At 32.3% G+C, this 72089-nt stretch overlaps 3 protein-coding genes, 2 long non-coding RNA genes and 1 pseudogene across 8 annotated transcripts in view; 2 read left to right on the forward strand and 4 right to left on the reverse strand.

The window, feature by feature from the left end:
* Positions 1–7619, reverse strand: part of LOC129286879 (uncharacterized) — a 10044-nt gene extending 2425 nt beyond the window's left edge. Inside the window, exons 1-2 of one of the 2 annotated variants that reach the window (XM_054922967.1) lie at positions 7376–7619; positions 6840–6908 (exon numbers count right to left, since the gene is read on the reverse strand). Coding sequence is in view for 1 of the 2 variants with exons in the window: in XM_054922966.1 (XP_054778941.1) it covers positions 6806–6861 (56 nt within the window). In the remaining variant the exon portion in view is untranslated. Of the gene's footprint in view, positions 1–6805; positions 6909–7375 lie in introns of both variants that reach the window. The other variant, XM_054922966.1, reaches the window with a different exon arrangement.
* Positions 7620–21511: 13892 nt separating this feature from the next.
* On the forward strand, positions 21512–26398 carry LOC129285361 (uncharacterized). The gene is made up of 2 exons (XR_008587170.1): positions 21512–21821; positions 25914–26398. It is a non-coding gene; the product is annotated as an uncharacterized LOC129285361 (long non-coding RNA).
* On the forward strand, positions 21696–24921 carry LOC129285359 (tRNA(His) guanylyltransferase 2-like; annotated as a pseudogene).
* A 1415-nt stretch (positions 26399–27813) lies between the features above and the next one.
* On the reverse strand, positions 27814–33686 carry LOC129285360 (uncharacterized GPI-anchored protein At1g61900-like). Of its 3 annotated transcripts, XM_054921010.1 has the most exons (8): positions 33088–33681; positions 31460–31638; positions 30735–31340; positions 30082–30327; positions 29915–29956; positions 29696–29836; positions 29448–29492; positions 27814–28903 (listed from the first exon to the last, which is right to left on the reverse strand). In XM_054921010.1, the coding sequence occupies exons 3-8, from the start codon at positions 31300–31302 to the stop codon at positions 28833–28835; spliced, it is 1113 nt and encodes a 370-aa protein (XP_054776985.1). In that variant the 5' UTR covers positions 31303–31340; positions 31460–31638; positions 33088–33681; the 3' UTR covers positions 27814–28832. The 3 variants fall into 3 exon arrangements, with proteins under 3 accessions (XP_054776985.1, XP_054776983.1, XP_054776984.1); XM_054921008.1 differs by lacking the exon at positions 31460–31638 and having other exon boundaries at positions 33088–33686; XM_054921009.1 differs by lacking the exon at positions 31460–31638 and having other exon boundaries at positions 29915–29947; positions 33088–33683.
* Positions 33687–40728: 7042 nt separating this feature from the next.
* Positions 40729–42464, reverse strand: LOC129285077 (uncharacterized). Its single transcript, XR_008587072.1, has 3 exons — positions 42145–42464; positions 41415–41480; positions 40729–40866 (listed from the first exon to the last, which is right to left on the reverse strand). It is a non-coding gene; the product is annotated as an uncharacterized LOC129285077 (long non-coding RNA).
* Positions 42465–52152: 9688 nt separating this feature from the next.
* Positions 52153–52778, reverse strand: LOC129284938 (uncharacterized). Its single transcript, XM_054920458.1, has one exon. It carries the CDS (start codon positions 52671–52673, stop codon positions 52302–52304), a length of 372 nt encoding a protein of 123 aa, XP_054776433.1. The 5' UTR covers positions 52674–52778; the 3' UTR covers positions 52153–52301.
* Positions 52779–72089: the final 19311 nt, after the last annotated feature.

Below are 72089 nucleotides of genomic sequence, written 5' to 3' on the forward strand. Positions count from 1 at the left end.
GCAAAATGATCAAGTTCTAGTACCCATCGTTATGATGTAAAAATCAATGAACTTGTGCTCAAGCATCCAGGGATTTCGATATCAAATAAGCACATATAATACTATGAAACAGAAACTGATCTATGTGATCTTATATTTAAGAAAATAGTAGAACTTAAGTTGAATAGTTTACATGCAAAGTTGCAAACCTAGACAATTCAGGACTTATGGTTTTTTTTTTTTTGGGGGGGGGGTGTTTGTTTTGGCCCGCTGGGGGGGGGGTATTTATTACTCCTGTGATACACACTTCTAACACAAAGGGTTCCACAGAATGCTAAAAGATGCATAAAATAAATTGTTGCACGAGCAACATGAAAACGTAGCAAACCGGGTTTAATAAAAATCAAAACAGAATTACGTAATGAATAAATGACTAAAAAAGAACATATTGACATAATAATAATTTATCAATAACAATATCGAGTACTTAAAACAATCACTGTTCAACAAAGCTTGGGTCTATGCTTTAACTAAGATACCAGTATGTCTAAACCAATTCCTATTTTTCATCGAATAAAATATCCTCTCAATGACTTAGCCATCAAAAGGGGGAAAAAATCCTCTTAATGATCACCACGCATCCCTCAATTTCCTCTCTTCTTTCCAGGAGTTTCTTTGTTCATCATCCTTATCAAGAGCTTGACTGTTTAGCTCTTTTTCCACCTTGCAAATTAACACCATTGCTACCATCAATCTCTTTAGAGAGATGGGGTCATGGTATCACAAGAATTCAATTTTAATTGTGCAAGGATGGGTTGAGTATATAGAATAGCTGTTGCCCCATTTAATTGTAGCAATCGTGGCATGAACTACATCCACGTAAAAATATCTTCAATAGCATAAATATAGCAGATCTACAAGAAAGTTGCAATGCTGCACATATGACACAGTGACAAGAACTGTATCACCTAGGTTGAAATTAGTGCTATCAATAACTAAGGGGGAGGTGATACAGAGTAGACTCAAAGATAAATGCCTATAACAAAATTCAACACTCAACAAGGTCATAATTTTTTTATGAGACAAGATATCAATCACATTTCAACTCAAAAGGCTTTGGTAATGATGGAAACAAATCTAGTATGGAAAATTTAAGTTCCACATTGAGATGAGATGTTAGATTAGTTCACCTCAATAGATATCTTTTAAGGGAGGGCTCTCACACTACTAGAGTGCCCATCAATTGGTATTAGAGTAAACAGTCAGCAACTCTAGATAGGGCTCCCAGCAAAGGGTTCTGACCAACAAGGAACTTGAGTGAAGTAATTGCAAAGTGTAGTAGTTGAGACGGCTGCTCTTCAAGGGTGATCAACTCATGGAAGCCAAGGTAATATGGGATGCAGTAGTCCTAGATTTTGTATTATGGGATGTTTTATGGGATACTTAAGCAAGTTGGCTCTTCCACCTCAATAACTAACTTTTGGGAGAGACTTTCCTGCCCACCTAAGTGTCCATCAGTAAATCACAATTGCATCTTAAGAGATTGTTAAAATTAAAGAAATGATGATTTAAACAAAGAAGTCTTACTTCAGCAAAGCCATAATGATATCTAACAAAGAGACTTTCCTGCCCACCTAAGTGTCCTAGATTTTGTATTATGGGATGTTTTATGGGATACTTAAGCAAGTTGGCTCTTCCACCTCAATAACTAGCTTTTGGGAGAGACTTTCCTGCTCACCTAAGTGTCCATCAGTAAATCACAATTGCATCTTAAGAAATTGTTAAAATTAAAGAAATGATGATTTAAACAAAGAAGTCTTACTTCAGCAAAGCCACAATGATCTCTAACTACATCTCAATATAAGGTTTAACTCAATGATATTATATCTGAAGAGCTTCACCAACATGGTGTAAGATAGCTATAAACAATCTAGTGTGCCTCATAATCACGATGGAATCAATAGCAGAATTATTAGAATGATACTTCCAGTCTTGAGATATGAAAATAAAGTTAAATAATATTCTTGGCTGGTGTCTTGTATCAATGAGTTCACAATCCAATAAATACTTAAAGCTTGCCATAGAAAGAACCCATACAACCACCAAATTTTAGAACAGACCACAAAAGAAATTTGTATCCAAAAGACAACAATTTGGTGAAGCTTATCAAATGAATGAGAAGTGGAGTCAAGGAAATAGTTAAATAGAGACAGATAACCAGACAGCGAAATAGATGACTAAATCTAAAATAAGATCTACAACAACAACAGCATTCCTATATTAATTTCATTGATGTTCAGTAACAATGAAGAGCTTTAATGGGCATGTCGGGAGGGAAGCTGGTCAGTATGCGAGGGTGCATGGTGGTTTTGGTTTTGGAGAGCTAAACAATGAAGGACAAACTCTTCTTGATTTCTCATTGGCGTATGATTTTAAGATTGCCAACACTTGTTTCAAGAAGAGAGATGAGCATCTCATCACTTATAAAAGTGGAGCCTCAAGGTCACAGATTGATTTTCTTTTGGTTAGGAACACAGATAGAAGACTTTGTAAAAATTGTAAGGTGATCCCCGGAGATGCTGTAACGACACAACATAGGGTCCTAGTCCTTGATGTGTGTATTATGAGTAAAATCCAAAAACGTCGACAAGTAGTAACACCAAGGATTAGGTGGTGGCAATTAAAAGGTGAGAAGCAAGATATTTTCAAGCGAAATCTTTTGGATAAAGGAATTTGGGAATCTCAGGGAAGTGCTAACATCATATGGGAGGATATGGCTAAAAAGATCCGGGAGGTTGCAAAAGTAGTTTTGGGAGAATCAAAAGGTTCTAGTCCGAGAGATAAGGAGTCTTGGTGGTGGAATAATAGTGTACAGGACAAAATCAAGTATAAGAAGAACTGTTTTAAAGCCATACATTTGTGTAACAATGAGGAAAATTGAGAGAGGTACCGTATGGCTAAGAAAGAAACTAAAAGAGCTGTGGGTGAAGCTCGTTCTAAAGCTTTTGAAGAATTTTATAAGAACCTTGAAACGAAGGAAGGAGAGCAAAATATTTATAAGATTGCCAAGAGTAGGGAAAGAAAATCAAGAGATCTAGAACAGGTAAGGTGTATTAAGGATGAAGAGGGAAGAATTTTAGTTACAGATGATGAAATTAAAAATAGATGGGAGACTTACTTTTCTAAACTCTTCAATGATGGAGAGGATTCATCTAGTAACTTGGAGGATTTAGTAACTGGTGAAGGAGAACAAAATTTGTCATTCTATCGAATAATACGTGATAAGGAGGTAAAGGAAGCTCTTAAGAAAATGGCAAATGGTAGAGCTAACGGACTTGATTGTATATCTATCGAAGCGTGGAAATGTTTAGGTGAAGAAGGGGTGAGATGGTTAACTAAGTTATTTAATGTGATTTTACAGTCCAAGAAAATGCCTGATGAGTGGAGGAGAAGTATATTAATTCCTATTTATAAAAATAAAGGAGATATTCAGAATTGTACTAACTATAGAGGGATTAAACTCATGAGCCACACAATGAAATTGTGGGAGAAAGTAATTGAGCACAGGTTGAGATTGGAGACAAGTATTTCTGAGAATCAATTTAGTTTTATGCCAGGTAGATCAACTACAGAGGCGATTTATCTACTAAGGGGATTAATGGAAAAGTATCGTTGTAAAGATAAAGATCTACACATGGTTTTTATTGATTTGGAAAAAGCTTATGACCGTATACCAAGAGAAGTGCTTTGGAAAGCGTTGGAAAAAAAGGGAGTACGGATTGCTTATATTAAAGCCATACAAGATATGTACGAGGGGGTAAAAACTAGTATAAGAACGCCTAGTGGTCAAACAAAGGATTTTCCTATAAAGATTGGACTACATCAGGGATCATCTCTGAGTCCTTATTTGTTCAACTTGATTTTAAATGTTTTGACGGAACATATTCAAGAGGAAATCCCGAAATGTATGCTCTTTGCGGATGATATAGTTCTTATAGCAGAGACAAGAGAAGAGGTTAATTGCAAACTTGAGTTATGGAGGAGGACATTGGAGTCGAAAGGTTTTCGTCTAAGTAGAAGTAAGACGGAATATTTATATTGTAAATTTGGTAAAGGACTATTCGACAATAATTTGGAAGTGAAATTGGGAGATCAAATTATACCTCAAGTAGAAAAGTTTAGATATTTGGGAGCCATTATTCAAAATGATGGCGAAATCAGTGGAGATATTTCACATAGAATTCAAGCTGGGTGGTTTAATTAGAGAAAAGCTAAAGGAGTTATTTGTGACCGTAAGGTGCCTAATAAACTTAAAGTAAAGTTTTATCGCACTGCTATCAGACCGGCAATGTTATATAGTAGTGAATGCTGGGCTCTAACGGGACAGTAAGAGCATAAAGTTGGAGTAGCAGAGATGAGACTGTTACGATGGATGTGCGGACATACACGTAAAGATAAAATTCAAAATGAGTACATACGCGAAAAAGTGAGGGTGGCACCTATTGAGGAAAAAATGGTAGAAAATCGGTTGAGATGGTTTGGGCATGTACAACGAAGACCAAGGGAGGCACCAGTGAGAAGAGTGGAACATATAACTTTGAGTCCGATTAAGAGAGGTAGAGGAAGGCCTAAGAGAACACTCTTGGAAGTTGTTGAACGCGATCTCTTAATTAATAATATTCCTAAAAGCTTGATAAACGATAGAGCACAATGGCGTCTTGCAATCCATGTAGCCGACCCCACCTAGTGGGATAAAGGCTTGTTGTTGTTGTTGTTGTTGCTGTTGATGTTCGGTAACAAACAACACAGACATCTATAATGATGGCAGTTGTTTTAATTCTGGCCTCCGAACACAAGCATAGCTACTAGGGATTTCTTATTTTGTTATTTCTCTTTTCGAGGGCAAGAAGAAGAGAAGATACAGACTGCATTTGCATCAGACATAAACATGCCATACATTGGTCTTATAATTTAATCAAAAAATTAAACACAAGGGAGTGATAAAAAAAAAATTAGTAAAGTATCATTTGCAAGCAATTTCTTGGAGATGTGAATATTCAAGATAAAATGTGAGAAAGCATAATGTTCATAGGGATCCTATAAATAGCTCCAAGAGTTGAACGCCATTATTAAAGACACACACAAGAACATCAAATCTCCACCTATTATTGTTCAAAAAGGAAATCTCATTCATTGTGAATTTGAAAGCTTCGTAAGCACAACAAAGGATGTACCAAATCATCTCACCGGATCAAAATGGTTTTAAAAGAGACACTTGAACAATGAATTTATTAATTCTTCTGCAGTCGAAGTATCGTTGATCACTCCTTGGTCATCAAAGCTTCCTTCTAGACCTAGTCATAGCAGCATCTAATATGCTAAACCAGATAAAGGGGAAGTGAAAACCTAGGAAGCATCCACAGTGCTAAAGCCCTAGCCTATGACTCTCAACCAGTGGCTATTTAAAATTGGGGGATGCCTAATGTCAGAGAAAAACCTACCAAGGAGTTACAATTCACAATTTTACTATTAGAATACTTTATAAACCATCCCGAAAAAATGTTGGCTGTGAGAAGGCCCAAGAATGTTGTTAGTTCTATCACTACTCTCATACAAGCACCCTTAAGTGAAATTCCTTCACTCCTTTGGGCTTGCAGCATAGGCAAAGCACAGGCCCATTTTCACCCTATGTGGAAACTTAATATGTTTACGAGTGTGAGGATGCAAGGATCAAACTATAGGTCAGCCTGTCAAAAGGGCTTTGATACCATGCTGAAGAATCAATTCAACCAGAAAGCCTAAGGACTTAACAAATGGCACTAGAATTTGGTTCATATCTCTAAAACAAGGCTAGCCAGTCAAAACATGATAAGATATGAGCCTGCAAATATAGTCTCATACCAAGCCTATCTTAGATCAGTTCCTCAACCATAATTATGATAGTTAAATGATTGACCAAATGAAGGGAAAATCATTTTCTACAGCATAGAATCAAGTCTGTATGATTATGATATGAAAATATTAGGAGCTATAGGAATTAGTTGGGGCAGGGGTATAAATGTTATTTCTATGGGTCAGTACTGTTACTGTTATTTAGCCTAATAGTCCAACCCTATATATACCAAGTCCAGATAGGCAGTGTTGTTGTTGAACTCATTTAATAAAACGCACTATTCAGAAACGTCTCATCTAAACTTCCCTCTGTTCTCTCCTTCTTGTCTACCTATCTCTCTTCTCCTCTCTTCATCTCTTTCTATCCTAACAAATTATCAGATATTCACAATCTTTTAGTTAGAAAAGGTCAATTAATGATCATGATTCAAAATAATTCAGTCAGCAATCACCATTTGGAAATTTCAGTCAAGCAAGTAGCCTGTTACCACTGTGATATACATTAAATTGCATATCTCCCACCATGCTTTGATTATGAACAAGATAACATTAACAATACAAGATACTTTAACATTTTAGACCTCAATCTATTTTTAAATACAGGTTGAGGGAAGTTCTATGAAAATTTACATGCCACATGCATACAAAAATAAAGTTAATAAAAAACATAGGTCTTTTATGCTGTCACTTTTAGCATCCATTATTCTCTGTGTGAATGCATCTGTATCTATCTTGCTCAAGAAATTTCAGCATACACTGCCTAATGTCATCCTTCATTTCAAGCAATAAACACATGCTCTACTTATAAAGTCCGGCAATGTTTTAATAAATTCCAAAAATAAGCTGATTAGAAAAATTATTGGTTAATAGTGCTCGAGGAAATTAATTGTGATAGAACCTGATAAGAAAGTCATGCATAGATTTAGTAAAGTACCACTGTAGAGCATGATAACAATCTCTGTGCTTACCAGCTCTGCTACATCTATGCATTGATTCTCCACAGTGGCTGGTAAACAGGATTTTGCTTGGTTCACAGCCTGTGCCACAATAAGGACAATAAGCAGGTTCAGGAATTTATGGTAAGACGACCAAATGACCATTCCAATTTTACAACGGAAATTCATTGACTGATCAGACTTATAATTTGGATTTTGGACGTGATTTATTTAATACAAGCAGGTTCAGGACGGCTATTAAAAGGCAAATTCTTTATGATTTGGATCTTTATGTTCTTGAATTTATCGGCCAAAACCAGATGGTACTAGGAGCAACAGAAAATCAAAATCTGGGGGAAACTAATTATTTAGGAAAGTGAACTAATAAAAAGGGAATAGTATTGTACCGAAAAAGGGGAGTAAAAGAGGAATCCTGACGTATCCGTATCGGATACCCGTCGCTGACGTTTTTCTTTTGTTTTTTTTTCGGCCGATGCGGTTGACACGGCTCGACACTCAAGACTACGTTTTTGGTCCAGATGTTTTAGAACTTAAAACCCAAAACTCACCATTTCTGTTGTCGCGCGCTCTTGCTCTGTCGTCGCTCTCGTCTCGCTGCTCTTGCTTCTACTCTGCTTTCACCGTTTCCGGCGACCTGTGCCGTTTTCGGCGACTTGCTTGTTTGCTCTCACCATTTCCGGCGACCCCTGTCAACGACTGACCGCCCGGTTCTCCCTCTCCCTCTCTGTTCCGACTCGTGCCCCACTTCGCCCTCGTGAGTGCCCGGCTCTCTTTCTGTTATTTCTGGTGGTTAGGCCGTTAGGGGTTGGGTTATTAACCTTTTTTGGCAAGAAGTTAGGTTTTTTTTTTTTTTAACCGAAAGAAGTTAGGTTATTGATTGGGTAATAGATGAACCGATGTGTATGGCCGTATGGAATGACGAGGTAATTGTTTCATGGGCTATTGGATTTTTTATGTTTGTATTTTTTTTTTTGGCCAGTTTTTTATGTGTGTATTGACTATTGAGTTTTTGTATTGTTTGATTTTAGTTTTATTTAACTTATTCATGAGAAAAAATTTCCTCTTCTTAAAAGAAAATCAAATGACAAGACAAATAGACCTTTTGTTCCTTTTACAAAAGTAATTGGCCAAGGCACACTCAAGCCTGTTATATCAATTGAAAAAGTTCTTAACTAGCAATTTTATAATGCTGTCAGTTAAAATAGAGTCTTTGATAGAATTAATTTCAAACTTGACCATCTAACAACCACAACAGAAAGCTTGTCTTTATAGGTTAATCAAATTGATGATCGAGTGTAGAATCTGTATCAAAGACTCTCCAAACAGGAACAAAAGTTAAATACAAAACTCCACATATTTATCAATCAAGGATATGATGAACCAGAATACTTCATATGTGTAAAATTAATTTTTTTAATATACATATATATATATATATATATATTTTTTCACACACCCATATCCTAAAATTTTAAAAATTGTATCATTATCATGTCATACTTTATTCGTATGCTTATCAGAACTTCTTATTTGAGAATATTATTTAAATATTTGAAAAAACCATTAAAAGATAGCATCCAAGAAGAGAGGAACGATCTCTTGATTCTCCTCAAAAGGAAACAAATTGAAGTTAGAGATTCTTCATGGTTGAATTATCCACATTTATAAAGTGCTCCTAGTTGAAAGAAAATACCTTTTCTCTTGCGAATGAAAAATAAGACTGAGCAACAAGCGAGATAGGTTGACCCATAGGGCTGCCCACAGCCTGTCCTGTTTCACACAAAACAAGCAAGGCTAGCCTGCGCGTAATATGGCCTATTTTAGCCTGTTTTCATGTACGTGTTTGGACAAGTAGGCTAGCTCATTTTGGCAATCAACCTTTCTTTCACACTTCGAAGCATCATTATACGTAAGGTACCTACTTATGCATATTAATGAGTTAAGGGTCAATTTTATCTCTAAACTAGTCACGAAAGCTTACAAATGACCTTAAATTTAACTTGCGATCAATTTTGTCCCTTAACCCTCAAAAAATTTATTGGTTGTGCCCCTGACGTTAAGTTGTATATTTTTCTATTATGTGGGTCCCACATTTAAATTTTTTAATATTTTTATTATAAAACATTATATAGTGAGTCCCACCATTATATATATATATATATATATATATATATTATAATATAAAAATCTTTCTCCCCCCTTCATTCATCTCTCTCCACATCTCTATCTCTCCTTATTCAATGATTAAACCCATGATCGTTTTCCTCAATGACTGAACCCTATGAAGATTAAGCATACTAGTAAAGAGGAGATATTTTAATAGACCAATGATGTAGGGGATGCATGAGAACTTCTCTGTGCTTTTCTTTCTCATGACCATCCTAAAAGTGACCTTGAAGAAAGAAATCGTAGCATAGCATATAAAGGAATAGCATAAAGGAGCATTCAAGGTTTCATATTCTTCAAAGACAGGAAGATGACAACATAATGGACGAGTTGAGGTAGCATTCTCATTAACTTTTAGAACTGACATAAAAGTTAACAAGTTAAGTCCTTGAACTGGTTGTGAACGTGAGAGAGGGAGAGGAAGAGAGGGAGAGAACTAGTTCAATAAGGAATGGAGGAGAAAGGAAGTGATTGTACAGAGTTTCCAAAGGACCAGCAAGTCATGCATCTCCCATCCTCCTCTAATCTTTATCATCAACTATCTTCCTCATCCTCGTCAAACCTGATATAAGATATCCAATAAGCCTTGATGAGCTATATGGTTTCTCTATTCCTTTTCTCCCCTTCATTTCCTCTCTCTCTTCCCATCAAGAACAACTTTAGAAACTCCTTCTCGATCCTACCCTAACACCCTCAACCAAGACTCTTATGCAAATGATTCATTCTATACGACAAGTGAGGTTGTAGCGATGATAAAGGAGAATTTGGTGAAGAAGAAGAGACAGTGCAAGAATCATAGTTCACCGTCATCACCTCTGTAACATCCAAAAAATTTTAACCCTAATTTATTAACTTAATTAGGGTAGTTATTGAGTTAATGAGGTGTGTGGCCATAGAGCTTAACTTGGTATAATTGTTGTGATTTCAGCCCTAGAAGTGGGTTCGAATCGATGGCGGGCCACCCAGGCAAGGAAAAATGATGAAAAAGTGAAGAGTTGTGTTCTATGCCACACGCCACAGTGCGTGGTTGGTCCGCTGCGATGCATAGACATAATTCAAACATAACTTGCTCCTCCGCCACAGTGCACAACTAAAAATCTGATAAATTAGCTCGTGAGTTGCGTAAAAATAGAAGAGAGAATGAGGAGGAAAACGAAAAGCTTAGTTTTGGCTTTGTTAAGGCACAACTTTTGGTCCCATTGTTAATAGATTGGAGCTCCCAAACACTCAAGGTAAGATCATGGTGCCTTCTTCTTCCTTTCTCTCCCTCATTTATGATTATTTATGGTAGGGTTTGAGTTGAAAAATAGATTTTTTGGTCCATAAGAGTATGGGTCTGATTCTATTAGTTAAAATGAGAGTAATAGAAGTGATTTAATGTATTAAAACACCACATTGATGATTTTGTAAGTGGTTAGTCCATGGGAGCATTAAATGTCCAAAAATTGGCATTTATGAGGTAGTTAGAAGAGGTTAATGTGCATTAATGAAGGTTTGAGGTGTCATTAATGATAATGAGCATTAATGGAACTTAATGAGCCTTTCAAATGTGAATGGGTAGTGATTATGAGTTAATTAAAATAGTGTATGAGGAGTTTTATATTGATAAAGCTTAAAGAGCTAAATCATGATGATATCCTTATAATATGATTGTAAAGAAGTTCATCTTGGCACCATTCAAGCTTCTTAAAGATTTGAAAAGTTGATATAGTGAGGGGTAAACCTTTGACCTCTCAAAGGTTTGAGGTAACCAGAAAAAACTTAATTTGTATAGTTGTATGTTAATTGTGTGTTAAAATGTGATTTATGAGTTAAATTGATTATGTGTATTGGTAAATACTTGATTGTGAAATGGTTTCTAGGAAAGAAAACCTTGATTCTACCACCATTGATATTTTATAAAATTAATTATGATTTATTACTAAGTGGAGAATTGTGATAAATGATGTGTTAAAATGTGGAGTATATGTGTTATGCGAGTTCATGTGTTGAGTAATGAATGTTGAAATGCATATTATGTGTGAAATGTGCATAGCATAATCATTAGCTGAAGTTCGCCTAAGGAGAGGAGTAGATTAATTAAAATTCATGTGGTATTAGCAGTGACTATTGGAATCGGGAACTAGCCTTGGCACCGACCATTGGAATCAGAAGGTAGCCAATGTCCCATGGTTGATTTAAGACTGTCCCATTTGTTCTACGAGGGACTCAAACTTAACTAGTCTCCACCGGTTCATGAGGAGACTAGATTAAAGGTACGACACCCTATGGTTATTAGTATTGGGGCAACCGAATTACATAAGTGAGTGAATTCACCCTGGCCCGGTAGCTCCTCACAAGTAGAAGGCTGAGTTAGTCCGTGAAGGACGTAGCCACGTAATAGCCACCAATTTCGTGTCAAAGGTAATAGGAGGATATAAGGTTGGCATCTGATCATGTATATAAGTCCAGTCATATGGTTGTTAGTTTTGTGGTCCAGCACGTGTTGAAGGCGTATGGTTGTTATTTTTGTGACCTTATGTTATGTTTTTGTGAAATAGCAGGATATGGTGTTTTGTAGCAAGCCCAGTCACATGGTTATTAGTTTGTGAACTGTGGTTTAGTGCTATGTGAAATGTATGTTTGTTTGCCTAATTGCATCTATTTATAATTAATACGTAACTGTAAGGGTTAAGTGAAACTTGGTTATTGAGTGATTGTACTCACCCTCAATTCTCAATATTTTCAAGAATTAGCTCATCGAATCCAAGTCGGGAACAACATACAAAGGCTTAGGATTTGTTGAGTAAATCCTCTTTATACCTCTCTTTAGTTGTTTTCATATGTATTTGTTAATGTAATTGCCAACTAAGATTAAATGTCATGATTGGTGTACTACTTGTATGATTTTGTGATTAACTAGTGTATTTTGTGCCCTAGGTTAGTGAGTTTTATTATGAACCCGAGGATAAGGCCAAAATACTTATGCAAGTATAAACATATGTATTTTTGAGAAATATGAATGGTTGATTTTGTGCAACTTTTTCTCCCCCTCTATCTTTTGTGAAAATTGAGGTTGAGTAGCGATTTTGCAAAATAAGTGTTTTTGATTATGTGTGATGTATTGCACTAGTCCTCAAGAGTCTATTGAGTGTGGTCGGAGGGTTGGTGTAGGCTATTGGCACGTGTGGTTGAGTTGAGACATCCCATTTAAAAAATTTTGTGAAAATGTGTCAAAATGGGTTTTGGTGTCTAACTTTTGATAGAAAATGAATTTGAGTGTGAAACCAGTGCTATTAGCTAGAGCTGGGAGAAAGCTCTATGTAGACACCAAAACCACCTCAATCAGATGTCGAACAAACATTTAGAACACGTTAGAAGTTTGCTCCCTGTGCTGTCAAATGAAAACACTAATCTGTCAAATTTCGTGCAATGCACGGCGAAGTATGGCACCTCACGTCGCGGCACATGGCACAGAGGTATACACCGCGGTGTACATGTCAAATTCTGTGTGAAAATCTGTTTTGAGTTTAAAAACTCATTATTTTGGTCCCATTATCTTCCAAGCTTTCACTTTATTTTTAAAACTCTAATTTGGAGTCCTTAAATTTATGATTGGGATTCCTTTAAAATAATTTTTATGAAATTCTCTTTAACATGTCGGATAATTATGTTATTGGAGTTAATTTGTGATTTAACCTCGCAGAGATTAGGAGGTTACAACCTCTATCATATCGTGTGTGTTTTTCTGGACAAATTGCACAAATCTCTAATAGTGTAAGTTACAAATCTAAAGGAAGGAGACATTGCTGAAGTTGTAACTGGTGAAAGAGCTTTTAAAGGCGCAGGGATTTCATATTTTCACCAGGGAGAGAGAGGGGGAGAAAGGTAAGAGAGAAGGAGAAAAATGTTAAAAAATAATCAATAGGACCCACTTAAATATTAAAAAAAATCAATTATAGGCCCCTGTAATGAACAGAAAGAACAACAAACACGGTAAGGTGAAAAAATAAGGAATTTTTTAAGTTAAAGGATAAAATTAACCCTAAGTTGAGTTTAGGGTCATTTGTGAGCTTTCACGACCAGTTCAGAGGTAAAATTAACCTTTAATCCTATATTAATTCTCATGAGTAAGACATTATATTAATAGATATTAATTTTAAAATCACAATAATAATTAAATAAGAAAAGAAGGCTTGAAGATCCAGCATGTGTTAAGGATGAGAACTATGAAGCTGATGACTGGTAATGACCCATAAAACAAGAAATGGAGATTTCTAAAGCATAAGCAAGGTTAGGCAACACCAAGGGCAAGAAGGCAAAACAGGTGTGGGGAGTGTGACATTCACACACTATGAGTTTAAATGTTGAGACGCAATAAGTAAGGAAATAAGTGACGACGAGGACGAGCTCTTCCAGTTCTAGATCCACCAGTGATAATGACAACACGAGAAGAGATGAACAAATGAGAGACTTGAGATTGAGATGAGAGGCAGCATAGAGCAAGCCAATGAGCAACACCGTCTAGCAAAGAGAAGGTGTGATTTATAAAAAAGAAAAGGTGAAGACTAAAGTTATGAGCTGGCATCGAGGGTTTTTGCTTTTACATTTTTGCTGTTTGAATTTTGCTTTTTAGCTTGGCATTTTGACTATTAGGGATAGATTAAATGTAGCATTTGCTGCTATAACCTTTTTTTATTAACTGTAAACAAACGGGGTGGGCAACCTGAGGGGTAACTCGTAGCCTGTTTTGCTTATTTACATTATATGTGGCTTGGCCAATAATTACAACTCGCCCATTTTATTTATTAAATGGGCAAGTTTTAGCTTGCCTGTTTTCACTAATTACAAGTGGGTCCGATGGGTTGTGGGTTATTTGCTCACCCTTAGTGAAAAGAGTTTTTGATCTTTTCTTGTTCATCTCCTTTGTTCTTTTGAAGATCTCTACCTTCTTTCTTACTCCATATCTTTCTCTTACACTTATAATTTATTTTGTTGGTTGCCTACTTGCTTATCAATAGTTCTCTTAGTCTTAGAATTATATTTTTCTATTTTTTACTCTTGTTTTACAGCATTTAATACTTTTTCATGCACATTATCTTTTTTTAAGTAGGCTTATTCTCATTGCCTAACCTATCATTTTCTATTGCTTTCTACATTTTCCTCTTTTCTAGATAGTTTAATTGGGGTTCTATTTAGTAAGTAATTATTCCCAATGTCTTCTCTATTTTCCACTCCTCTTTTTTACTATCCCCTTATATACTTCACATCCTATAATCTAAAGCCAATAATTAAGGAGAGTTAGGCTCAATTTGGACCGGGCTTATTCAGATCAGATTTAAATACCATACCTTCTTAAAAAAGCCTATATAAGTAAGCCTAACCCTGACTTTTTCAGGCAGATTTAGGTTGGCTCGTTGGGCATGGCTAAAATTACCAATTTTATATACATATAAAGCTGGAAATTCCAATGGTTGGACTTATTCGAATTGAGCTTAAAGTATCATACCCTCTTTAAAAAGCCCATATGGTTAAGCCCAACCATAACTTTTTTCAAGTAGGTTCGGGCTGGCTCGAATCACTTGCTCTACTATAATCTCGATGAGCTCCTCTATTATTTAACTAATTGCACTTTGTTTTCTCACCTTGTGTTTTGTATTCTTGTTAAAGCTTATGTGCCTTTCCTTCCTTACTTTGATTCCTATCTATTTCTTGTCCTATCATCCTCCTTTTTTTTTGCCATCTCTCATTTGTGTTTTCACTGGTTCTTTTTTGTTGGCTTTTGTTCCATTTACCCTCCTTTAATGGATCATTTGTTTCAACTTTCCTTCCAATTTCATCCCTCTGCTTTTGGAAATCATTGTTTCACTCTTTCATCTTATTTTATGGCGATTCTCCTTGATGTCATTGATTTCTCTATCCATAGAATAAGAAATAAATTGCTAGCTGCATGGAAACTTCATTGTTCTTTTCATATTAAAGGAAAAAGTTGGTAACTTCTTTCTCATTAGTTTTTAGTTTCTCAGTGATCGTGACTTTACTGTCAATAATAGGCCTTGGTCCATTTTCAACTCCCTTCTTCTAATTGACAGGTGGTCCCCTAATATGATTCTTTAAGAACTTTAAGTTGATTCCTTCCCTTTGCAAGTCTAGTTATGGAATTTACCTTTAGAGTATCACAATCCTTCTAATGCTAGTATCTTAAGAGTCTTTATTGGCAATACTACCTTCCATCATAGTGCTCCTATGTATCGGCTCTTTTAACTTCCTTCATCCCTATGTTCTAGTATACCCTTGCATGCCGTTGCTCCAACAGGTAAACATCCCTCTCACTAATGGCGATAAACTATGGGTGGAAATTTAATACAAGAGAGTGTTCAAGCAATGCACTTTTTGTCATATCATTAGCCATAATTATAAGGTCTCCCTTAATAATATATATTTAACTCCAAAATTGAAATAATCATAAGACTAACCCAAATGGATTACTAAGTTTGTAAAATTTATATAAATGGAATTCTAAGTTTTCAAAACTTAAAATGCTATAAAATTATTCAAAAAAAATCAAAATCAAAATCAAAGCAAAACATGTATACAAAAGTATGGACATCATATAAGGTAAGATAACATTAAATTAAGGTCAAAATAGCAAAAGCTAGTTATGGCACAATTACATTGCAACATAAAATTTTATGTTATAGCATAAATTGCAAAACCCATAATTTCTAGCCAAAATTCTAACACGCCTCAATTCTATAACTGATGTCCAATTGAGGTGATCTAGGTGTCTACAGAAATTTTTTTTCGAGCTTTAGTTAATGACACTAGTTTCACATTCAAATTATTTTTCAATCAAAAATTGAACATCAAAATGTAAACTCACTCCTTTATGCTTTCAAAACATAGCTAAGGTGTCCAAAACTCAATCCAAGTGCTAAAAGCCCACACTAACCTTTAGACCACACTCATTAGCCTATAATAGACTTGTGTAACACACCACAACAATCAAACAACACACATATTACATTTTCACTACTCAATCCTATGATCACAAAAATATAAGGGGGAGTCAAATCATGTAATTCTACATCTAAATCGTCATCATTCATAAATGTACTCACTCTTAACTTGTACAAGTATTTTGACCTAGCTCAAATATCTTAACTAAAAAGATACATGCACTAGGGCTCAAAATACACATTTCAATACTTAATATTCAATGGTGTAATTATAACAAAATATGAACATCCTAGTTGATAATATCATGATAATTACACATTAATTAAAAGTAATTGAGGAATTATAATAGAAAATTTGATCATTAAACCTCATATGCCTTTCCCTTATCCCGACCAAAGCTAGTGCCTGTAAAATGTTAAATGAGGGATAAGTACAACTACTCAGTAATTAAAGTTAATCTAGCCTATGTAAATGCATATTAATTAATCATAGTGATGAAAGTGACATAATCAAATAAAGTGCATTCACACATTAAACCAAGTAATTCATTCAATCACGAACTAGTAATCATGTGACATTAGATTATTTAGCATGCAATGTCACAACACTAACAACCATATGCCCTTTATGAAACATGCAAGACTACAAAAATAACAACTATGTGACCATATAATGATATGCATCAAAACACATATAAGGTCACAATATTAACAATCATGTGCCACTGTCAAATTATGCCAGACCACAATAATAACAACTATATGGCTGGGATATGATATGTATGATCGATGTCAACCTTATGCCCTCTTGATACCTTTGACATGAAACCAATGGCTATTTAGTAGGCTATATGAACTTAGACTTCCCAAGCCTTTTACCCGTGAGGAGCTACCTAGTCAAGGCTACTACACTCACTTATATAGCATGGTTTCTCCCAATACTAATAACCATGGGGTCTTATACCCCTAATCCAACCTTCTCATAAACTGGTAAAGACTAGTTAAGTTCAAGTCCCTCAAAGTATAAGTAGGATAATCCCTTAACAACAATAGGGCAATGGCTACCTTTTAATTCTAATGGTTGGCAGCTAAGCTAACTTTCGATTTCAACGATAAGCCGGCAATGTCATATTGATTTACAACATCTACTTCTCTCCTTATAGGCTAACTCCTGCTTAATCATAATGAAAATGAAACATACTTACTTTAGCATAAAATTTCTCATTAAATGCACTGCATGTAAATTATTAATCATCGAACATCACGAACCAATTTCTTCACCTTTAATTATTATTCATCACATATTCTATCTTATTCATATCGCATTATCATTACATCATAAGTCTCGGCATGTTCTCATGTTTATGCTCAAATATACCATTTATCCACACATCACATGTATATTCATATAGACCATTATTCTCATACATGTAATTACATCAATCTCAACACATCGTATAAAGTTATTCACATTACCACAATTTGTATCAAGTATCAGTTTACAATCGTCACTTGGCTTTCAAACAATTCATTTAAACATATAATCAAATAACAAGTAAATGCATAAATCAAATTTTCTCGGTTACTTCAAACCTTTGAGAGGTCAAAGATTTGTCCCTTATTACCACTTGCTTTCAAGCTAACCTCGAGTTCTCTAGTACTTTATGGGATTAGTCTACAATTAACATTAACACCCATCACTAATAATTATCAAAATCATTATTTCTAACTTCTAATTTCATACTTTAATAATCAAATTTCTCAACTATCAAATCAACCTCACATTCAATGAGTTCCTTAACTCTCATTAATTTATTTAGCTCTTAACAACTTAAATAATCGCTAATATATCATCTAACAACCCAAAATCATCATTAATGTCATAAATTACTCACTTTTAAGTCTCAAATTTAAAACACTTTAATCACCAAAAACTGTCAACTCTTGAGTTTAATCACTATATTTGATTTATTAACTCCCATTAGCTCCAATTAATACTAACACAATTCTTAATTAACATCAATGGCAGTCACCTACCTTAAACACCATGATTTATGGCATTTTATAGCATAATTTCATCCATACTAATGAGCCTAAGCTCAAAGATACTCAAACTCATTAAAACTAGATTTAAACAACTCAAACAAATCCCACTAGTCTTATGTAGACCAATGGGTTCAAACTCATAGCCTTAGATTTAAAAATCATCATCTCCCAACCTCAAATCTCAATTCTAAAATGTGTAGAAAGAAGAAAAAGAGATAAGAAAGGCACACCTAAGTGAAATCAAGCTCCAATCACCTTCAAAATGCCCATGAATTGATGCCCTATAAAGCAACTACTCTCTCCGTCACCCTCCCTCTGTTTTATAATGTTTTCCTCCGTTTTTGTGTTTTTAAAAAAAAACTTATTCTAGGAATTATGCTGCAGCATAATGCACTAGGCCAAAAATCAAATTTTTTCTATAATTCAAGCTTGAGTGACTCAATTCACTTTTGAACCCAATCCAAAAATTAAAGTCAAACCTAATAACAACCTCTAATTATACTTAAACCTATTTTTATACTTAAATTTACATATTTACCCTTCATTAACTTGACTAATTAAGTGAATAATTTTCAGGATGTTACAATAATGAACCTAAATTCTAGCAAACAGTTAATAAGACTCTACATGGATTCAACTTAGTACATGATAGCCTTGAGCATTGCTTTAACAACAACATCTAAAGAAGCTTTCAACCTAATCCTTTAATCAGTCGATTGCTTCATTAGGTACGAAATCACAGAACAAGAGGTACTTCTAAAATTACCTTTCTGCTAATAAGCACTTCTTACCAAGTTTATGAAGTCAAACCTGAACATATTGCCTTTTTTAAAGGAGAACAACCTATCTTTATTTTTTGCTATTATGACTTATCTTATAATTCTGATAACTCATCTAACAGTTTCAACCTTAATCATCCCCCACCCATTACACCACACCCTTCTCCTCTATATCCCATAAATGATCCTTGCCCTCCTACTTAATGAACACCCAGACCCATTTATTTAAACTGTCTTTAACTCTGATCTCAGCCACCCACTAACAAAACATCCACCATCCTAGAATGATCATAACCCTAATAGAAGATGTCCCTCTTCTAAACTCTTGCACATTATGGAACTTCCACCTTATACTCAAAACACAAGCTTTTGCAATCCAAACCCACACAAAAAGAGCCTTTTTATCTAATAACCCTAATCTTGATTGGGATGACATTGACTTTTCTTCACTACTCCATGAGCCTCCCTTCAAAGATTAAAGCAACTTGTATAATCCTATGCTCCTAATTTTGTTTACTTATCCAAAACTAAAATATTGTATGATGTTGCTTGCAAGTTGTTAGCTTCTTTCAGGTTTACTCTTTCTAATAGTATTAATGTTGTTAATTATGGTGGAGGCATTATAACTGGTTGGTATGCCTCTTTTGATATAACCATCTTATACTGTACTTTGTATTTCATCTACTGAAGACTTAATTCACTATGCTCAATTAATGAATGCTTTATCTCTTTTGTTTACGAGCCCCCTCTCTTAAGTCATCATCATGTTTTATGGAATTGGATTTCTAATTAATGACCAATCACTAGAGGGCCTCGGTTACTTGAATGATATATGTAAAGTTTCTAATAAAAGAAAATACATGGTGGTATGCATATAGTGTTATTCAAGCTGAGCATGCTAGAATAAAGGAAAAAATAAAATAAAATAACTAATCAAAAGAGAGCCTCCCACTACTACTCTTTGCAAATGCTACAAAATGAAATGATTGTACTACCATAGGTATTTTATTGCCATAAGCATAAAAATAGGAAGCAATACACTCACAAATGGATTTTGGAGCAATGCAAGGATGTTAAGTCTTAATGGGGTTCATAGTAGATTTATCAATCCCAATCAAAAAAACAGTGAAAGAATATGTTCTTGATTGCTTATTGATTTTCTTTTTATACTCTCCTTCATCTTGGGTTAGTGGGATTTTCTTAGTGATCGGAAATTAAGTGAAACTTAACCAATGAAACAACATTTATAGTGGGTTGTTATGAATTGGTAATTAAGTTGCACCTCACTAGTGTCTAAATCAACTTATAAAGAATGTGGAGAAAGGTTCATGCTTTTTGTCCTCAATTTTTTTAAATTTTAAAATAACTCAGCCCAATAACATTTGTGGGCTTCTGAGGCTTTTTTTCTCATCATCCTCACAATAAGTCCCTCACCGAAACCAAGTTCTAATGCCACTATGATAAGGGGAAAAAAAATCAATAAGAGCACTACTTTTTGCAATTTGCAAAGTGTTAACACTATTAGGGGCTGAATTAATGATAGAAACTCATAATATCTTCTAAGACTCAAGTAGTATGTTCAAAAACCATAGTGCCAAAATCTCATCTTTAAAGTCAAACCTGATATATGCTTATTCTTAACTATTTATCTCAAAGCCCTTGAAATTCATTCAAGAAATCAGAAAGAGAAGTCCCTTTCTTGTATATCAAATTTATCAAACAATCCAATAAAAACGGTTTATTGTTTCCTAACTTAGAGGCAGATCCCATAAAGTTTTTGCTTGTATCTCGCTAGCAATGTCATTATAAAATTATCTTCTACAAATTATGATATAACTTTTATAGTACATACTTATTTAGGGGATTCATGAATAAAAATGAAGAAATGCTTTTCTATTTCTAATGGCTATAATCTAACAATCCAATGACATTAATTGATACAAAAGACTTTAATACTTTAACTTTAATAGATTTCTTTTCAATTGTCAAATTCTCTTGAACAAAAAAAGAATGGAAGGAATTTCATTTAATAGTGCATAATTATACGGGCATAAAAAATAAATTACATCTTTATTATTTTTTTATAAAAGTTCTATACATATAAAATTATTTAAAAGAATAATATTTTAATAAAAATATTAAAATTCATAATTTCATCTTTTGAGAAAGAAAAATTTATGAATTTTAATTTTTAAAGAATAACATATTTAATTAATCAAACTATAAGAACTTGATTAAAATAAAATAAACTACAAATATTTAGTTTATATTGAAAAAAATTATAAGGATGGGCAAATTAATTTTTATTATTTTTTTAACCTTTCAACTTTATTAAATTTTATATTATTTCTTTTACAGGGATGATTATGAAAGACCTTAGCAATATCAAAAACTTTAGAAAAGATAAAATTAAAAATAACAATAAGAGTGTGAACATAAAAATCATCAAATAATAACACACAAACGAATTATACTCTTTCTTCTGCTTCCTCCTCTGCCAGTTCGAGCTTCCGACGCTTCAGTTGAATGCATAACGCACCAACCAAATCGCCGTAAGGCCACACAAACAAATGATGCGGATCAGAAAAGTATTTTTCAAGAAAAAATATCTTATATTTCTTTTGGCAAAATCATTGATTTTAAAAAAAAAAACCCAAACAAATTGGGCTAATGCACTGGCTCGTTGGCTCTTTCACTTAGGGCAGGACGTGCCAATTAGGTCCAATCCTTACTCTCATGTTAATGGGGCCCGAACCCGAACCGACCACGACACGACCCGGCTCTCCTTACTCGCTCACTCGGCTCCTCACCCACGATTCTCCGGACGAGAGTCTCTCTCGCTCTCCGACCCGGCGACTCCGCATATCTCACCAAATCTCAGCTCCTTCTGTCACCGCACGGCTCAACCGTTGCTTCGTCCGTCACTCCATAAGCTTTCCAGGCTCGTAATTCATATCCAGAGAGGCATAAGTGTCGCTTAATCTCAGTCACTCAGTCTCAATCACTCAGGCAATCTCGCTCAAACGACCTCAGCTCCACAGTCACTCCCTTAGGTCTTTGATCGTGTAAGTGAGATTTGCTTCCTCTCCACTTTTTACCGTGCTCTGGTTTCTACTGCTATGCTTGCTGTCCACTTTCTGCTTCTATGATTCCGTGATTATTTTTTATATATATAAACTATATTATATTTTCAGGCACAATCAGTTTCTTTTTGTTTGATTTGTGGGTGACAAATCTCGATTTTGATTTGCGAAGAGTTGGTAGAATAGTCAAATAAATATATTTCCGAGGAAACTGAGTTACTAGCTGAAGCATAAATTTCAGTAAAGATTGGAGCCCTGGTTGCTTTACTTTTTAACCTTCAAGTTCGAGCTTTGAGTTACCATCTGATGTTAATCGTTCAAACTGGAGTTGCTAGTTGAAACTGAGTTGCTTTACTTCCATTAATTTTAGCGTGCTCTGGTTCACGGATGACAATTGCTGTGAGTTTATTTTAGTGGTGCCCAAGTGAAATATTATGATCTCAGAAGGAGGAGTTTGTACTGTATTTTGATTAATTTGTCATTTTTAAATAGAAATTCTTATCTCTATGAAGTTTAGGTTTGATTAGTGTTTTGAATCTCAGATGAATTTTGATGAAAGAATCAAACTAAATTTAAACAAATTTAAACATTACAAATCTTAAAACCTATTTAAAGGCCTACTTTTTGGCTTTTAGGACAGGCTAGTCCTTCCATAAGCTCAAGCTTGAGGCCAACCTTGGCTCCCTATTCCCCAATGTGTAGAGATTTGGATGCCTCTTGCTCTTTTTTCCCACTTTACCCTTTTCCCTTGTTCCGCCATGGCCAATATTGGCCATTCAAAGCTCGCTAGCTGTTTAGATTGAGTGAAGTCTTCTGGATCCCCATGTATTGAAGCCTCACTTCTTACTTGCATGTTTTCAGGTTAAACTTTGAAGAGTTGCTGTTTATCTTTACTTCTTCAGCCTCGCCCATCTATTGAAGCTCAAATTAATGCTATTCCCTGAACTTTCTTTGTGTTTTGGCAATGTGCCAAATTAAGATATATCCCTTGAATTTTGTCCATTTGCAATTGATTTCTTATGGTTATTTGGATTCTCAGCCCTTTCAAACTATATTGCCTATGAGGTATTAGATAACTGTCTTGAGTGGAGAAAGCAATCGTTCTGTTTAATGGCAAACAGTAAATATGAGTATGTGAAGTCATTTGAGGTTGAAGATGAGGTATGTTTCCTAATCTGATTGTTGTTTGGATGAATGGTCGTGGCTTTGAAAGGCTCTCCAAAATTCATGATTTTGAGAAACCATGAGATGAAAAGGCTCTGCAATTGATGAACTCCTGTGCTGTTTCAGTGCTTCAAGAGTATGCAGACATTGTTCTGGCATATGGATTCATTGATGAATTCAGCTTTGTCTTCACGAAGAGCTCCAAATTCTATGAAAGGCGAGCTAGTAAAGTTTTATCCATAATCACATCTTCTTTGCCTCTGTGCATGTAAGAAAGTGGAGTGAATCCTTCCCGCAACAAGAATTAAAGTACCCTCCTTCCTTCCATGGAAGGGTTATAAGTTGTGCATCTATCGAAGTCCTTCAAGCATACCTTTTTTGGAGGAAAAATTATCTGTCACGTTAAGAATCAATATGATCAATGCATTTGGCATCTTGTTAAACGAGGAATGACTGAAAGGGAGGCACAAAATTTTCTGGAGGGTACTGAGAAACATGACAAAAATGATCTTTTGCTTGATGAGTTCAATCTCAACTATACCACCCTTGAGCCTATATTTCGTCAAGGCTCATTTGTTGCAAAAACTGCAGTGGAAGATATTGTGAAGTACAAGGAGGATGGTGATCCCATCAAGAGGCTAAGGAGAGAGATAGTTACGGTGCATTCACAGAAGATAGCTAGTAGAAGATTTTGGAATGATCAGGGTACGCTAGTAAAGGAGCTTGGTGGGTTTGTAGAGGAGATTGATAATGTAAAATCAGAGTATGTAAAGTCCTTTGAATTTGACGCTAAGTTGATGCCATTCACATGGATTGTGGTCAGAATTGATGGGTGTCATTTCCACAAGCTTTCTGAAACACATGAATTTGTGAAGCCTAATGATGAGAGAGCTCTCAGGTTAATGAACTCAAGTGCAATGGCTGTGTTAGAAGAGTTTCAGCCGGATGTAGTATTTGCCTATGGAGTTGGCGATGAGCATAGCTTTATTTTGAAACAAAGTACGAATCTATATCAAAGGAGAGCCAGTGAAATTGTTTCTGCTGTGGTTTCATTCTTCACATCTATGTATGTAATGAGGTGGAAAGACTTTTTCGAGGAGAAAGAATTGAAATACACTCCTCCTTTTGATGGAAGAGCAGTGTGCTATCCATCAAGAGAGATTATCTATGACTATCTTTCGTGGAGGCAGGTGGACTGCCACATCAACAATCAGTATAACTCTTGTTTCTGGAAGCTTGTTGCTTTGGGGAAAAGCAAGAAAGATGCCCAGAATAGTTTGAAAGGAGCTCAGTTACAAAAAAGACTTGAGGAATTGGAAACTGACTATAATAGTTTGCCCATCTTGTTCAGACAAGGATCCTCAGTTTTCTGGAACAAAGGAGGCAAGTTTCCCGAGCATCAAGAGAATGATGATTCTCGTGAGAGTCATAGAAAAGTCATTGTAGAACACTGTGATATCATTGGATCAGGGTTTTGGCTAGAGCACCCAAACATCCTTGATGGGAAGTAACACATGCTGTGAGACTATTCTTCCTAAATATAATTGTCAAAACCATGGCCCAATGATAGGGCAATGGTCGCTCATCAAGAAAAGAAAGCAATTGCGTTCGTCAATGAATAATTTTTTTTATTTGGCAACTGGTTCAATGAATGAATGAGCAGTGAAAAAAACCATACTCCATATGGGACGCACCAAGTAAGACGAGGAAATAATCCCCCGACATTACAAATCATTGATCCAGATTCATGTAAAAGTTTGCATGCAAAGATTGAAGGAGGCATTTATTACAAATTTTTGCGGTGTTTACATTTACTTTTGATCATTAGTCTACATTATGAGAGTTATTATTTCCTTTTAGCCCATTGTAAATGCCAACTCAGATAATAAAAGTATCAATAGGGGTTTAAGGGTTTGAAGTACCATCATGATCTAATAAAAAAATAGTTGCTAGTAGCTAGTTTTGATAATTTCAAGCAGCCCTAATTGAATAACTAAAATGTATTCAAAAAATGTTTATTGAAAATTAAATAATAGGCATTAAAAATATCTCCAACCTCTGAACAATAAACAATTCCTCTCCCTGAACGCATGTTTGTATGTACACGCATATTTGCAGTTCTTCTGGCTGGGACGGTGATATACTATTATTGTATCTAGTACCATTCACTAAACATTTATTAGCACAGCTAACTCTACATCTCTGACACATTGTATCATGTTTGATTAGTTAGTTTTGGCCTATCATCAATGGTTAATTCCACCTTCTTGCAATTTGATATGCATAAAATTAGTGAATACGATAAATAAGCTGCAATTATTGTCCTAAACGACCTAACTCTATTTAAATTAGCAGGCTTTTGCACGTAATAATCTCGTTGATTTGAACAACCTCGAGTGCATGCGGCTGTAATTTAACCAAATAAATTATATGATCCTAAGTTTGTGGACATAATGCTCTGTCTGAGACAGATTCTTAACCAAGGCTTACGCAAATGGTGTCACTATCTTATGGCAATTTGCACCAAAATTATGAATCAACTTCTAAATATGTCACAGTCTACAAAACCTAAGCTTTAAACTTTCCTTTTTCCTGAGCTTCAGGATGGAAAATTTATAGCTGTGGATGAGATCATTCGTGTTAATTAAACAATAGAGTTTGACACATCTCATGCAGGCTCTTCTGAGCAGATAGAAACAAGTTAAAAGCCTATGTTTTCTAAGGAAGTTTGTATTTGATACAGGTGTTTATTTTTCATATGAGGGATAATATACATTCAACATATAATTTATTTTTATTTCCTAATATTTTATTTATTGTCTGATTTATTAAAATACTGATAAGTACTGATCATGCCCTCCTATAAATATTGCTTTCAAAGTGGTCTTCATCTGCACATCTTCATCTCAGAATATGGCCATTTTATTGAAGAAACCATCAGGTTATTCAAAGATGGAGAAGGAAGAACCAGAAGAGAGAATCCACAGAAGAGCCCAGTTCTTGATCTACAAGGCCTTGGAGCGAGCAGATTCTCAGAGCAAGGCTTTGTCATGTTTGGGAGTCAGAATCTCAAAGATCAAAGTCAAGATTGGGAGCAGAATGAGGAGGATGAGGAAGAGGATTGTGCTTCACTTGAAATCCTGGAAGCGATTGTTCGGACGAAGAAGATGAGCCTTCCTCCTCTGTTCAACTCATATGTCACCACAATTATGGGGAATTGGCGTGCGTTGTAGTTCATGGTGTACATGCCCAACCCCCCCCCCCCTCCTTTTTTCCCTTCCCAAAACTTGCTCGGATTCGAGCATGGTTATATTCAATTTGGGAGTAGCTCTCTAAAAGATGTTTTTTGACATTTCACGCGAACTTGAATTCAAGACATCGTGCTTAAACAATAATAGCTCATTCTACTGAAACCAACACCTGTTGGTTGGTGTGCATGTTCTTTACTTCTCCAAGACTTAAGCTTTCGAAAAAGAAACTTGCTATAGTTATGTCCTCTAGGAATTTAGAGCTTTTTTTTTTTTTTTAAGAAGGAGAAGGATGAAATCTTATATTAGCTCAGAATAATTATTTACGTCAAAAAGGGCGCCAACCCCATATATAAGGTGTCACGTTAAGTCAAGATCAGAAGAATGAACTAGACACAACCTAGATCTTTTAGTTAAAACCCTAGCATACTTGTTTCTGCTTATAAAAAGATGCTTCCACTTGGCTTGTAAATCATCTGCAATCCTACAACAAATATGGATACTATCTAGAGAGTATAGCTACTTCCCTCTCTCTCTTTTGGTTATATTTAAGTTATGGGTATTAATCTCTGTCGTATTTATTTTTTATTTATAAAAATATCAATTTATAATATAATAAAAAGGGAAATCACAACATAAATGTTGCCAAAATATTAGAAGGAATTTAGAAATTAGCTAACAAGTTCTCATTAGAAATACAAATACAGACAAGGCAAAAAGAACATAATAGGGAAACAATGTCCTGCTTAATAACTTCAAGATTGTTTTTCATGAAAACGAGATAAACCAGCACAAAATATAAAGATTAGAGTAGAACTTTGAATATTATAGGGAAAAATATAACTTTAGATCTTAGTATTTTACTCACATTTTATTATTAATTCCTATACTTTTTTTCAATGTTTTTGATCCATGTACTTTTTTTTTTTTTTAAAAATCCCTCCTAAGTTCTTCTACATTATTTCTGAAGGGACCTAAAATAATAAAAAATAAAAGTACAAAGACCAAAAACACCAAAAAAAAACTTACTATGACCAATAACAAAATGCAAACAAATTATAAACTATAGAGATATAAAGTTATGTTTTCTTATATTATATTCATTGACTATACAGTATAAGATCATGCCAAGGCAAGCTGAATTGAAGCATTATGAGTCATCTTTATGTTTTGTTATCACACTTGTTGAATTATTGGCACTATTTTATTAGTTTATTAGATATGCCGGATGATTTGTGATGGGATGAATCTTTGATTTACAAGTTTAAAATTCCAGAAGTCGTGATATGCTAAGATTTCATTATCATTTGCCCCTTTAGTGGGATAACAGGATTGCATCTAGCACAATTTGTCTTCAATTACTTGTGCAGATTGGCCATATCCTAAAAATAAGCACCCTTGTGCGGAAGCAACAAATCAAATTATGCAACGTTTTTTTTTTCGGCCTAAACATGCTAATACTCTGTATTTGGGGAAAAAAAAGAAGTCTTTTGATCTGGATAAAAAGGCAAGAGCAAGACTTGAATCCTGAAATCATGAAATGAATGCATAACCCCAAAAAATGCTGAAATGAATCTGAATTTCAGATTCAACTGTTCTGTATTATTAAATGAAATCCGAAATAAATTCTCTCCTCAATAACCAGTGACCACTTCCCAGCAGTAAATGCGTACAATCAGTAGCTGGAAACAGTTGTAGATAGGCACTTTCAATGCTATCCACAATTTCACAAATGTGCTTGGTCGGCCACAACTAAATCCTGCATGACATTCCCTTGACTAACACATGCAAGTCTTTTAACCTCTAGGAGGTAATGCATTTGGTCTCCCAATAGACTTCACTTCCCATAAAGAAATTTACACTTGTCCACAAACAATCCTAAAGACATGACATGTGATCCTTAAAACATGAGTTTCTTTCTTCTAGGTAGCACTTAAGCAGTAAATTCTTAAATGCATCGACGTGGGAGAATACATGTTGAGAGAATTTAACCTGAACAAAATCTTACAACACCTCTGACTAAGAACCAATCAGTCCAGATCCTCTAGAGAGGACAAAAGTAAATGAGAGGTAGAGACCAGTAAGAAAAAACGTAAATGAGTGTAATTATGATATGTAGGCCCTATACGTATTCGCATTTTGCTGATGATCCAATTTAAATGACCAATACACTTAGAAAACTTTAACCATCTCCTGTCTCCTTTGAAGGGGCTAGATCAAATTCATGGATATGAAATAATTTGTAAGCTCATTGAGATATTGCACTTCACAAGATGGCAATAATACTTAATAGACGCTTAAAAAAGCTTCTTCCACTGCAATACAGGTTTGCATCTCAATTTCAACAAGCTACTGTATAACCTATAATCTCCTAAGCTTCCTATACACAATTTTATTACACAAGCATGCAAGAATCATGAATTAACGATATCGGAAACAGACCTCTTTGCCCTGCGGACTAATTTTCTATTACCAAAACCTGTCAGAGTTGGATGACAATTAACCTTTGGATTAAGACTCACCCAAAAATAACTGTAGTTGAACGACTAAGAAGGCTGCATTAAGAAGAAAACCCATGTAATTAGCCGAGTGTCATAAGGAGCAGGGAGAAAGCGAAAAGCATAGGACACAGCACATAATCACTTTGGAGGCCTGCAAAAACACAAAAATAAGTCAAGCAGGCATGGAAAAAACAAGACCACTGAACTCTGTCTGTATCAAGATCTGGTCTTAATAAAAGGCTAAATTCACATTTTTGGTCTTTAAATCATCACTTATTTCAGTTTAGTTCCTTGAAAAAAAAAATGTAATTGAGTCCTGGAATCATTTGGGTTTGATTTAGTCATTTTGATAGCTCACCAAAAGATTATTGATTTTAAAATCAGGGAAATGAAGGACTCACTTGTACATCGTCGTTTCCGGGACAAAACTCAAATTAGTGCTATCTTCCAAAGACCAAACTGTGAATTTAGACCAGTGACCAGGCCAGCTTACAATTCCAATCTTAATTTGTATTTTCTTTAAGATCTATAATACCATACAATTGATTATAAGATTTGAAATATTCAGGGCTTATCAATTCAAAAAGAAGAAGAAATATTCAGGACTTCAAACAAGCAAATGCTTCAGGAAGAGCTATGTTTAAGGACTTCTATTAGATTGCTGAATAAATAATTGGTTGACAAGGTGCTCTTACAACTTTGACCATTTGCTGCTGCAGGAAGGGCAGGAATGTTGACAGCTGTAGATCCAAAAAAGTAAAATTAACAAATTAATTAAAAAAAATTACAGAAAATTATGAAATAATTTAAACTCCTCCAGAAAGTTGTGAAATAATTATAACTCCTCCAAGAAGACTTCTCCGTGTCTACTCCTCTCTCCCTCTCTAAAGGGGAATAAAACCAACCAGAAAAAGTATCTATACTTTCAATGTCTTAAACATACTTTTATTACATGCTGAAGTCGCCACTTGTGATGCAGAAGGCCAAGGCGCTGGAATATTGTCATTTAGATCACAATTGAAGCTAATCCCAGTCGTATCTAACGTTAAATCTGAAGGCAAGCTAGGTAGCAAACAACCAGCCTCTGTTTGGGGAAAAAAATTGAATACTTCAATCACTTTGCCAACACATGTAATATTGCATTATAATTCGAATATGTTACCTTGAGTATTAACTGAAACATCCACATGGTTGACTTCCACATCATGTTGAATTGGTAGAATGAAAAGAGGAAAAAAAACAGGACCATTAGATGAAAATACACGCGCGCATATAAGAATTGAGTCTTTCTGTTTTGCTAGTCAACTGAAATAGGGAGCTAAAACTAACCTTGAAGCGAGAAATCCTTGAGACTTACATGACAGAGACTATAAACATCTTTGGTAATGTTTGATTTTTGTAGTTTCATAGCCAGAGCCTCTGCACAATCCAAAGCTTGTAAATTTGTGATGAAACTCTGCCTTTGCAAGTGAGACACATACACTTCCATGGCATCACAGCAGGATGTCTTGTTTTTTACCCCATCTCTACAAGCCTCAGCGACATGTCTCATGTCAGGCAAAACCAGTGGGCAAACTGCGGCAGAAGCCAGTATAAGATCAAAGTGAAGGAATTCAGTACTACAGGGAGCTGAACTCTCCATACAATAACATTCATAACTCATAATGGCATTGAAAGCAGTAATAAGACCAATTGAAACTATTTAATGAGCCAGCCGGTATCTACCAAAATCACAAAATGATGACCATTGTGCATATGCTTAAAGCAGACAGAAAAAGACAATCAGCCGAAACGTAACAATCCACAAGCACAAGTGAATGATGACACCCCACTAACAATCTTTCTCTAGATGCTGATCTCATATGTTTTCAAAAGTCAATGGCGTACTCAAATTACACCTTTTGTTTGGAGAATCCACCCCAACTCAAAATCTATATAATCTTTAGCGTATCAACATGACATAACACTCTGTTCTAGCTCACCTTTGTTAACGTTGCAATTAGATAGTCCTCTCAGAATCTTCTTAGAATTAGAAGGATCAAGCTCACTAGCAAGCCACCGCAGCACAATACTTCGACAATCATTGATCCGAGTAGAGTGCTCAGGTAGGACATGTGGCCCATTTAAGCCCAAAAGATCAGAACCTTTCGATGCAATTTTTGTAGCTGCTTCTAATATAGCATTCTGACAAATTTGATCACAGCATTCTTTAATGGGATCAATTTTCTCACAAGCAACAAGAAGCTTAGACGTATCCACTACGTCATGAAACTCATTTACGTCTTTGACTGGGCAAGATGCCTCAGTGAGATTTAAAGAATGAATTGAACACATCTGTGTCAAACTGTGATTGGCACCTTGGGCAATCAAAATCTGTTTCACATCTGATAGGCAATGTTTAGCAAGAGTCCTATTTAAGGCAAGCATGTCTGAATACTTGCTAGATTGCCCAATGAGAATAGTGAGAGTGGCTTCCAGCTGGGGACAACATATTACATTAGCTACAAGTGGTGCAAAACTTTCCCAGCAATCAATTGCTGTCACACTCATCAAATTTTCAGCAGCAGTGAAGTTCAAAGTGCAAAACCCTGCAACAGACAGTCGCATATAAAGCAACAAGAGATAGGTAATCAAATGCAAGATGCAACAGAAATTTCCATTCAAGTCTTAGAATTCCAAAATACCACTGCAGAATTTAGAAAAGAACCTGATAATTTTGGGATGGAGGTATTGGTGAATGGAACTAATGGTGAAGGAGCAAGGAGAGGAAGAAGAGGCTGCGGAGCACCAAGAGGTGGGATTTTAGGATCATGGAACCCACATGGCTATCCAATTGTATAGGATCTTCACTACGATCTAAGATAATGCCATGCAGCTCATGGGCACCTGTACCAAACATGAGTAAGGGGGGGGAAAAAATCTCTCTCTCTCTCTCTCTCTCTCTCTCTCTCACGTCTAATCCTCAAGGGCAATTTGGCAAGGAAAAATAACTTACAAAGAATCATAAACTCATTTGTAGAGAGTCATACATGTTTATATTCTCTGCCGTCTTAGAGTTACAAAATAATACAAGCCATGAATTAAAAGCTGAATTTTGCGAACAACAGAGCGTCAGAACATAGCTTATAGGCAAAGGGACAAGCAAAATTCCACTTGAATTAAATCATAGATATTAGTCTCTTCAGCATAGATAAATATCATCAACTCATTTGTAATTAATTCTCACAAATACAACCTTCCAGATAATGGTTTGTTTTTCTATTTCAATGGTTCATGTGCCAACCCAATTAAACCTTCCAATGGCCAGATGAGAGAGATATATAGTGATAAGTTTATGTTTTAAACAGCACAAAACACAATGCTTAAATATAATTGACACTGTAACTTCTTCGATATGAGATCTATGGGAATAAATTGCCAGAAGAAGACTTCACTGAGCTGAAGCAGAGGACAAAATGATAAGGCTAAACTGTTCACGCTCAAACTCTAGAACAGCTAAAAGCCATCATTAAAACAGAGGCCCTAATTGATTTAGCGGTGAAGTTTTGGAGGAAAAGGGGGTGCCGTCAGGTAATCACTACTAAGTTTTCAAACTCATGGGCCCGGCTCTGCCATTCATGAATTTGTTTTGGCTGGTACTCTGGAAGATGAACTCTGCACAAGAAGACTAGATCAAGAAAGCCACCTTGTAATGCGATAGTGGTCAGTTCAAATGTTCAGTACTGCAACAGCTTTGCCTAAGACCTGCCATTCACAATGCTGCTTATTCGCATAGCTTATGTTAATGAAAACTAGTTCTCAACTTAAATTAAGTGAGCATGGGCAACCATATCGTCAGTCAGTAGTGATAGCAGCTAAGTTAAAACCAAGAATGAATATTAAGATCTCTCACTTGATATGTTGATATGGCGAAGCTACAGACAAAGAAGTGTTCTCGACTGTTTGGGAAAACGATGTTCCAAACCCTAACTCTGCTTACTCCTAAACAATCCCACTTTACCATGTTCAACATTAGATGACGGCATGGAAAAATCCGAATCCACAAATTGAATTAAACAACGGTTTAAAAATGCAAGTGAGTAGAGTTCAACTTTAAGTAACTCGAAATAAATGATATTTCATCAAGGAGCTCCAGACACATACTCATGCTGAGCCTTTCTAAGAAAGAAAACTAAAGAAACACTAATCTTCCCAACAGAAACAAAAACACATCTCTTGAATTTTCGCCAAAAAACAGCAACACAAAGATGGCCCAACACTTCAGAAATCTTACAAATTACGAGAATTTGAAGAAAACCCAGCAACCAAGCCAGAATTCAAGCGTAAAGCACCTACCGGTAGCCAGAAAAAACAGCTGCACGAGAATGAAGTGATTGAAACTAAGCTTAAGCAACACCATTTCCTTCATGCCCACCCCTTGACAAAACCCACAAGGGGAAACCAAACCACTCAGCAAGTTAACGCAAAATCAAAGAGTAGGTTCCCAACAAACAAAAACTTGTGAAAATGCAAATGGCATTGAAGATGATTCAGAAGTGGGTGTAGGAAAGAAAAGGAGGGAAAAAGGAAGAGAGCAAGCACAGAGAAGCCATGAATGAGGGGATTCAAAGTTGGTGGGGATTATGGCAGGCTCAGTAATAGCTGTCTCTGCACAGATTGAGAGAGAGAGTAGACCCCACCATAAAAATGAACTCAGATGGGGGCTGCGCTACCCGCATTAACGCCATCAACACCTTTCCGCGATGCTGGAAAACTACCACCGCCTTATGCCAGCGATTATTTTGCACGCGTGTGACACGCTTGAAGAGACTCGTACGTGTAGTTCACGTTTCAAGGCTTTTGAAAGTCAAACAGTGAAACAACTGCGCAATTGTAAACGGGTTTTCGTTTTCCGTTTTGGCGGTAACTAAGAGGAAAGCCGTCGATGACGGCGATTCGCGGCATCAGAGTGTCAGCTTCACAGTTTGTTTTAGAAATGGACTCGCTTCCATGAGAACCTCGCATGAATTTGTACTTATATTTAATATATATACACACTTTTTATTTTAAATTATAAAACATTTTTATATAAAATTTTATATTTCTTTCATTTAAAATATAAAATATTTTTTAAATAATTAAATGTAAAAAAAATGTGAAGCATTTTTATTTTTTAAAAATGCAATCATTATTTTTTTAAAAAGTATCACTATTAATAATAATTTTTTATTTATTGTAAGATATTTAATAAAAATAAATATAAAAAAAAGATTAGTTTAAAAGTAGATAACTATTTTATTAAAGTAAAATTTAATTAAAAATACTTTATATTTTTTAATAGAGAGAGTATATCAATAAATTTTATTAAAAACACTTAAAAATTTTATTCTTAAAATAAAAATATAAACTTTCAAAAAATACTTCATTTACTATATTTTAAAGAAAAAATAACCAAAATTAAATATAAATAAAAGAGTAATATTAAAACAAGCATATTTAATAAAACATTAATCTTTTTAAAAAGTTTAATTGTTTTAAAAGTATTTTATAATTTAGGATGGAAGGAGTATTATGATAACAATAATATTATTTTTGGTGAGATAAATAATACTAATATTTTTATGCACTATAAATATTGATTAATATGGATGTAATTTACATGAAACATTTAAAATTATTTTTTAAAATAATATAAATGAATAGAAAATAGAAAAATAATTTAATTTTAAAAGTGACCAATAAAATGAATAACCAATTTTATAAGAAGAATAAATGTCCCGTTGAGGACATCAATAAAAGTGGAATCACAAAGGAGAATAGATAATTTAGATGGCTTATTGGTACAGTCTCATTTTATAATATTAACAGCTTTTAAAATAAATAATTTAGTTACCAATTAATCAATAATATAAATATAATAATATCATATATTCAAATATCATGAGTCCCAATACAAAACAAATTGAGCTGATAAGTCCAGCCAGACACAGCTGCAGACAAAACAAGTGATTTTTTTTTTTTTTGGTTAAAGTGTAGTCTATTTAGTATTTTAATTTTATATAAAAATTTATTTTAATCTCTTAATTTTATAAAGTATTTTTTTATTTTTTTACCCTTAACACCATTAGTTTCATCCCAAAAAAATTATATATTAAACTTTAAAATACTAACAAAATATTCTCACATATTGACATATTAAGTTTAATTTTTTAAAAAAATAATAATGATTGGCACAAAAAAATAATCATTTAAAACTAAAGATATTAAGGTTAGATGATTGAAAAGATTTTTCTTAAAATTAAAAAATTAAATTAAAATTTATATAAAATTAAATAACTAAAAATACACTTTAATTTTTTTCACCCCTTTTGGGGTCAAGGACAGACCCAAACTATAAACTTCCCATTTTGAGTTATTTTAAAACTTATATTAAGCCATGTTAATTGAAAAATAAAAGATGAACTAGCATGGCAGCATATAGCATTGTCATAAAGACATTATATTTTTTTCTCAAAAAAATAAATTTTTACACAAAGACTAGCCTAGCCGCATGCGAGAATATTCTAGTATTTTTAAAACAATCATTCATTGCTGCTTCTTAAATACGACAGGGGGTGTCTGTGAATTACTGGTTAGTGGAAAAGATGATGTTTTCGACTTTGGTTTCTCATACTGTTTTTGGTTTCTGGTATCCTCGTGCTTGTGGCTCACACTTCTCCCATGTCATATATAATATCTCCCAAGGCTGGCTTTTGTTTCATTTATTATTTTTTTCAATAAAATTTATTTTTATTTCAAGGGTATCGTTTCATTTGATTCTATCTCATGTAAATTCAATACTTCACTTTAAGTTGAGCATTCTCATCATTCTTTAAAATTCAAGTAGTTAAAACATTTCATTTCATAAATCATGCTCTTAATTATACAGCTTGAGTTAATTTCGAAACAACTCAGTTCTTACTTATAGCATTAATGTTTTGGAGTGGGAAAATTAAGAATATTAAACTCGCTAAATGATAGTAAAACGTATCATTTAGAGAAGTAAATGGACTTACATTGCAAGACATGAAGAAAAATATGCAGAACAGAGAGAGAAAAATATGCAGAACATGAAAGACAATTTTTTTAATAAGATATTCTTCATAATCACTAATTTATATTTATGTTCACTGCTAATTTTAACTATTAATTATTATTTGCAATGAAAAAAATCTCCTGAATGCAAAAGAATATTTTTTTTAATAGTTAATTATCATATTTAACTATCAAAAATCAATGTGTTAGCTTTAAAAACACTTGATTATAAAATTAAAAATTGTCTTAAACAATTATAAGTAACATTTAGCTAATTGTAAATTATTTTTATTAATGATTTACAAATAACTAAACTTAGAAAAGGGAAAAATTGAAAAATTTATAAAAATATACTCTCTTTATCCTAAATTATAGGATAATTTTAAACAAAATCTCACATATCAATAAATCTTATTAAATACACTTAACAATCTTATTTTTTTAAAAACAAAAATAAAACTTTCAAAAATACCATTGATTTAATAATATTAAATTTACACTTAATTAGTATTAAATATATATAGAGAGAGGATAATGTTGGAATAAACTTATTTAATGAAACATTAATTTTCTTAAAGTGTCTTATATTTTAAGAAGATAAATTTTTTTAAAAGTATCTTATAATTTAAAACGGAAGGAATATATAATAAATACAATAAGATTTGGTTCGATTTGGCTCAAGTTTACAGAAGAAAAAAAATAAAACAAACCAAACTAATCAGTTTTGCCAAAATAAAGAAATCAAATCAAACCTCATTTATAATCAATTTTAATCAATTTATGTAGATTTGGTTTAACTTAATTTGGTATGATTGATTTTGATTGGTTTTGAACACCGCGGTCTCATCCTTGTATGATATAGGGAAAATGACAATTAAGGACCCCTAAAGTCATTAATTTTAATTGAGGACCATAAAATATTGAAATTCCAAAAATGACAATGGTCTTTACTTTGAATTTTTAAAAAATGTAAATTACTTTAAATGCCCTTCAAGAAAAAATCAAAATATCCATGCAAAGCTCTAATTTTATTCTGGATTGTTCACACCTACAACGTCTCCTTGTTTCATTCATCACTACCATAGCCCTATCATAACTTTATGCTCTAATGTTGCATCAATTGCCAGTGATCATTGGGCTTTCCTCATTGCTTTATCTATCATTGATTTTCATCCCTTGGTCTATTGCCATAATTATTTCACACTTTCTACCATAGCTCCAACTATGATAGCATTCTCCTGTACTTCACTCTCTATCATGGCTCCTTCTATTACATTCCTTGCCATAGTTAAGCATTTTTGGTTAAACATCAAAGTGACTCTCCTTTTATTCAGTAGTGGTTTATCTTGTTTTTTCAAGTGACTTGGATAAATTCCCAACTAACATCAACAATATTCATATGCTACGATAATGCTTTCAGCAATAAAGGCACTTTATTTTATAAGTGGTCTAATTATAGCAAGCATGATATTTAATAAGTCAATAGATTGATATTCTTGAGTAAAGTTAACATCTTGAAACATTTCACAAGCGAGTTTCTAAAATTGTAGAAAACAATTATTTTCAAGTGAAGTTTCATGTATTCCCAATGAATATTAATAATATTCTCATGCCATGATAGTGATTTCAATAGTGAAGAAACTTTATTTTTCAAGCAGTCTAATCATAACAAACATGAAAATTTGAGAAGTCAGTCGATTAATATTCTTGAGTTGAATTAGCAAATTTTTAAGTCACCTTCATATATTTATACGTGACCTCGAAAAGTTTCAAAGGTGAGCTTCTGAAATATTAGGAAATAATATATTCCTAAGTGGGATTCTATATATTCCTAATGGACATTAACAATATTCTCATGTCACATTAGTGACTTCAGCAGTAAAGAAGCTTTATTTTTCAAGTGGCCTAACTACACATTAATAAGCATGAAATTTGACGAGTCAATGGATTAATATTCTTGAGTAAAGTTAGCATATTTCCAAGTCACCTTCATATATTCACATATGACTTTGGAAAGTTTTAAAAGTGAGCGTTTGAAATATCAACAAGCAATATATTCCCAAGCAGGATTCCATATATTCCCAACAAACATTAACAATAGTCTCATACCACGTTAGTGATTTTAGCAGTGTTAATTATCAAAACAAATATACTAGCACGTATTTAAACTTGAAACGAACATAAAGACCACATTACACTAATTCCAATATATACATACTACATTTGCACATTTTTTTACATAAAAAATATCTCGTATACTTCAATAGTAGCTGTACAGTTTGCTTTTCAAAAAACTTCTTAGAATACAAACATATTTACATAACTTGTCACTACTATAAGTACAAAAAATATGATGTGGTTGTCCATACAAAAAATCATTTAATGGCAAAACACAATAGATAAGTAAAAACTAAATGCATTTCAATTTCAAACCAATTAATATGCATTTGGTTTTCACTCTTTTTCAATCTGTACATTAGATTTAGGATTCTTACATCTATTCTTTATATGTCTGGCTTAATTATATCTTGAGCAATGATACACCCTTTTGTTATGAAACTATGACTTTATTTACTTGTTGTGTGGCCATCTTGAGTGACATGCAGTTGTATGGGAAATAAACTTGGAACAACTGAAAGCAATATATAAATTTATTACTTCACAACTACCTTCCAACAATCCCAACTATAACTTTAACAATTTAGCATCCATGTCACATCTTTTAATAGTACCACACTTTTCATCACAGAAAAAAAAAAAATTTGCTGTATAACGATAAGAAATAATGTAGTTATTTCTTTCATTTAATTTTTTCAATACTATCTCTGTCGGAAATTACAATGCTCTCTCTCTCTCTTTTTTCTTGTGTGCATATATATAACTATCAACAAGATTACTTTTTTTCCCTAGCTATACAAGAGAAACGATGTAAAATAGAGCATGTATCCCATATACCACAGACAATCACAATGGTCTAATAACAAAGATAGAGAAAAGGAAAATATAAAAGTCAAGAAATAGAAGCAATTTACATGCTTATAAATTAACAAGAGGGGAGAAGATGATACACCTAGATAATGATCCACTCCACTAGAAACTAAGATTGAAGGAGATGAGAGTAGCAAGCAAAGAGTAGAGCACGGGAGGACAGGATTTCTCGCACACAAATAATATGTTGTCACATTTTATTGTTTAGTAGAAGATAATTTTATAAAGTTATGTATTTTTTATTTTAAATAAGAAGTATGATTTTTTATTAAGATTTTAATATTTTATAGTTCTTAATTGAAATTAATGACTTTAAAAGAGTCCTTATATTTTTTTTATAATTTTTTTTCTTTTGGTGTGCCAACGATGAGATTGTTTCGTGAAGTCCAAGCATTCATTGGATTGGGCTGCTTCACTTTTGGACTATTTCTACTGTTGATGCATGTGTCAATTAAATATTGCATTACTTAGCTCCTCTGCTAATATCACACACACATACAGTTGTTAGATGTTGTTAAAAAAAAACTACATCTTTTTAAATTTTATCATCAAAATTGTTATACGATATGCTCCCCATTTATATATTTATCGATCATTTCTAACATATTTAATCAAAATTAAAGAAACCTTTAAATTTGTCAACTATATTTAGAAAATTAATAAACTTTATATTTATTAAATATACATATTTTAATATTCTCTCTGTTAAAAAATGAAAGATATTTTTTAAGGGATTGGATGCTAAAAATTATAAGGTATTTTTTAGTCTTTTAAAGTGTAAGCATTGTTTTTTTTAAAGTGTCCCTATTAATGAATAACTTTATATTTATTGTAAAGTATTTAATAAAAATAAATATAAAAAGATATGATTAATTTAAAAATAGATATTTACTTTATTGAGGTGAGATTCGATTAAAAATATATTATATTTTTAAACAGAGGAAGTATCATATTTTTTTCTCATCAAAATTTAATAAAGGATAAAAGAATAAACATGTGATAAAAAAATTAATGGCATAACTTATAAACAAGATCAAACTAATCCTTCTCTATTAATTTTATAAATAGAATTAGAGAAAGCATTTGTTTAGTTAAATCGTGCATTAAACCATGAGAATGAATTCATCATAGCTTCTTTGTGGATATGGTGAAGCATGACTTTGACTCTGATGTTAGGACGATGATGATGATATATTAAAGACGAGATTAAATTAAAACGGTGCTCTGATGCAATGGTGCATTGGTATTTGTTCTGGCATAGTGACTTGGAGACTTTGTCATTTGTGAATGAGAAAAAACCACGATTATGGGCCCCATAATATTGACTGAATAGTATAAATCTCTCTCTCTCTCTCTCTCACACATTTTTTTTAATGTGGTTGACGAAAAATTAATGCGGAAGGAGCAGAATCTCAACACTTTATCTTCAAAATCAAATGTACAATTCTTAATTAATGTTCGAAAGATTGCATAAGCATAAATCCTTTTCCAATGCCATGACGATAGGTTACGTAAAATTCAGGAAAAGCATATCAAAGTTTATAAATTGTTAGCATAAGTTCTTTCTTTTCTTTTTCTTTTTCTTAAAATGGTCTGGTCTTGGTATTCCCAGCATTATTCTCCTGTTGAAAATTTTGAAGAATTTTTGTAACATCCTCAAATTTACAGACCGATTTTTCACAAGTTATTAATTCAACAAATCCTTTTTTTTATTTTTTTATTTTTTTCATTGAACCCTTATCATGGTAGAAAAATTTCTACCACGATACATCCAAGACAATATACCACAGGTCTTAAAATATCTCAAAAAAAACAATTAGAACCATGAGGGACAGACATGATCCTCATAGCATGTTATTCAAATCAGATCATAAATCAAGAGCGACAGATATAATCCTCTTGGTCATATAAATACTTTTAATAAAAAGGATTAGAGTTTACATGCTTCACAAAGAAGATATGTCCTAAGTTGGCACAAGATACATTGTATAATCTAAAATAAGAGGCAACGTAAAAGATGGTGTCTCATACACCACAGTTACACCTCTGGTGCTTTCTCGGCCGGACTCGCTCCTGTAAAAATATTAACCACGGGGAATGAGACTTAAAAGTCCCAGTAACCAAAAATTAATATGTAATGATGCATGCGGATGTAACTAATCATGCGATTGCTAAGTGGGCACACAAAACATTTAACCGAACAATACTTTCAAACAAACCGAACAAGTATTTAATTTGCATGACTGCACCTTATATCCTCCTTTCGCCATGCTCGGACGCCAAATCACCCGGCCAAAGGTGAGTTGGACCAAGCGACACGCCACTCATTGGGTCCAATGAGGGCTTACCACGTGGTAATAATTAACCGAACAGAAATTTCCATTAACACCATACATTAAAATACCCTGACAAGTCATGCATCATTCAAATATCCAAACAGGAATATATCCGAACAATAATATCTCATCATGATAAACAAAAATAAATTTTTAACCCACTTGGCAATAATTTCAAACAAGTATATACAGTATTTATTTTAATAATTCATAATTTTTTCAAACAACAAAACAACACATAACCATTCACAAACACACTCATCACAACACATTAATAATGGTTACCTTGTGTCTTGAATAACAAGTTCCCCTTCACAACTCCTTTTTCACCACTATCTTTGTCAATATAATCTACATAATTATTTCACAATACTATATATTAATTTTACATTAAAATAAATAACTCTAATTTAAAGAGTTAGAAAGTCTTAGATCTATAGTCCATATTAACACTAATTTAAGATTTATGCCTCATTTAACTTTTCAAATTCTTTTCTAAAATTCTCGTACCCTAATGAACTATTTTTTTTATCCTCAATTCACTTCTAGTATCACAATTTCATCCTTCTATATTCTAAAAATTCATCCAAAAATAAATTAAAAATTTTAGAATTATCCTGAAGCCTCAAATCACCTTTCTATAACCTCAAAAATACCTATTCATACTTAAATAAATATTTAATAATCATAGGTTTATCCCTACGTCTCAGATTCCACATAAATTCAACCATATAGATCTAGATTTTAACTCAAAAATTCTTAAACATGAGTTTCAACCTCAAGAAAATATTCTATAATATTTTTTATATCCCTAAGAATTTTAACCTATATTTTTAATCCATCATATCATCAGATTAACTATCCTATAAAAAAATCCTAATCAAAATATTTACTCTATCCTACAAAATAATCATATCACTAGAAAGCTAATATTATTTAGAAAATAACTATAAAATTAATTTTGTAATTAAATAAATTTTTAAATGCTAATCTAAACAGGAAAGTTAGAACATACCTGAAGAAAAAGAAAATAATCCCCCCTTGTAAGAAAACGCCGAGCAACGTGAGAGGAAGAGAGAAAAATAATATAAAAATGGGATTGTGAGTCCCAAAATTATATTAAAAAAAAACTATAGGTTTGAATTTAATTATTCAAACCTTTGGGCCAAAAGTTGCAATTTTCTCTAAATTGCATCTTAGCCTCTCATGCTTCCTAATGCACACACCCCCTCCTTTTTATACATGAAGGCACCTCTTCTCTTCCCTCATCTAACCAATGTGGGACTTAGAAACAACAACCTTCCACCCCCTTTTTTTTTGTTCCTTCTACCTTCTCTTTTTTTTTTTCAACACATACATAAAAAAAAATTATTTATGTATTATATCTTAACTAAATATTGCTTATGTGTTTTAAATTTAAATTTTTAAATTCATAATTAAATACCTAACCATAATATTATTTCTAAATAACCTCAAATAATATAAATTCCTATTATTATCATTTTTTTTCTCAAAACCTAAATTCCACAATTTCTTTATTATATAAAAAATCAGGATGTTACAATTCTCCCCTCCTTTTAGAAATTTTGTCCTCAAAATTTAATAGATAAGCATAGAAACTATGTACCTAAGCAAATAAATGTGGATAATCTCGCCTCATACTCTCCTCGGTTTCCCAAGTAGCATCACCTAGGGCTCCACCCTTCCAAATCACCTTCACGAGTCGGATGGTCTTATTGCGCAGTTTTTGTCCTTAAAGTCCTCAATTCGCTCCGGTTCGGATCTAAAGGTCAAATTCTCCCTCAATTCTACTTCTTCAGGTTCAATAACATGGGAGGGATCCGGTTGTACTTCTTCAACTGTGATACGTGAACACATTATGGATACCTGCAATCTGTGGAGGTAATGCAACTCTATATGCAGCAGTCCAATTCGCTCCAAGATCTCATACGGGCCCATAAATCTAGGTGTCAACTTCTTTGCCTTAATGGATCTACCAATGCCTGTCATCGGAGAAACCTTCAAAAATACATGATCTCCTACTTCAAACTCTAACGGTCGTCTTCTCTTATCAGCATAGCTCTTCTGTCGGCTCTGAGCTGTTAGCAATTTTTGCTTAATCATTGCAATCTTCTGGGTGGTCTGCTCTACAATTTCTGGACCAATGATACTCCTCTCACTTAATTCTGTCCAACACAAAGGCGATCTACACTTCCTTCCATACAAGGCCTCATAAGGCGCCATCCCAATACTAGAATGATAGCTGTTATTATAAGCAAATTCAGCTAATGGCAAATGATTATCCCAACTACCTGGTAGTTCAATGGCACAAGCTCTCAACATGTCCTCCAAAGTCTGGATCGTCCTCTCTGTTTGTCCATCTGTTTGGGGGTGGTATGCGGTGCTAAAACTCAGTCTGGTACCCATAGCTTCTGTAGCGCACCCCAAAAGTTTGAAGTGAACCTTGGGTCACGATCTGACACAATTCTAGAGGGTATACCATGAAGTCTAACTATCTCCTTAATGTATATCTCAGCAAATTTCTCTAATGTAGAGGTAAACTTGATCGCCAAAAAGTGAGCCGATTTGGTGAGTCGGTCTACTATCACCCAAATAGCATCCTTACTCGAGGGTGTTCTTGGCAGTCCAGTGATGAAATCCATAGAAATATCATCCCATTTCCACTTTGGAATATCTAACGGTTGCAGTGTTCCAGCTGGCTTCTGATGTTCTATCTTTATCTTCTGACACGTTAAACATCTAGAAACAAATTCAGTTACATCTTTCTTCATTCCTGGCCACCACCAACCTCGCTTCAAATCATGGTACATTTTAGTTATACCGGGATGAATTGTATATTTGCTCCTATGAGCTTCTTCTAAAAGGATATTCCTCAATCTTGGATCATTAGGTACACAAACTCTACCTTTATACTTCATCACTGTGTCCTCAGAGATGGTAAAATTTGGGGCCTTACCTACCACTATCTCCTTCCTTATATTCCTTAAGTAGTCATCACTCTGCTGTGAGACTCTGAGATCTTCCCAGAATTTGCTCTCAAAGTCTGCTACCTGGAGTGCGGCCATTTGATGTTCAATCACATCTACTGGAACATCATGAAAACTGTTCCACAAATGATATTCATGAACCATCAAATGTGCAGCATGAATAGTCTTTCTACTTAAGGCGTCAGCTACCACGTTAGCCTTACCCGGATGGTAATGTAATTCAAAGTCATAATCCTTCAGAAATTCCATCCATCGTCGCTGCCTCATATTAAGCTCTTTTTGATCAAATAAATACTTCAGGCTCTTATGGTCACTGAAGATTTGAAACTTAGATCCATACAAGTAGTGTCTCCATATCTTCAGAGCAAACACAACTGCAGCTAACTCCAAATCATGAGTAGGGTAATTTTCCTCGTGTGGTCTCAACTGTCTGGAGGAATAGGCAACCACTCGGTCATTTTGCATCAAAACACATCCTAAACCCTTTAAAGAAGCATCAGTGTACAGAGTGTACGGCACCACAGGGTCAGGAATAGTCAATACTGGAGTAGTGGTTAACCTCTTTTTCAATTCTTGGAAAGCAGCTTCACATTTGTCAGTCCAAATAAATGGGGCATCCTTCTTAGTCAGCTTAGTTAAGGGCATCGCAATTTGCGAAAATCCCTTAATAAAGCGACGATAATAACCTGCTAAACCTAAAAAGCTTCGTATCTCTGTAACAGATTTTGGCTGTTCCCACTTCATCACTGCATCAATCTTGCTAGGATCCACCGCAACTCCATCTCTGGACACAACATGGCCCAAAAACTTTACTTCTTGGAGCCAAAATTCACACTTGTTTAATTTGGCATAAAGCTTATGTTCCCTCAAAACTTGCAAGACGATTCTTAAATGTTCACCATGAGCCTCCTCATCCTTTGAATAAATAAGAATGTCATCAATAAACACTACTACAAACTTATCTAAATAGGGTCGAAAGATCCTATTCATGTAATCCATGAATACCGCAGGAGCATTCGTAAGTCCAAACGGCATCACCATGAATTCATAATGCCCATATCTCGTCCGAAATGCTGTCTTAGGTATATCCTCTGCTCTCACTCTCAATTGGTGGTACCCTGACCTTAAGTCAATCTTTGAGAAAACTGCGGATCCCACAAGCTGATCCAGCAAATCATCGATTCTCGGAAGTGGATATTTGTTCTTGATGGTTACTTTGTTCAATTGTCTATAATCAATGCACAATCGGAGGCTTCCGTCCTTCTTCTTTACAAAAAGGACTGGAGATCCCCAAGGTGAAACACTCGGTCTGATGAAACCCTTCTCAAGTAGCTCTTCAATTTGCTTTTTCAGTTCCGCTAACTCTGAAGGGGACATCCGATAAGGAGCCTTAGAAATTGGCCCTGTACCGGGTACCAATTCAATTGAGAACTCTACCTCGCGCTTTGGGGGTAAACCGGAGACTTCGTCTGGAAATACATCCGCAAATTCTTTGACAATTGGGATATTCTTCACGCCTTCATCAATCTCAGCTTGGATAGAGAAGAAAACCATGTAGGCCTGGCAACCCTTCTTCATACATCTATCAACTTGCGCCGCCGACAAGAAAACATGATCTTGAGTCTCGACTGGGGTCACCGACAAAGAAGATAAAGACACACTCCTCTCTCTACAATCTAGGATAGCACCATTTGCAGCCATCCAATTCATTCCCACAATTACATCCATACCTCTCAGTGGTAGGATAATTAAGTCCATAGTTGTTTTCCTATTTTTAAACTCGACTACTAGGTTAAGGCATGCCTTAGCAGTCCTTACAGATTCTCCCGCAGGAGTAGACACATTCATATCAAAAGGTAAAATACACACAGGCAAATCAAGGTCCTTTACACAAGTTTCAGAAATAAAAGAGTGTGTAGCACCCGAATCAAATAGTGCAACAATATCATGATGAAGGATTTTGATGTTACCTCTAATGGCATCTGGGGAGTTCATGGTGTCCTGAGTAAGAGCAAACACACGGCCAGAGACAGTAGGATGTTGGGAAGGGTTCTTCATATTTGAGCCTGGTTGTCCCCACAAAACTTTGCAATGTGACCGGGTTTCCCACAAATGTAACAGACCCAACACTGTCCGAAATGACGACGCCCGCATTTAGTGCACTGTTGAGAGCTCGCTGTACTCGGGGCAGGTGTAGATACTGTTGGGCTCCTCTGTGACCCGTGATAACTACTATGATAGCTCCTCTGTCCTTGGCCCCTTTGAAATGGACCCTTCTGCCTTCCTTGGTTCCATGAGCTACTCGAACCCTGATGGTTTTTCTTCATAATGCCTCCGGTGGGTCGAGGGTAGGTTGGGGGTCTACTATATGAATAACCCCTCTTCTCTCTCTCGACCTCCTTCTTACTGCGAGCTACTACTTGTAGTTTTATGCACATTTCATCATAATCTCGGATATCTAGATGAGCAATTGTTCCCTCAATTCTGGTCTAGCCTTCTCCAATAAGCGCTTAGCCTTCCATTCGGAATCATCCCTATACTGCAGGTACGTGGAGTATCTAGATAACTCCTGAAACTTAGCAATGAATGTGTCCTCATCGAGGTTCCCTTGCTTAAAGGCATGGAATTCCGCTTCCTTCTCAGACCTTAACTCTGATGGAAAGTAATGCCTGAATAATTTTTCCTTGAATTCCTCCCAGGTGAGTGTAGAATCATCCCTGGGCCCTGCTGTCTCCCACCAATCTCTTGCTCCTTTCACTAGGAGCACTAATGCTACTTGTACTTTTTGATTGCTGGTGCATGTGACTACTCGAAAGATGGATTCGAGTCTCTTCACCCATTCCTCTACCACGGATGGTTTAAGGTTACCATCAAACGTAGGAGGGTTAAACTTCCTAACAGTTTCCCACACATCAGTAATGGTCGGTGGGGCTCTCTGTTCCTCCTGCCTAATTTCCTTCCTTCTAGACTCATGATCTCTCGGAGTGGCAGGATGTGAGGAACTGCCTTCCCCCACATGACTCTCAACATGAGCCCTATCTCCATTTTCAGTTACCTTTTGCCTCTTTAGCTCCGTCAACTCTTGTTCGTATCCTTGAACCTTGTCTGTTAATGTTTTTACAAGCATTCTTAATTCCGCCAAGTCAGGCTCCTCATTTGGCAGTGGCGGTGGTAGGTGCTCATGTTGGAATCCTGAGTTACCACGAGTAACAGGCATTTTCTCTCCCCTCCTAAAGGATACAAGATATAAATAATAAAATTAGCCTAGCTATATCATGGCCATACAATGAGAAGCACCATAACAATGTATATTGCCAACCGACTATATGCTCTGATACCAATATGTAACACCCTCAAATTTACAGACCGATTTTTCACAAGTTATTAATTCAACAAATCCTTTTTTTTATTTTTTTATTTTTTTCATTGAACCCTTATCATGGTAGAAAAATTTCTACCACGATACATCCAAGACAATATACCACAGGTCTTAAAATATCTCAAAAAAAAACAATTAGAACCATGAGGGACAGACATGATCCTCATAGCATGTTATTCAAATCAGATCATAAATCAAGAGCGACAGACATAATCCTCTTGGTCATATAAATACTTTTAATAAAAAGGATTAGAGTTTACATGCTTCACAAAGAAGATATGTCCTAAGTTGGCACAAGATACATTGTATAATCTAAAATAAGAGGCAACGTAAAAGATGGTGTCTCATACACCACAGTTACACCTCTGGTGCTTTCTCGGCCGGACTCGCTCCTGTAAAAATATTAACCACGGGGAATGAGACTTAAAAGTCCCAGTAACCAAAAATTAATATGTAATGATGCATGCGGATGTAACTAATCATGCGATTGCTAAGTGGGCACACAAAACATTTAACCGAACAATACTTTCAAACAAACCGAACAAGTATTTAATTTGCATGACTGCACCTTATATCCTCCTTTCGCCATGCTCGGACGCCAAATCACCCGGCCAAAGGTGAGTTGGACCAAGCGACACGCCACTCATTGGGTCCAATGAGGGCTTACCACGTGGTAATAATTAACCGAACAGAAATTTCCATTAACACCATACATTAAAATACCCTGACAAGTCATGCATCATTCAAATATCCAAACAGGAATATATCCGAACAATAATATCTCATCATGATAAACAAAAATAAATTTTTAACCCACTTGGCAATAATTTCAAACAAGTATATACAGTATTTATTTTAATAATTCATAATTTTTCAAAACAACAAAACAACACATAACCATTCACAAACACACTCATCACAACACATTAATAATGGTTACCTTGTGTCTTGAATAACAAGTTCCCCTTCACAACTCCTTTTTCACCACTATCTTTGTCAATATAATCTACATAATTATTTCACAATACTATATATTAATTTTACATTAAAATAAATAACTCTAATTTAAAGAGTTAGAAAGTCTTAGATCTATAGTCCATATTAACACTAATTTAAGATTTATGCCTCATTTAACTTTTAAATTCTTTTCTAAAATTCTCGTACCCTAATGAACTATTTTTTTTATCCTCAATTCACTTCTAGTATCACAATTTCATCCTTCTATATTCTAAAAATTCATCCAAAAATAAATTAAAAATTTTAGAATTATCCTGAAGCCTCAAATCACCTTTCTATAACCTCAAAAATACCTATTCATACTTAAATAAATATTTAATAATCATAGGTTTATCCCTACGTCTCAGATTCCACATAAATTCAACCATATAGATCTAGATTTTAACTCAAAAATTCTTAAACATGAGTTTCAACCTTAAAAAAATATTCTATAATATTTTTTATATCCCTAAAATTTTAACCTATATTTTTAATCCATCATATCATCAGATTAACTATCCTATAGAAAAATCCTAATCAAAATATTTACTCTATCCTACAAAATAATCATATCACTAGAAAGCTAATATTATTTAAAAATAACTATAAAATTAATTTTGTAATTAAATAAATTTTTAAATGCTAATCTAAACAGGAAAGTTAGAACATACCTGAAGAAAAAGAAAATAATCCCCCCTTGTAAGAAAACGCCGAGCAACGTGAGAGAAAGAGAGAAAAATAATATAAAAATGGGATTGTGAGTCCCAAAATTATATTAAAAAAAACTATAGGTTTGAATTTAATTATTCAAACCTTTGGGCCAAAAGTTGCAATTTCTCTAAATTGCATCTTAGCCTCTCATGCTTCCTAATGCACACACCCCCTCCTTTTTATACATGAAGGCACCTCTTCTCTTCCCTCATCTAACCAATGTGGGACTTAGAAACAACAACCTTCCACCCCCTTTTTTTTGTTCCTTCTACCTTCTCTTTTTTTTTTTCAACACATACATAAAAAAAATTATTTATATATTATATCTTAACTAAATATTGCTTATGTGATTTTAAATTTAAATTTTTAAATTCATAATTAAATACCTAACCATAATATTATTTCTAAATAACCTCAAATAATATAAATTCCTATTATTATCATTTTTTTTCTCAAAACCTAAATTCCACAATTTCTTTATTATATAAAAAAATCAGGATGTTACAATTTTGACTTTCAGTCACTCAAAAAAATAAATAAATTAAAATAAAATAATTTTAATATTATTTTACCAATTCAACTAGAATGGAAAAATAAATTAACTCAATTTAATTGAGCGAATCAATCTTATGTGATGATAAACTACACTCAAAAGATTCAAATTAAATTCGTGGATTTGGGCTGTCTTCATTTATATGAGGCAATGGGCTTTTTTCCTTGAATGGGCAACATGTGAGAAAGACAGCCCATAATCCCAGATTAGTTCTCTTCTGCCTTTTGGGCCAGACATAAGCCTAAATTACTGAAACCGAAGAAAATGTCTCAATAAGCGCTCTTTGCCACGCTAGATTGAATTCCTTGGCAAGGCCCAAGAAACTAGTTACTGGTTTGGCTTTCAGTGTACGGCACGTGGTTTTACAAAAATTGACGACAAGTTTTTTCCATGATTCCAGTGGGAAAGATTTTGGCACAAAATGATTCCATTGTGACAAGGAGGGAGCAGGGCCATGGAAGCCATAAGGCAATTGCCTTTAGCCTCCAAAAATATATATATTAATACCCATATTATATATGTACGTGGAAATGATATTTGTATTATTATATATTTAATTGTGGATGAAATATAATAAAAAATATTGATTGCTTTTTTTGTTAAAAAGTTTTAATCATATTATTGAGCTGAGTTCGTTATCTACATAAAAAAGAATAGTGAGAACTATAAGATATTGATTTGCATTATATGAACTTACATTAAATTTTTTTCACAGTCTCACTTTCATTTTATCATTTTCTTATTCTAAAGCCTAAAACATTGACAAATATTAGTATCAAGACTTTGTGTAATTTTAAACCATCAATGTGATACTTTTAAGCCTTATTAAAAATCTTGTTTATAATTTATATAATTATTATTAATTTTTCACATTAATAATTGATATTATTAGTCTTAATTATATTTTTTTTGTTAAAAATGCATTGCCATCCCATATCATTATTAATATTCTATCGCAATATATAAGATGGGCTATGAGCACTTTGTAAATACTAATTTTTCACTTAACTATTGAATTAATTTAATATTTTATTAGAATCACTATAATATAAAAGTTTAATATATAATTTTGTAAAGAATGATGAGTGCATTTTTTTTAAAGGGACAATTACACATGTTAAGTTTTACTAATAATTTTGCCTTTGAACTCAAAACATCTTCACACAGCCCTCAGAGGGAGAGTTACTGTAGAGCATGGAATCCATTAAAAAACATTTCCATCGAATTATTTTTGTTCTTTTTACTGTTATGGGCATGTCTTCTTAAATTTATTTATTTCATTTCTTTTTTATCTCCATCACACCGAACATCACTCGGTAAACTGTTTTATGTTTTTTTTATTGTACATTGGTGCACTCCTATCAAAAGGCAATATTTGGTACTAAATGTGAACAACTATTTCGATGAAAATTTCAACCTTATTTTGTTGTGTTGAGAAAGTGAGAGACCAGACATTTTCACTAAATTTAACTTTGTTCATATTAAATTGTTTTATTTCTTTTCTTACATAAAGTACTTTTTTTCCATTCCCATCCTCACTCCATTAAAAATCTTTCCTTCATTTTACTTAAAAAACATCTTTCTTTCAAACCAAACCAAGCCTGGACGAACAGTTAGATTTGGTTGTTGCTGAAGAAAAAGGTGAAAGAATGTGTGCTTGGCATGATAATATTTATCGCAATACTCTTCTTGAACATTGGGCTTGTTAGTGCGGATTCTTATGGCTCCTTTAATCATCAATCTGTTTAACTTCTAGAGGAGGAGGATGGTGAAAGGTGCTGGTTTTCTGTTTTGTTTTTGGTCTTGTAAATTTGGCTGTTTCTATTCCATTTTCAGTCAAAAAAAAAAAATTGAAAGAATGTGTGTGTGGACAAAAATAAAGTTTCAACCTCAGATCCAGATAGCAGGTTCTATATAAATCTATTAAAAAAATACTGGCAGAACATAAAACCGATAGGATGTTAATATATATATATATATATATATATTAAGAAAACAAAAACTACAATCAAGGAAACCTCTCAAAAGAAGTAGGGGATCAGTATAGTAGCGAGACTACATATCCCAAACAATACTTAATCAAGGAAACCTCGTAGCAAAGAAAAACGAAAAAAGAAATGATCAAACTCGACGTAGTGGACGTCATGGATCCAGAAAGGGTAGCACCAGGAATATTAATTAAGGGCTGGATATATATTATAGGATACTTTCCTATTTACACATAGCCATTAAAGTAATAAATGTTTGTTTAATTAATAATTAATAATCACGCTATTTATTTCAATGAATTGGTAAATATAACATGTAATTAGTATCCTTGCACCAATATATATACCTTTTGTAATGAAATAAATCAATCAATGACAGTAAACCCGGTTTAAAAATTATAAAGCACTGCGCATTAATTCCCAGGTTACAATGACATATACACGAAATCGCAAGATTCAAACCCAATAAAAAAAAAAGAATAATACAATGAAGGGATTTGATGGTTTTGATTGTAATTTGTACAACAAATTGAAAAATTAATCAAGCTCAGGAATACTCTGCAGAACAGGCCTCCAAGGCCCATGCTGAGCATGATGATGATGATCTCTAGCGCTTAACAAGCGAACCAGAACTTGTTCCGCAGAAGCTGATCTTCCTTCTCGCTCCTTCTTCCCCAGACCTCTCATTAATTCCTCGAGTTCCTTCTTCGAGATCTTTATCGTCACTTTCCCACTCTCTTTATTACTTCTATCAGAAGAAGAACAAGCTCCCAGAAGCTGCTTCTTCTCCGGCCATGCATGATCTTCGTCAAATACCTTGCTCGATCTCGTTGACGATGACGACCTCAACGAACCCCAGTCGTCGCCGGCCCATTCCATCGACGACGTCTTCCGGCAACAGTTTCCCATGTTTATCTGATCAGCTATATATACCTTATTGAATCTGAATGATGATATGGAGATATATATGTATGTATGTATGTATGTATATGCCTGTGTGTGTAAATTGAATGAAATGTTGGAATGAGAGAGGATAGAGAGGTGGGGAGGTTTAGGTATATATATGAAGAGGAGAGGCGAAGGTGGGCTTTGTTGACCGAAGACATGAGAATGAGATGCCGTGTAGGACCCAGATTTGATGACATAAAGAAAAGCAATTAATAATACTAATTAAAAGCAAGGTTAGTGAGATGGATGCTTGATTTGGTCTAATTAATTTGAGTGTGAATCAGCATCTTTGGAGCTATGAGCTCAAGTGGGTGTGAACACAGATCTCGTGGAATCTTGGACTTGTTATTTGTGATTCGCTGTTTAATTTGCAAATATTGCATGTAGTCTAATCCACTTCATTATAATTACTTTCACGTGTGGGATTCAGTCAGCTTAATTAGCTGCCACCGTGTCAAGATTTACATGCATTAACTGTTTTACTCTTAATAGTAAAGTAAAGTTTTTCTTTCAATATGGGAGTTAGAATGTCAATTGCCCAACAACACACTGTTAGAATTCTGTCTTGAAGTTTTTTCTTTCCCTAACTAATCAATATTAAAAATTTAAAATTACTAGAGAGTTTTATATACATAACGCTCAAATTATTAAAAGTAGCTTTGAATTAATTATATTTACTTTTCTTTTTTTTTTTTTGTTGAATTTATGCTGATAAAAATATCTTTAAAGATATCTCTTTAACTTGAGAGCCTGATAAACGATCGAGTCTGGATTAATAAGACATAATATAGGTCCATTCCCAGCGATCATGAACACCCAAAAAAAAATTAGACATGCTTTCATTCTAATTTCAAAACTTGTGTAATTTTTTCTTAAATAAATATATAATAAATTACACAAGCAAACCTAATGACGACAGGACATTGTTGATTTGATGATAAGAAAATGCATGTCATGCTTTGGTGATGCAAGAATAAGAATTCATGAAACAACGGCTTCAGAAAGACAAGCAGAGAGGCGACAAGAGTGAAGAGCTGAAAAACTTGTGTCTTATTTGTAACTTTTTCTAGGTATACTTAATTATAACGTAAGAAGGATAGGTAATCAATCAGAAGAGAGGAGTTCGACGAAACACAGAGAAAATGAAATGGTTATATACATAATCTAATTAAAGCCCACAGGATAAACATTTATATTCATAAATTCAACTATGCTGATGCTTGCAAGATAAGAAGAAGAAGAAGAGGAAGAAGCCTGGATGCGTTGTACATAATAATAATGATTCGATTTGAATTTACAAGCTGGATATGGCTATGTATATCTAAAATATCTAACGTTGGACCTGTAATCCACTGTGTGTCGGTTTGGTAGTTGAACGCATATGCAAATCTGTCTCAACGTAATCGATACTTCTTGAGGCTTCTTCCTGTACACCCATATGACATATTAATTAATTAATATTCATCTTTACATATTTGCATGCATGTGACTCATGACCGACTCTGAGTTTTCCCTTTTAGGTGTTATATTCTATGTGAATGCCATCAAAGAACAGACGATCGAGTTTAAATATCTTTTTTTTTTATGATTTTATAATTTAAAATAAGGAGGCGGATATCAAATATCCTTTTTTACAAGAAAAGCCCGAATGTCATTGGGTAGCGTTTGGATTGTGAATTTGAATTTATATTTAAAATCGTTTTTTTAAATGGTATAAAAATTTATAAGTAGAATTAAGACAAGTTGATCACTTGGAGAAGTAAAAACAGAAAATTGAGAGTGGTGCGTCAAGCTTACCTCTATTTTTTAATTGGCAAGAGACAATGACAATGGATGAGAAGAGATGCCGAGAGTAACAAAAACATTGATAGTTAAAACGTGGAAAAAATATATATAATTAAGTATATTTTTTATAAATTTCAAAACCCGATTCTGTGGTATGATCTGATAAAGGAATTGATTAGTTTCCCGCATTAAAACAAATGCTATCTTACAAATAAAATATATAAATATTCACTCCCGTATTAAAAAAAGAATAAAATGGAACGATGTGGAGAAAAGTTCAGCTTTTAAATCATAAAACCAAAGATGTGGAATATGTCTCTTGTTGGCCCTCTAATATAATTACTTTGGTTAGGTAATTGTTGTGGATATATGGGTGAAGTTTTCGTTTAGAGTTGGTGACACTAATTTAATAATACGACTGGGTCATGGGATTGCATCTCTTAATTGTGATTAAATTATATATCAAACTATTTACTCCCTTCGTTACAAAATATAAAACATTTTTAATTGAATCTCATCTTCTATAAAATAATTATTTATCTTTAAATTAATTCTATCTTTTCATATTTGTCTCTATTTAATAGATTATTTCATTCTAAAATAAATATAAAATAATTTATTTAATATGAATATTTTTTAAAAAAGACAATAATTATAATTTAAAAAATTAAAAATATCTTATATTTTTTAAAGGAGGGTGTACATAACTAGTAATTAAAAATGCTTTCAAGATTTTAATTTCGGAATAACATATCTCTAGGTAGCTTCATTAATTATGCCCATCCATCGAGATGTGTTTAATACAAAAAAAAAAAGTGATTTGGGAAATTTTGCTCCGAGCTGAATCGGATGTCTCTGATTAATGTACTATTGTTTTAATTTGTCGTGTGTGAAATTTTTATTATTTGGATATGTCTGAATTCTGATGATTCACGGATAAATTCTCAACAAGTTCCCATCACCTTGGTGTCTAGCGTCAGTTATCTAGACCTTTAGAATCATTCAACTGCCACGTGCAAGTGAAACTGAACACAAGTTACTGCAAATTCGTTCTTAGCCACGGTGGACAACTTTGAAATTTGTCTCGGGAGATTTCAGGTTTACGTGCTATCATGATCCGACTGACTAATTAATTTTTAAAATGATAAATATATATATGTATATATAAATTTATTTTAGTATTTCAACTATCAACATCCGTGATCATGGCCGGCTATATTTTTTTACCCAAAAAAATATTTTCAGGCTTTCGCCTGTTGATATATATATATGGGTTTTTTGAAGGTATTAATCCCAATATTTACCTCCTTGGAATAATTGAACTTAAATTGTCAATGAGATATCTATGCCAGTTTTTCTTCTAAATTGACGTAACTTGAGTGTCTTTTTCTTATCTATTCAAACTCATAAATTGATCAAACTCATTTATCTGAAATATCTTTGAACGTGTACTGTTCTAACACACACAGGGATAAAAGTGGAGCTAAGCTAACCTGAATTAGGTTGAGCCTATATGTTAAATTAGAGGCTCGAGCGTGACCTAAAATTTGAATAAATTTTTTTTTACTGCTCAAACTTGAGTCTATTTAAAATCTTACATGACTTAAAAGTAAACCTTTTAAATAAACTCGCATTTTAGTTTTAAACGTCTTAAATATAATTTAGAACTATTATAGCATATAATATATATCCTGATTTATCAATTATAGTATATAAATAAGTCGACTTGTTGAGGTCGTAACTTAGGTCTTGAAAAAATAAACCTAACATATTTAATTAAATAAGCTTAATCAAATGTCTGAAGCTAGCTTAAGCTTATTTAATAAATAGACTAAATTGGGCATGAAGTAGACTAGGCTATAAGCTCTTGTTGAGGACCTGACTTATTCTCACCCCTACACGCATATATATAATTAGCTACTCTTCAATAACCAAAATTAAAATTCGGATACTAGGATATTTGTGTGTGTGTGTGTGTGTTTTGTGGATACCCAACTTCAGGGGGCAAGACTTTTCAAATTTCTCAAATTATAAGTAGTACGTGTATTTTTCTTGTTGATCGACTTCAACTTTGACTTAAACCATTCAATCATGATTATATTTATTATTATAATATAAATATATCAAAAGTTTTCAAGCTACTACATTAAATCTTTAAATAAATCAATGTTTTTAAAGATAGAACCGATCAATAGATAGACTGGTTGAATTGTAAATCAGATTCACTAACAGCTCAATTAAGACAAAAAATATATTTTCATGGTTACATTGGGTTGGAATGAAGTTAAGTTGCCATTGAACTGAAACATGAAACAACTTTATACCAATAAACTTGATTAAAATCTGTTAAAAAAACTTAAAATAAACCAAAAAAATCCAAATTAAATTTGGCCTTTCAAAAAGTCAAGTTCATTTTTAGACATTCATATGTATATAATATCATTTGAGAATATTTTGTTAAAAAAATGTCGACAACTATTATACAAATACTTTTAAATTTATTTATGCTTAATTTAACAGAAAACACTTATATATACAACAAGTTATAAAAGTATAACTTATAACATTAATGTTATTTTATTGACAACTAAATATATTATAAATTTATTTCTTTTTTATATTTTATACATGTATTTAATATTATTTTTATTTAATTTTTATGTTATCACTTCAACATATAATCTATTTGATTAGAGAACTAAAATTCACTTGCTTTTTGGGATAAATATTGGATCCCACTTTTAAAACATTGAGATAAACTTGTTCAATTCTTTAGTGAACGTAATCATCCAGCACACTCTCCTTTGAAAATATACAGAGAAAGATAGGCTCATACGCTTTCTCGATTTACTTGCAGCAACTCTAACTCCGATGTTTGAGCTTCTGACGAATCTCTTTCAGGCTCTCGTACGGTAGAGATGGCCCAAAGTTTTGATGTATTTTGTTTGATTTCCACGAACATCGTTTTATTTGAAATAACCACGTTCAAAACATTATTAAGTATTAAACATTAAAATCTCTTTTAATTAAAATTTGAATATTGATTCACTACATTATGAGAGATTAATCCTTTTATTAGATTCAACTCTTATCAATATTATAAAAAATAATTTAACATCACAACAAGATCAATTCCACACCACCAACAAATGCATAAATAACAATTTTACTTATAACTAACTAACTAAATTGTGAAATTAAATTTCATTGTCAATGTAAGGACATTGATAAATGTTTTATGAATTTGAAAACATGCTTCAATTCTGGTGAGTACTCACAACCCAAATCAACTAAACTTTTTATAACAAAAATGATTTCACACAACCATGTTTAAAGGAAAATAATAATTTCTCTGTACAGCTAATCAATCAGTATGCATGAAGTATATTAGATATGTCAAGAAAATATCTCACATGGTAGATAATAGCATCAACTGAAATTAGTACGCGTAATGAGAGTTCTTACACATTAATAGGTAGTGGAGGGTTCAATTTTCAGTTTTTAATAAAATAAAGCTAGATTATAGATGTCTATTATTTATCCTCCAGAGTTCAAGAGACATTAATTAGTCTCTATTTCCATAGAAGATATTATTAAAAATAAATAAGAGTAAATGAATAAATTCTTCTTTGAACTTTAAGTCTAGTAATATCATCCTGAATTCATTTATTATATAAATTATTCTCTCAACTTTTAAAAATAGTATAATAGGACTTTTATTATTATCAAAAATTAACTTTTATCGTTATTTAATAAGAAAATAATAAAAAAACTACAAAAATCACAAAAAGGGCCAAAAATTTTGGTCCTTATTCGTAATTTTTAAATCCTTTATTATAATTTTTTGTCCTTTTCATAATTTTTGAAGTTCTTTTCTATCATTTTTTAGTTAATTAATGATGTTAAAATTAACTTTTGTTACCAATAGAAGTCAGATTGTACTGTTTTCAAACATTTAGGAAATAATTTATATAATAAACGAGCTCGGTTCATGATACTATTAGGTTTAAAATTTAAGAAATAATTTACATGTTTACCGAATAAAAAAATAGTCATAGCAGGTGACAATATTGATCCTAAAAATAAAATGAAGGGGGTATGACCAGTATTTTGCATGTGTTCGCCTGCCGAGCAGGACCTACCATGCCGATCATTTTGTTTCTATTTTTGTGAAAAAGGCATGTCATTTTCTTAATTAATTACAAAAACTAATGGTTGAGAAGAAATAACATGGCAATGCCTAGTAATACCTATATGTGTGGATTCGCATTACCAAGTAATGACTTGTGTTGTACAAACAATTTTTTTTTTAAAAAAATACTCGAGGTAACAAGTTAAGTCAACTTTAACAACTTCTTAATTTTTGACCTTCGACTAAAATCTAATTGAGTAAACATGTGATTAATTTGAATATTAAGACTAGTCACGGAGAAAATATAAATTTAAATACAGATATATTGTTATTATAAATAAGATGAATCACATTATTAATAATTTATAAATTGTATGCTTTTTAATAATGTTTTGAGAGAATTACATACAAATTTCACACAACACATTTAGATACCATAGTGTTCATTGACAACTTAGCATGGTTGTCATTTTTCTTTGCTAAATTATTAATGAACCTTATAATATCAAGAGCAATGGGTAAATGTTTGTCAATTAAATTTGTATATATAAGCAATGGCGAAGCCACATGCAATATGCTCCCTTCACTTAGGAAAAATGACTTGTTCGAAATATGGATTTTCATATTTTACAATTTGCACCCTCTATTTATTATATTTTGCACTACCTTATTTAAATATTTTAAACTTTAAACCCATTTCAATCTTACCTTTTTAGCCCATATTTATTTAATTTTTTAACTCGAAGCCTTGTGAATATTAGCCCACAATTTTACCATACTTAAATACAGATGTTATTTATTAATTCTTTAAAAAAATAAAAAAATTAATGTGACTAGACTAGACTTGCATTGTCCTCATCCTAAATACTACTTAGGAACAAATAAAAAAAATAATGGTGAACTAAGATATAATACTCAAGAGCAAATTAGTTAAATGTCTTTCATACTAGCTCGTTGTATTTATAAATTTACAATTAAAAGTTGAACTAAAAAAGTAAAGGAAAATAAAGAAAAAAAATAGTGGATTTGAAAAAGATAAAAAGTCTTCCTTATATCAAAGATTTTGGTTTCATCATCGTCCCCTGACCTAGAATCTTAGCTCTGCCATTGCATGTGAGGGATTGGGGTTCGAATACTTCCAATTATTTGTTTGAGCAGCTATAGTTTTTATCACTTATGTTAACCTAAGTTAGTTTGTATATATATAATTTGTGAATGATTATGATTACCATGCGTCCTTCCACCTCAGCAAACTAGCTAGGTCTATTTAATTGTTTGTCAAAAATCCTTCTTTTCCCTAATCAATTTCAATTACACTGAGTAAAATGATATTTATTCGTATGAGACCAATTATGGATAAATATTTATATATGCGCGCACGTGCAGGCGCGTTTGGGAATTCTCCTTGCATTGCTACTTTTGATTTTTGTTGAATTTGGATCTAAATTTAGTGGGTGATATAAATTTATTTATTTAATAAATATTTTACATGATACAGTAACAATTGTTACATAAATCGAATGATTGTCAATCATAATAACTGTAATTGAAATATTTATTGATTAAGTTGATATAGATCGTTCGGATCTAATTATTATAATCTCTTCAATTTTATAGACTGCATATTAATTTTTTGGCAAAAAAATTGCATATTAGTTGCTAATGAGATCTATCCACACCAATAAATTTAATCTTCATAGTTAGAGCTGTCAATTAGGGTCAGTCCGATCTTAAAGGACTGGCCTTTGAAGGATTAGAGCCTAAACGAGCTGGTCTTAATAAGCTCGATCATGCTTTAAGATTTTCTTTTACAAGGCCTGACCCTCAAGGCCTCGACCCTTTTTTTTTTTTTACTTTTTTCAATTTAAAATTCTAAAAACTATATCTATAATCTTAAAAAAAATTATTATATATTAAATTAAGTTTAAAAAAATAAATTTAAATTAATTTACACCACAATAAATAAAAAAATTTAAATATTCAAGTCTAATATCAAATAGCAACATTACAATTAATATCAATAAAAATTAGATTTAGCTAATATTATTAGCTAAATCTTAATGAGTAAATAAAGTAAGGATGAATGAATCTAATATATTCATTTATATTTAATTTTATATTTTTATATTATAATTTTTTTAAAAAAATAAAAGGACTCAACCCTTTTAAACCCAAATTATCATTTTTTCTTCTAAAATAGAGACTTGGCCCTAATTATTTTCAAGTTTTAAAGGGCTGGCTCGACGGGCTCAGCCCTAATTGACAACTCTACTCATAATAAATTCTTAATGATTTAATTTAGATGTCTCAAGCTGGACAAAAAAAAAATCTTTTAAGCTTGAATTATCATTTTTTCTTTTAAATTAGAGGCTCAGTCTTAATTATTTTCGAGTTTAAAAGGGCCAACCTGATGATCTCAGCCCTAATTGATAGCTCTACTCATGATAAATCCTTGATGATTTAATTTAGATGTCCCAAAGCTGGAAAAAAAAGAGAGGGATCTATCCACATATGTCTTCATTTTTGTTAGTTGTATTTTTAAAATACAAAATATGATAATATTGCATATGAACGAATTAAAAATTAATGAGAGGCGGATGATGGCAAACAGAATGAAAAGAACAAAATTCCAATATTCGTTTCCCTCTCGTGCCGCCATCCCTACAGTGGTCAACCAACCATCATTGGTCACGTGAAGCGTATCTCTTTCTTACCCATTCTAATTTGGAAGCCTAACTCTCCTGGAATATCCTAGGATAAAATTCAAGCATAAATTCTAATATAAACCACATATATGAATAAAATATTCACCATTGTTAAAATTCCAGTCAATATTTTTAAATGAATATTAAATACCATTGCAACGATTACACTTATGTAATTTTATATATCAATATAATGTTGAGAAAAATTCAGACATTAAATTATAAATCCACCAATTTATGTTTCATAATTTTTTTCAAAGATTTATAATCTGTTTTCTGTTTGGCTCTTATTAATAACTTGATTAGGTAATGCTCGAGCACAGCGACGGACCTTGATAGAGTTTAGGGGGGCCACGCCCCCTACCCCCAGATTGTTTTTTTAATTTTTTTACCAAGTTATGGGATGATATTTTATATAAAAAAAATTACTGTTTTGACCTTTCAATCTTTTAACTTTAACTTTTATCATATTGTTATTACACATTTCTTACTCTCTAGTCCCTATATAAGTATATATTCTTTACTTTTTAGCCCTTATATTTGCTCGTGTGTAGCCTTTTCATTTATAAGGTAGAGGTATGAGTATTTTTTTATCCTATTTATAAGTTAAAGCATTAAATTCTTATCATAATTTTTTTTTATCCTTTATTAAATGTTGAAAAAATAAAGTATGTTATTAAAATATATACATTTAAGAGGTCCAAAATTAAAAAATTATTAAATTTTTAAACAAATTTAATAAGTTTTAAAATTTTCTTAGTTTCAATGAAACATGTTAAAAATTACTTATAAATAAAATTAAAAAAATATTTTTATAAATAATAGTAGATAAAAATATAAATATATTATTAATTTCTTATAAATTTTATATCGTGAGTTTTTTATATACTTTGGAAAGCTCTTTTCTTATTTTTTTTAAGTCTTATATAAATGATTTGTTATCTTATAAATTTTTTCAATTCTATTGTAAAATTATTTTTAATTATTAATAAAAATTAAATAACTTAATCTATATATAGTTGTATATTACAAAATTGGCCTTCCCAGCCTTAATAGTCTGGTTCCGCCCCTGCTCGTGCATATACAAAGAGAGTTACTAGTGAATTTTTCTTCGAGAGTTGGTGAGACTGAAACCATATCAATTATTTGACAAAGTCACGGAATTACATGATTTCTTGAATTCTTGTGCGAGCGGTGTCAATTGACTTCGCATTTGGTTAAGTAATATAAGACCAGCAATATAATAAATTCAGTATTCCATGATATTTGTCTGTTCATGAGCCATAAACAGGGTAGAAGGTCAAACTTCATACAAGACATAGTACTCATAGTGTAGTTTTTCTTAAGCATGAATTAATTTAAACTGGATACATTTTTATGTGTATTTGCATTAACTTAAAAAAATTGCTATACTTTCATAATTTAAGAAATTTAATTTGTAAATATTATAACTTGTAGATTCTGCTGTAATTTGTTATAAAATTTGTTACATGTACTAATATTGATATAATGATTTAATTTATAAATCTGACTAGTAATGACCCAAGGGTTTTAGTTCAATTCCTTCCAATAATTCTGGAGGAAAATGTAAATACTATGTTATGCCCGTCAATGTGTTTAATAATCAAAGTCACTCAAATTGAAATTAATGTTGGGAAATTTTGTTCTAATTAAGCCGGCTATACGTTGGCCATCTTTGAAATATGCTTAGGACGATTTCAAGTTTACTAGCTATTTTGACGACGGCCTTCCAAAATGAGAAAAGTTATTATTATCAATGTTATTATTAGTTTTATTTTAATTACTATTTTTTATATTTAACATAGTATTGAAAATCGAGTCAGTCTGACCAATTAAGCTGATGAATAATTAAATTAATACTTTTATCAATTTAATAAAATACTTTGCATGCAGTAGTACTCCCGGATCACCAGTAACATATTAAAATGATACTAGCAAAAGCCCATCTTAAGAATAGAAAATGTGCATCATATATGAGAGAAAATGACAGTTTAAGTCTTAAAATATTAAATTAATTATAGTAATATCTCTGAAATGGTTTTTTAAAAAAATAAGTTAAAAATACCAATTTAAATAATTATAAATTTAAGAATTTCAATTACGAATAAGTATTTAAGGGTCTTTTTGATTTCTATTTCTATTTTTTAATTTTAAAAAACTATTTTCTAATACAATTTTTAGTTGCTTTTCAAAACAAAATAAAATAAAAAATGAATTTTAAAAACTAAAATTAAAAAAATAGGCTGACATTAATGGTTGCGGACAGTTAAATGTGGTTATTTATGATAAAAATTGGTCCAGCCAACTATATTTTTAAGTAATCAAATGCAATGTATTTGAGAATAAGAAAAAAAATAACTTTAAAATTTTTCCATTCTTTTATTTTTAAAAACAAAAAATGAGAACAATTTTGAAAACAATTAAATTCAAAATATTGATCTAAAATGACGTTTTTAAAAAAAATTTGAAAGGAGAAACCAAACAGGCCTTGATTATCAAATATAATTCTTATATTATAACAACAAATTTCATTTGTAGTTGTTTAATGAATCGATATTTAAAATTCATTTTTTTAAAATTTTGCAAAGGATCTGACTAATTAATTTAACCTTTTGGGATGTAAATGTAATTGTCATTCTTACTATTTATATAAACATATAGATATAATCCCTTTGGCCAAAAAAACAAGAAGAAGAAGAAGCATATAGATATAATCTATTAACATCCTCGTTATATATATTTAAATTTTACAAGAGCTGTTTGCCTGTTCATGAACAGTGTGACATATTTCAAAACTGCACGAAAAATATTCGTCAAGACTTAAAAAAAGAAAACATACATTACAGGAGATCAATTCTATGACGAAGAGGGAAAAAGAACTATCAAATAATAATAATAATTTATGAGTAGCCAAGGTGAAGAAAATAGTTAAATTTTAAAGGAAATAAAGAATAGGCGTCAAAGTAGGTGACACGTAAGAGTGGGCAAAAATAGAATGCAGGTGGACGACTGGTCATTGTTGCCACTGGCCAATCATGGACTAGCCTTCCGCTCTCTGCCAGTAATTATTTATGACTAGCATTTGTGGATAAGCGTGACCAAGTCAATTAATAACCCCACAAACATCATTATATAAAACAAATAAGTGCCTTGTATCGCAATTAATCAAGATTTAACATATAATTCACAAAGTTATGAAATTAAATTTCGTTTTTAATATAAAAATATTATTAATGAATGATATGTAAATGTCTCTATAAATATTATTTGATTCTGAAGACTTGTATTTACTTTGACAAATTTTTAAAACTTGACTTATTTAAATTTTTGTTTAAAAAAAAAAAAACAAGTGCCTTTATATTGCTCTCATTTACATGTCATTAGAAATGGAATATTGGGCTTCTCCGCCCTTTCGTTGCATTTGTACATGGCTTACCATTGATGAGTAAGCCAAGTCTAGATTAACTTTCTAGAAAGCCTTTTGTAATTTTCTCAAGCCAAGTCACACCCATAAATGATTATTTCCTATAATACCCTTATTGATATTGTTTTTACATGTTATTGTTTACGAGAGGATATGGCTTGAAATATGTGCAACCTGGTAGGATGGTGAATTATGTTGTGTTAAAATGTTTTATGTGGGCACAAGTTACCGTCATAATAAGGACTACACATTACAAAAAAAAATTATTATTTAGATTCTAATTTATACGAAATAATCAATAATAGATTTGAGAATCTTTTTAAGATAAATTTTTTCTTTCAATTAATTACGAGGGAAGAACTTTGTAGAAGTATATTTTTAAATTTTTTCACATATTAGTTTAAGAAAAAGTGCAAATGTATCCACAAATAACACATTTTAAGATAAAATAAATAATTATTTTTATCTTTAACCGAGCAAAACAATTTTTAATGTGATACTTTGAGTACACAAAAATAATTTTTTTAAATTTATAAATTTTATTTTATTTTTATCTTTTAAAGATTAAAATATCAGATTGAAAATAAATCTAGTACATATATAATTGAAAATGCTGCAATCTCAAATACTAATTAAACATGGGTTAAAATTAACATCATCTTTTAAAAAATGCACCGCTTTTTTTTTTGGCAAAAATAATTTTATTTTATTAGCTGATGTGCAACGAATGATGACATCTGTACTGTACGAATGAACCCAAAAATAAAACGGAGAAAATGAAAAGAACTAGTTTTCAAATATTCCTTTCCCTTTGGTGCCGCCGTGACATGGAGCGCAGTTCTCTAGTTAATATAAAGAAAAGTGGGACTCAATTTTATTTTCAAAAAGTGGGAATTAGGTTGGGCACCTTTTAATAGTCTAAGGCTCACTTTTTTTTTTTGGGCAAAAAAAGCCTCGCAAAATTAATAATCTCTGATAGATATAATCGTGGATGATGAGAAAAATAATTTAAAAAATATGACACACACACACACATTTATGAAGGTAATTTTTTTTCTCAATAAAATTCATTTTTTCTTAATTTTTATTCTCCAAAAGATTTTATAAATGTCACTCTTACAATTACAAAAAAATTGAATTGAAATGCGGACGTCAGTCTTTTTATTTTAAAGAGCTTGAACGTTAACTTGAATTGAAGCAACGTCAAGTTCTTAGTATTAATATATATATATATATATATAAGAGAAAACTCCCTCGTAGCAATTGTGATAAAACCCGACTAATTAATGGTATTACAACTTGGTCACTTTCTGAATATACTAAGCTTCCGAAACTTTATATATAATTGCATACATCAATTGGTCAATCGAGCAGAGAAAATAGTAAGAAAACACACACCCCCACATATACACATATTGCTTTCGGACTCAAACTCTCATGGATCAGCCTTGTGAAAATTCGAGACCAGGATAAAGGAAAGTTTTTTTTTTTTTTTTTTGGTTTTTTTTCCCCTCTACGAGCATGGCAACGAAGAAATGATCTTCGGCCCAACAAAGAAGAAGGATAAAGGAAAGTGATGTCCAGTGGATTTCTTGGACCCAAAATGGCGCCTTTTAATTGGCAATAATCTCAATATGTTGTTTTTGGAGTTTTTTTTTTTTGTAATAAACTGTCGGCGATCTGGCAAAATGGAAAAAAGCCATATTTGTGGGTTGGTAACACATATTAGAAAATTGGCACATTCTGATTTTATTAAGCCCAAAAGAAGAGTAAGCCCGTTTCAATGTCCACACCTGTCAATTCAATCCAATCAAATGGTCCAAATTATAGTGATAGTCTTATCCAAAAGGGTTTGCACAAATATAATAGAATCCAAAAAATAAGAAATAGAACTTACCGTTACATTTTCTACCATTGATTTTGACGGCAAGAATAATACTAAGAAAAAAATTTCCTAATTTTAAAAATTAATAAAATTTCTACTAATTTTAAAAGTTTTGTCTCATAATATTTCTCTCTTGCTTTTCTCCCTGTTCAAACCAGGCCTTCAAGATTTGACAGATAATAATGTAAAGATTAAATTGGATTATGATGTTCGCCCCTAGCTGCCTGCTTTAAATGGGAACACGAGGAAGGGAAGAGTGTGATGTGAAGAGGGATGATGGGGACAACCACTATCACAAGTCATAATAAGATGCCAATTGAATCACTCACTCACTCTGCTGTTAAGATATGCTCTTACATTCTTCTATCCTCCCTCTACCAACCATTAATATGCTTTTTCTCTCTACCCCCACACTCATCACTCTGTTTTCTATTCAAATTCATCAAAATTGCTTTCTAGGTCCATTGAAAGGAATTTTTGTTTAATTTTATGTTGAGAACCACTGAAATCATGATTTACCTTGACTTTAGTGCCTTTTTTTAAATGTAAAATCAAACACACATACACGTTTGTCTTTTGTATTTACTGTGGTTGAGTGTTTACTTTTCAGTTTTATTTGTGGACCAAGTTTAATTCAGAGGAGTTTACCCCCCCCCTTCTTTGTATCATGAGAGAAATTAGTTTATGATATTTTGTGTTTATTATGGGCAGGTATTCAGTTTCAACTTTATGTGTAGAACATTTTAACTTAAAAGGCTCTATATTTTGCTGGACAGTCTAAACAGGGATAGAGCTAGGATTTTATATATATTAAACGGAGGATGATGTTGTAAAATATATTTAGTGTGTGTTTAGTTAACATCCTAGTTTAGGTTGGAATGATCCAAACTAAAGTTGGAATGTAAAAAGCTCATAAAATCTTTTTAGAGTGAATTAAAACTGAACGAGTGTTCGAAGTAGAACAAGTGTTTTTGCCAAAGCTACACAAGGGAGCTTTTATGCCCAGCGTTGAGTCTGATGGCGGATATTGGGTTCATTTAATGTTTTTTTATTTTTTATCCATCTTCTCTCTTTTCAATTTGCCATGCCTTAAGCTCTTCATCTCCTTCTCCTTGTCGCACCTGACTAGGATTGTGCACACCGTCACCATTTTGTAAAGTCTTCGTCAACCAAATCTGCACGACAACGCCTTCCATGGTCATCGTTCTCCTACCATTTTGCTCGACATTTTATTTCTTTACGTGCTATTGAAGTTCTAATTTGATGATATATGTATAGTACTAGAATTGTCTGTTTCTTTATTTCTCGAATAATACTCACTCACGTACTTGTGTATCTTGAAAAAAATGAATTTATTTTAGTTTTTATAATTAAATATTTTAAATTTTATCATTTAAATTATACCTTATTAAACATTAAGATTTTTTTTATTTATCAATGTATTTGATATTTGCAATTTATTTTTTTTTAAAAAATATAATTTTAAGTTAAATATTTTTTGTAAAATAATTAAATTAATCACAAAATATATATAAAAAAATTTACGCCCATCGTTTGTTATTATACATTTAATTGATTTTCAATCAAATTATCAAATCAATTTTAGTTTGTCTATCTGACTTTTGAAAAAAAAGTATCCAAAAAAAACTCTTGGTATAATCAAAGATTCTTTTAACCTTAAATTACTAACTTTAATTAATTTTAATCTCAATTGTGAATATTTTTAATTCAAACACACAGTAAGCTGATATTTAATCTAAACAGGGTCAGAGCTAGTATTTTGGCCTGTTCGGGCTTTCTTTTTGGAGCTTATCAAACTATCACCAAAAAAAATTGATTATTAAAAAAAAAACTGTTTTCAAGCTTAATCCTATAATTTTTTTAGACTCATTCAACTTAATTCTTGGAACTACGTACCAAAATGCACACAGGAGTATCTATTTGTTACTTTGCTGGTGTCACTTCTGCGGTTGTTGTTTGATTGTCTCTTATTGAAATGACACGGTACCGCCTATTTGCCTTACATTCCATTCCTGCATTTGAACTCATCTCAAGTTTGTTTCTTATCTTCTGGTTCTTATTATTGTCATCAACCTCTCATCAAAACATACACAGTAGTCAATAATTTTTTTTTTTGACCACAAGTGTTCAAGTAATTTATAACCTGGGAGTTGTATTAATTAAATGGAAGTCCCTGGGCCAAAAAAAAATAGCAGGAGTTGGATTTCTTTAATTTTTTCAAGTTTTTGTGTTGAACATGTTGCATCTACAAAAATCATGGTAGAGGAAAAGTGGGAACTCGCTTTTGTTGATCAGGAGTCTTTTTTTTTAGGGAATTTTAGTTAAGAATTATTGTAGAGACTTTATTTGATGTGGGACCCAAACAAATTATAAAAATTTAAGTTCAATTCAAGGAAAAAAAGTTAAAGAATTTCAACGATTAAAAGATTAAAATACCCTTAACTTATTATGTAAAATTGTCAGTTGTTAATTTTTTTATTTTATTTATTAATTTATGAATATGAGTTATAAATATATGAATTGATATGTCAATAAGTATATAAAATTTGACATCAATTTTTTAATTATAAGCAGCGACATCAATTATTAAATTATTAATAATCAGTTATAATTACTGACATATTTTTAATTTACTAGCATAATAGTAAATTACTGATAGTCTTGTAATTTAATGACTTACGTATGATAATTAATTTTGGATGTACAGTTAACAGACGCGTGTCTACTATTCATGGATCGCAAGTGACGGTATTTTAATTTGCCTGATATTTTTTTTTGCCAAGTTAGCTCATTCAAAAAAGTAAAAAAAAAAAAAAACACACGCATTTATAATGTGAAGTAAATTTTTTTATAAATAAATTTATAAAATTTAGAAATCACATTGTAGTCCATTGAAAGTTGAGTTTGGTTTAAAATTAGGATGTAAATATATTATTTTTCTTTATTTATAATATAGATTAATTTAATTATTAAATAGATAAAATCATAATTATAAAAAAATGATAGCTGTAAATTCTTAATAAAATAGTTATAAATATTTAGTGTTGAACTTCATTAATAATACATGATACATGATCGATTTAACTTTTAAATATAAAAAGTTATATTATAAAATATTAAAATGATAGTTATAAATTATTAATAAGATAATTGTATATAATTAACATTAAACTTGCAACACATAATCAATTTAATTATTAGATATATGGATTTACAATTTATAAAAAGTTAAAGTGATAGTTATAAATTATTGATAAAATATAATGTATTTTTAATAGAAACCTTATTGTTTTTTATATTTTAATTTTAAATTACACTCAAATTCTAATAGAACTTGGTTGTGACTTTTGAATTTTGTAAATACATAAGTTTGCTTCACAGAACTTATACATAATTTTACCTTTTAAAAAAAGTATATTTCTAATTACATTTCTTATAACAAGTATTTATCATTGAAAAATTGTAATAATAATTAGAAATTATCAGGAAAATGATAGAAAAATATCTCAATATGCAAATGACAATTAAATACCATGAAATATGGTAATCATTTTCTAGTTCTTAGGGACTTGCATGGCATTTTTGTTTTCCTGTAGAGAAATAACATTTCTATCACTTTAAAATTTATCCATGAAGTCTAATAATTAAAAATTAATTATTTTTTTTTGTAAAATGACTATTTTCTTGAGAAATGACTAGAATGTAATAATAAATAATATTTAATATCTATACTTTTTTTATTAATGAAGTTTAATAATAAAAAAAATTAGCTACTACTTCCTTTTAGAAGATGACTAGTTTTTCTTGGGAATGATTACAAATTAGCAAATTACAAGTTGCTCTATGCAGTTTTTTGTATCAGTGAAGTTCAATAACTAAAATCAATTACTGCTCTCTCTTTTTTAAATGACTATTTTTTTTTAGAAATGACTATAATGAAATAACAAATCAAAAGTTTTGATAATATCTTTCTTTTATTTTGCAAAAGGATAAAAAGATCTTTTCATATTAAAATTAATTGGCAGAAAAGTTTTGAAGAACTAAAAAATAATTCTAAAAATATATTACAGTTTCACATATTTGTGTTTTTTGCATATTTTGTATATTTTCTGTCATTCTCCTAACTACTATTCAGCACACAAAAATTACTATTCAAGTATTGTAAAATTATATGCTATATATTATTTTTTGAAAAGGGATGGAAATTAAACATTAAATAATTGCGTATATTCTTTAATTAAAATTACAATCAAACATTGAGAACATTTTAGGCATCTTGTATAATTTTTAAAAACATTTTATAACATTTAAAAAAGATATAACTTGTAAATTTTATGAAATATGTGACAATTGAAATATCATATAGCACCAGATCAGCAAATAATAATAGCCTAGTTCAATGATATTTGATTAAAGAATATTTGATTAAAGAACTAAGGTTTTACAATTTTAAATTTTTATTTTATTTTATTATTAGTATTATTAAGATAATTGTTTTCTTGGAATTTATAGAGAAGAAGATGCATGCATATGCGTAGACGATCCAGGGTGGTGGAGATTGGTTGGGAGATAGTAGCTCGGTGGTGGAAATTGGTTGGGAGATAGTAGCTCGTACACAAACTTTTGGTCACCTTTCAAGTTCTGAAGGGGCAGATCCCCTGAGGGTTTAATTAATCACCATTCGTATATAATTTTACTCATTAAGAGGGAAAAAAAAAAACACGTCAATACATAATAGCAATGAAAGGGAATATCAACTAGCTAGTTTGAACAACATTATTTTTAAACTGATTGTACTTTTTTTTTGACAAAAAAGAGGCTATTTTATTAATAACAAAAAAATATCACACTCACTAATATTCAAGGCAATAAACCCAAAGTACAACCTATCAGAAAAAGCAGTAAACACCTAAGATTCATTATTGTTTATTATTATGGTAATTTAATTTGCAGCTAGCCAATATAATATTTGATATTTTAGTTTGCTGCATGCATTATTAAAATGGGAATTTTGGAAATGGGTCCAGAAACGATGGTCAGTTGATGTGTGCTTTGTGTGTTTTGATATCAATAAGACAAACAAACTTGTTTTTTTAATATCGGAAGAGTATCTTTTAGTCGTGCAAGCTGGAAACAAGTATTAGACAAATTACTAGGTAAACTTTAATGCATGTTAAATATATGTTTGAGTGCTATCAACAACAGACACACTGAATAATTTTACGAGAACATCGCTCACGAGATATTTGTCGAATATATATATATATTATATATATATTTGTTTATTGTGCATATCATACGATTTTTGTCAATGTCTCTGGAAAAAGAAATTGAGGAATATATCCCATTTAAATTAAGTTGATCTCAAACCTTTATTTATCGTTTGATATAACAGTGAAAGTAT

Source organism: Prosopis cineraria, unplaced genomic scaffold, assembly GCF_029017545.1.
Source record: "Prosopis cineraria cultivar Desert tree isolate PC_DT_omini unplaced genomic scaffold, ASM2901754v1 PC11, whole genome shotgun sequence".
In the NCBI taxonomy this organism is placed as follows: domain Eukaryota; kingdom Viridiplantae; phylum Streptophyta; class Magnoliopsida; order Fabales; family Fabaceae; genus Prosopis; species Prosopis cineraria.

What these genes read in the sequence shown, in the direction of transcription:
- LOC129285360 (XM_054921008.1), bottom strand. Translation starts at nt 33,160, where the DNA reads ATGAAGGAAATGGTGTTGCTTAAGCTTAGTTTCAATCACTTCATTCTC. An exon ending in TAATTGCAACGTTAACAAAG is followed by an intron (nt 30,328 to 30,734) that starts GTGAGCTAGAAC and finishes CTTCTGCCGCAG; the next exon opens with TTTGCCCACTGGTTTTGCCT. An exon ending in GACTTCAGCATGTAATAAAA is followed by an intron (nt 29,493 to 29,695) that starts GTATGTTTAAGA and finishes TTGGATCTACAG; the next exon opens with CTGTCAACATTCCTGCCCTT.
- LOC129284938 (XM_054920458.1), bottom strand. Translation starts at nt 52,673, where the DNA reads ATGGGAAACTGTTGCCGGAAGACGTCGTCGATGGAATGGGCCGGCGAC.